The following is a 72,089-nucleotide window of genomic DNA, read 5'->3' on the forward strand; positions in this document are numbered from 1 at the left end:
CTCTCTTCCTGTATAGGCTCCCTTTCCAATGTAAATTTAGGAACTTGAGGTTAAGGTAAAGAGCTCTTCCTGAATCTGTTGGGTTTTGATTGTTTATAGCTCAAAATAATCTTCCTGCCAAAGTAGCATATTTTGGGGTGGCAAATGTTGCTCCCCTTAAGTTCCACCTTTGAAACTTCAAATAAGTTTCACAACCCAGACGCTAAGTTGATAGATTGCTGCCTATCTCGTTGACCCAGTCTCAGTCTTGAGAATAGGTCAGTTGAGTTAACAGTTGTGTTTCATTTCAGGAGGTGGATGATGCAGGTGGGCTCCCAAAGTTAGACTTGTATTGCATAAACAAGGAAACAGATATTTAATCAGAGGATTTCCATGGAATAGAGAGTTTCTATGGAAGAAAAAGAAAAACGAAGTTTAATGGTTGGAGCAAATTATGAACCCAGTGTCTGAGTCCTGAGAGCTGCCAGTCAAGAAGACCTCTGGATATCAGGCTTGAAACATGTTCAGATGGAGAGAGGGCAGACAGTAGGAATCTGATGGATTTTCCTGGTTTGCAGTTTGAATGTCTCTGATGAGGGCACTGGGTGTACCAGTCTGAGTGGCCCATGCAGTAACAGGCACAAAGGAGATTGTCTAAACCAGCTATTGTGGTGATTTCTCTGAAGTTTATATCAAGTCATTCACATTCTGTTTGCAGGGGTGCAGGAGAAAGCTTTCATTCTCCCATCTAAGGATGGGAGAAAATCAGAAATATTAGCTTGGAGAGTTGTAGCCAGGTATTTGAGGGAACTGAAGGTATTAAAGATGCAGTCCACTTTACAGGCAAATACTAAATCCTCAAAGACAAGAAACAGCCCTAGAATCTAATATCCACAAGGGTGTGTTGCTGAAACATACTTTTTCTCTCTAAAAAATTTCTACACCCTCATTTTTACAAAGAAACCAAAATAAGACAAATTTGTTTGCAAAGTAAGTCTAATTTCAATAAAACTTGTCCTGATTTTGTACAGAAGTGCAGCAAGAATAGTGATTGACCACATAAGCTCTTTTAAACATGCTTTGCCGGAAATTTTCATAAGGAATCTCAGATTGAACTTTTGAACTTTCTTTTTCTGGCTGTGCCCTGCAGCTTGTGGGATCTTAGTATGCCAAATGGGGATCGAACCTGCACCCTCAGCAGTGAAAGCACGGAGTCTTAACTACTGGACGGCCAGGGAATTCCCCAGATTGAACTTGTAAAAGCCTCTCGAGGGTAGGAAGCCAAACCAAAGACTTGCTATCTGACTTCACTTGCAATACCTATAGATATAGGTGAATTCTTCTCGAGGTTCCCCAATTATCCTGAGATTACTGCGCCTGTCAAGAAGTTCATTACTCACCTGATTAGGCTGTTGGGAACCCTGTAAGCAAGGTTCCAGGCTGCCTTTTCAAGGGTTTTTATTGGCTCCATAAAGTCACCCTTAATTTCTTAAAGTTGTCTGGTCATATTTGATTCTATGTACATTATTCTTAAATATGACATTCCAGTCAAAACCTTGGTTAATATAATCAGTTTCCAATTGTGTCCTGTTACAAGAAAAGCAGATATCTATTGCACTTAGGCAGATAACTAACTGTATTGCCATGAGATGAATACTCAAGAGTTTCCAAAATCTGGAGGGTCAGGTAGGGAGAAAAAGTAAATATTTCATCTTTGTTTACAAAGGTGTATCTTACCCAATTGCTGCTAGCTTAAGAGAAAAAGTTTTCTTTTTTTTAACATCTTTATTGGAGTATAATTGCTTTACAATGTTGTGTTAGTTTCTGCTTTATAACAAAGTGAATCAGTTATACATATACATATGTTCCCATATCTCTTCCCTCTTGCATCTCCCTCACTCCCACCCTCCCTAGCCCACCCCTCTAGGTGGTCACAAAGCACTGAGCTGATCTCCCTGTGCTATGCAGCTACTTCCCACTAGCTATCTATTTTACGTTTGGTAGTGTATATGTGTCCATGCCAATCTGTCATTTTGTCACAGCTTACCCTTCTCCTTCCCCGTGTCCTCAAGCCCATTCTCTAGTAGGTGTCTTTATTCCTGTCTTACCCTTAGGTTCTTCATGACTTTTTTCCCTTAGATTCCATATATATGTGTTAGCATACAGTATCTGTTTTTCTCTTTCTGACTTACTTCACTCTGTATGACAAACTCTAAGTCCATCCACCTCACTAAAATTAACTCAGTGTCGTTTCTTTATGGCTGAGTAATATTCCATTGAATTGCACTTTATTTTTGACTTGGCCCCCAAATTAGTCACACAATTACACAGTGTTTAACAGTTAACCCTTCTTGGATTTATCTACATGTATATCACTTTCTTTGCTCAGTATTGTTCTTTAATCCCACTTCTTCACGGTGAGTTTAATTCCCTTCAGTAAGAAGCCTATTCCTTGGAAGTTTTACTATCGAGGGTCTATAGGTAGAAATTTCTGTCTTTGAAAATGTCATCTCTTTCATTTTTTAATATAGTTAGTTAAACGTTATATTCTAGGTTAAGAGTGATTTTGCCGTTAGTACTTTAAGGATAGTGCTTTCAGTTATCTTCTGGCATCTATTGTTACTGATGAGAAGATTGCTACTAGTCTCATTGCTCTTTTAATTTGATATTCTTTCTTTCTTCCAAATTGTTTTTTAGACTTTCCTCTTTGCCATTATGTGATGTGGTTTACCAGCTGTTTTTTAGCCTTGGTTCCCCAGAAAGCAGAGCCTCAGGCCAAGAGTTTATGTGCTATTATTTAATTAGAGAGTACAATGCAAGTGAACCGGATTGCAGGACAAAAGCAGTGAAGCAAGGAAGGCTGGCGATTCAATATGAGAATGCATGATCAAGCTGGGATTTGACCTCTGGAAGTTCTGTAAACTGGATCTCAAAATTATGGGGAGGGAATGTGAAGAAAGGAGAAAATTCATCCATGGGTTTAGCCTGTGGGGGAACTGAAAGGGTTGCTTTAGGAATATTCTCACCTGCTGGAGTAAGGAGAGAGGTGGAGGATAGATTTGTTGGAATCATGAACACAGTGAGACACTGTCAGATTGTATATATAAGTAGTCTGCCAGTGTTGCACATTCTTCTAATGTAGAACAAAGGAAGGATCAGGCTGGGGTGAGGTATACAATACAGGATATAGTCATATATTTTTTTTCATTTCTTTTACTGGTGACTCCATGCACTTCTTTTATCTGAGGATTTATTTCTAACTTAATCTCTGAGAAGTACTATTTCTTCAAATACTTGTTAAATTCACTCTAATCTCACCTTCTAAAAATATTATTAGATGAATGTGGGTCTTCCATTTTATCCTTTATTCCTTTATCATTCACATTTTCATTTAATCTCATCGTTTTTTCTGGCTTATTTTCAACTTATAAAATTCAAATTCACTTTTATCAAATATGTTATTTAAACTTTCTTTGGAGTTTTGAACTCCAATGAACATACTTTTTCTGCCTTTTTCTGCATCAATTGAGATGATCATCTGGTTTTTCTGTCCTCCATTCTGTTAATGTGGTGTATCACAATGATTGATTTTCGTATGTTGAACCATCCTTGCATTTTACAAATAAATCCCACTTGGCCATGATGTATAATCCTTTTTATATGGTGTTCAGTTCATTTTTCTAGTTGGATTATAGCTTATCTTTGAAGGTTCCAGCTTCTCCTTGATCTCCTAACTTCAAATCATCTCTCATTCCTGACTGCCAGCCCTACTGACTTCAGGACTTGCACCAAGAGGCAGGGCAGTGGATTTACATAGACTGCTTAACCAACCCCACTATCATGTAAGGTTTAATCTCTATAATAAAGTCCTTCTAGTGGTTCTACTTCTCCAATCAAACCTTAATATAGAGTTTATCGAATGTCATTTGATATTGTGATCAAGGAAAAATGGAGAAAGCCAAGGTATAAAGTATAGGAACAGAAAGAAAAAAATACAAAGGGAAATATATTAAATTTAGGATGATGCACTGAACATAAATATGCTGTAAAAATCTAAAAACTGGATGCAATTGATTATTTCCTAGTAAAATACATATCACCAGAATTGATTCAAGAAATGTGTGAAAAACAAAAGAGAACCCTTAGAAGACCTTCATTGCTACTTTTGGTGAATTTGTCCACATTTCCATCTGGTTTGGTTTGGAGATCACACCTCCATATTCTCGTGCTGGGCATGTGACCAAGACCTGGCCAGTTAGAATTCCCTTCAGGTTTTAACAGAAATCCCAAGCTGAGTCAGTCTTTTGTATAAAGGCTTTCTCGTTGCCTGGGTTCAGTAAATTGGTAATATATAAAAATAGAGTTGCTTTTGTTCATTTTTCTTGCCACCCCTTGGAGAAAGCTTTCCCCAAAATAATACAAAACAAAACAAAACAAAACAAACTGCAGAAGGAAGAATATCCAAGTCAGAGAAACATTTTCTATTTATATCCTTTGGACCCCCACACTTACCTGTGTCTGAAAGTATCAGCACTTTCAAACTTTGGTGTATTGTGAGTCAGTAAATTCCTTTTTAGCCTTTAAACTAATTTGTAAGTGTTCTCTAAAATTACAATTTATAATTAATACAATGACCATGGCAGCAATTGCATAAGATTTCAAGAAGCTAATTTTCTTGCAAAAATGAAGTTATGGGTATATACTATTTCAAGTTCAAATACTCTGAAACTCTTTCCCTGTTGCTGAATTTTAAAATTCCTTTATATTGGATTTCAAAATACAAAAGAAAAGAGGCTCTGGTTCAAGATGTTTGTGAATGTAAGCATACGTAGCCATTACCTTTGCCTCTCAAGAAACTATCATAATGTGAAATCTGAAAGAAAGGGAAGCCCTCTACTATAATATGCAAGGAGAGGGCCTCAGCTTCTGAGGTATATATGTGCCCAGTAGAACTCCTGAGTAAATCAGGATGGCAAGAGGGAGAAGTAGACTGAAAGTCTATCTGGGGCAGAGTTACTTCACCTACACCTTTTTCTCCCAAGCAAAAAGCCTGACAGAAAAGCATTTAAACGCCCTCTTACCAATTCTTTCTTTTAAAAAGGAGCCTTTAAAAAAGATATGTAAAGACTGTTTCCAAGTGATCTATAATGGCCAGTATGTTTGTTACAGTTCCTGCCAAAGACTTATTCTTTCAACATTTGTAGGTTTTTAGAATAGTGGCAGGTCTCCATCTGTGCATGGTAAAACTAAGCCTTTCAGGTTCTGTCCTAGTCCATGAATTATTCCTATTTCTCCCAGGATTTATTTTTTCTATTTTTAATAGTTATCTTATTCTCTCTTACGTCATGCCTATCTCAAATATCTCAACAAATATTTATGGAACATCTACTTTGGGCAAGGCAGTGTTTTGGGTGCTATGACTATTGTAGTGAAAATTACAAAACCCTTGCTTTCCTAGTAGTTTACATTCTTCTTAACATCTAGAGATATTTTGTTTTCTCTTCATATTTACGAATGAAGACCGTGAGCTCTGTGTTTATGATTATCTTTACACCTCTCATTTTTCTGTCTTGATTATCTTTGCTATCTTCTTTATGTCTGTCTACTTTATAATTGCTCCTGTTCCAAAGGATTCCATCCATCTCCCTCCACTACTACCATGGAACATACTTTCACAGGCAATACTCATACTTCTTTGACTTCAGTCTGGCATCTTTATCCTAATTTTAGAAGCATACTTGATATTCCGTGATAGCGAGATGAACATTGCCACTAAAATATCACTCTGACATCTCAAATCTCAGAGATTCCAGCTGAATTGTCATCTATTCTTCTTCTATGACAAACAAGTTATATTGCATTTCTTATATCAGTGGAACTTCTCACCATCTACTCAGTCACCTAAACCAGAAACTTAAGGACATCTTTAAATTATCCAAGCAGCCACCAAATTTTATTGTGCTTCTTTAATACTACTTGAATCTATATGCATCCATATCTCAACTGTCTCACCATTATATCAGGACTTTATACTTTTTTCTTCCAGTTAAAGCCATAACTCCGTAAGTGGGACAATCTAAATTTTGACAATCTGTTCATAACCCTGCTAGTATGACCATTCTAAAAATTGAAAAATTTTATTCCTATTAGAAAAATCGTGTTGACTGTGCATTGCTTAGAAGATCTAGTTCAACTCTTCAGCCTGATACACAATACCACTTGTTGCCTCTTTGGCCTCATCTCTTCATTTCTTGCTAATGTACTTACATCTCTTCCTCTTCTACCCCAGAGCATGATGATTCATACTTACTGTTTACTGAGCCCTAAATTTTCAATGCATCTTTACTGTTGCATGCAGTGTTTATTTTGCTTAGAATAAAATTAATGACTTCATTTCATTGGCTAATTGCTACTAGTCCTGTAAGATACAACTCAGATATAACCCAACTTTAAGGAGGTTTGAATTATTAGTGTAGATTTCTCCTCCTAGATCATTCCATTTTATCCTGTATCTGAATCTGTGTCAGGTCATCCCTGACATAGAGTGTTACTGTATGTTTATTCATCTGCCTTCTTTAAAATGTAACACATTTCTTCATGATAAGTGCTGTACTTCGTAACTATAACCCTAGCACCCAGCATCGGGCATGGCACATTCTTGGTCAGCGTTGAATGCCTGAAATAGTGATTTAGAAAAGGGTTGGCAGATATTATAACTTAATAGGCAAGAAACCCTATACAAATATATTAAGTAAGTGAGAGAGATCTAGGTTTAAATACATCAAATCCAGGATGGTAGGTAACAGTATTAAAATAGGTTTTCTTTGGAGAATAAAGGGTGAAAAATAAGTCTGGGATGCTCACAGTAGCCAAAAATTCTGAAGCAGTGTGTGTGTGTGTGTGTGTGTGTGTGTGTGTGTGTGTATGCCAGTAACTGTTCTAGTTTTTAGAAATGTAGTAGTAATTTAAAAAAAAAAGAAAGATCTTTTGGAGCTTCTATTTTGCGATAGGAATGGGGAAGAAAACAAGCACAAGATAAATAAAAAATGTTTTAGATAGTCACAAGTGATACTAAAGAAAAAAAAATACACTTCCAGAATAGAAGATGACAAGGCCAGGGGTGGTAGATAACTGTGTTGTGACTAGTGATGTGAGAATGGAGAACCCAGAGCCCAGAGTTGGCTTATAATTAGTGTCTGTCCTCTACGAATGGTGGATGAGAGAAAAAGGATTTTCCCCAACATGCTTTTCCAAATCCCCACATTTTTGAAGTGATGTTAAAGATGCTGGCTTGATGATTAAAAATGGAGAGTTTTGAATATCACACAAAGGAGAGCCTCTTATTTCATAGTGAAAAAGCCTGAGATAAGATGGTAAAGAATTTTCAAATCTTAAATGAAGTCACAGAAAAGAAATGCAGTTCAGATTTCCATTCGAAATTCTCATACCAGGAAACTTCTCATTGAAGGGAGTATACATTCACCTCTCAAATAATGAAAAGACATGAAATGTTTGGTTAATTGTAGTAAAGAAGATACTGAAGATCTCAAAGTATTGTATATGGATAACAAGTAATATTACTTAACAGAAACGTCATATTTCTTTGTGAACTTCCCAGTACATGCAGTGTTTTGATGTTCATGTTGTTCGATGCTCAGGCTTGTTTGCATTAACAAAAGAATCTTTATACTTAATTCTTCATGGAATATTGAGAGCACAACTTATTTTCATGGTTAGCCAAAAATGATAGACTTGATATTTCTATCAAAAACTTATCCACAGGCTATAACTACTTTCAAAAAGAATTTGTTATTCAGACAAGGGTTTTTTTTTGGAATTAGGCCAAAATAAACAAATGTTTTAAAAACTACCAAGAAAATACAGAGAAAATTCTTAAGATGGAAATATTTATGCTCACAACCACAGTGATGCTGTGTATTTAAACTGATATACTGTAACATAAAAAACGTATCAGGTTGAGCTCAGAAGATTCAGGTACAAATCTTCTCCATTTCTGATTTGTCAGGGCAGACAGAGAGGAATATGATTTGGAAGAGCAATATAATACTCAGCAATCGCTTTGAGAGAAAAATAAGTGGCTATATAGTTTCAAAGTCAGAGTGTTAAATTGGGTTTATGGTATAAGCAGCATACACTGGTAGAATGAGATAGGGTGATGTGAAGTAAAGTTAGAGCGATACGATATTGGTGGTTGTTCAAACAGGAAGGATACTGTCTTCTAGCAGCTTCAGTAGCAGGAATTAAGGATTCCATTTTTGGGAAAAATGGTAGAATATAATGTTATAGTGGGCCTAGAACCAAGACATTAAGCCATTTACTTGTCTAGGACTCATTATAATCATTTTCTAGGTACAGGATGGATCCTAGATGAGAAGTTGTGTTAGTTTTCTGTTGCTGCATAAGAAATTAGTACAAATGTAATGGCTTAAAACAGCATCCCTTTATTAGCTCACAGTTCTACAGGTTGGGATACTGGCATGGAGTGACTAGGTTCTGTGTTCGAGGTCTTAAAGGTCTGAAATCAGCATTTTTAAACCCTTGTCAGATAATTCTAACATCTAATTCATCTCTGTTGGCATCATCTGTCACATCTTATTCAAGCTGTCATGTATCTGGTTCTTGGTATAAGTAGTGATATTTTATTGTCTTTTGGACATTTTGGCTATTATGTTAGGATACTTTGGTCCCTATTTAAAGTGTTTTTTTTTTTTTAATTTTTAGCAGGCATTCACTCTTTATAGGTTTGGCACACATTTCCTGTACTTTTATGGATGGTGGTTCCATGATAACCTAATTTTCTGACCCTTTGTGGTACTCTTATGGTCTGTTTCTCTTGTGCAGGTGGGGTTACCTCTGGTCCCTTCTCATGCTGCTTATGGGGTCTGAAGTAGCTTCCCCAGGATACGGCACTTGGTGCTTCTGGTGAGGGAAGGGAATCTCTGGAACACGTGATGAAGAGTCCTTCCTGGGCCAGGCACTTGTGACAGGGTCTCCCTGGACTGTAAGGAGTGGAGGGTGCTTACCAGGTTGAGAGCTTTCTGTGGAGGGATCTCCGTTGCCGGTACCAGCAAGTTGCCTGATGTTTCTGGGGAGGGGAGAGGAGTCTCAGGCCCATCTGAGGAGAGCATTGTCCAGGTGGGAGCCTTTTGTGGTAGGAGCACTTTTGCTGGGACCCTTAGCCACTGATGTGTCTGGGTGGTGAAGGGGGATCTCAGGCCCAGTGGGGAAGGAAAGCACTTTCCCTGGTCACTTATTGTCATCAGGGCTTCCAGTTGTTCGTCCTTGCAGGTTCTGCAAGGCTCGCCTGGTGTTTGGGGGATTCCCATTTGGTGTGATGGAGGAAGAGCCTCTTTGAGCCACTTCCTGTTACTAAGTTGGGAGTTAGGAAATGCTGGGCCTGGATCACATTTTTTTGTTGGTAGAGGGTCATAAGGTGCCCTGCCATGAGGCTGTTCATCCATTCTGAGGGTCCCTAGGCAATTCACCTTCTCTAGACCTTTCAGAGATCTCCTTTGGTTGTCTCATATTATTTCCAGGATATATAGTTGTGCGTATAAAGGGGGAGCAGGGAGAGGGAAGTATAAACCATCTTATCTGGATTAGAAGTCCTCTGTGTGCCTTTTAAGTGCTCACCTGATTAGGTCAGGCTCACTCTGGATAAGCTCCCAATCAACTGTGCTATATATCATAATCTAATAATGGGAATGATATTCCATCACATTCACAGGTCTCATACTCAAGGGGAGGGGCTCCTACAAAGATCATTGGGCATCATCTTAGAATTCTGTCGACCACAGAAGGTGCATGTGAATGTACTGAAGCATTAATTAAGCAATTATCATCCTTTGGAAGGTTTTAATCTGTTAGGATAGTATGAAAGCCAAGTACTGTTATAATTATTCTACTCACTTTAAATGAAGTATATCTGATATCAAAAATACTTCCTAAAAATCAGACTATTCAAACAACTTTCAGAAGTTAATGTAAATTTCAGAGGTTTGAGCCAAGCCTTCATTTCTGGCCATGCAGATATCTTCTGTGTGAAAAATACGCTACCTCAAAGATGTTTTCAAAAACTTCACCACCACTCCCCATTTATATTTTGTAGTTATGTGCAAATACTGTGGCTGCCAGCAATTCACAGAGAAAAGAAAGGTCAGTGATGTTGCTGACTTTAACTTTTTAGAGAAGGTGTATACTTAACACTGTCTACATTTGTATAGGTTGCACATTGCACAAAATTTCTTATTGCTTTAGGTTATAATACAATGTACTCTCACCTATACCAGGATTGAAAAATTTAAGCAAAATTTTCTGGACTGGCCAATACAACCCCCCAAAAATAGCCTTCAGGCTGAATTAGGAGAAAAATCCTTCACTATGTTTAGGTTGGAAGGAAGCGTGACCTAAATTTTGATTTCAAATACTCGGGGTTTTGGGTGATGGTTTTACTGGGGACAATTAGAATTGAACTATGTAGACATGTTTCTTGAAGCCAAGTTTTACCTTTAAGGCTTTCATATTGCAGCTTGTGAGGCTCCAAGCAGCAATTGGCTACTTTGGGTCATTCACACAAGGATTCAGAGTCATATATAAACCATAAAACCCTTTATAAGAAATCAGAATCTGTTTTAAAAATTAATTATATGAACTAAACATATATAGAAAGAAATTGAAGCTTGAATATATTGAAGAAGCAAAAATTAAAGACATACCTATAACTGCCCTTTATCCTTAGTTGTTTACAATCACAGCAAATCAAAGTGTGACATGTTTAAGAGAAAGGTAATTAAGTTCTAAGGCTTTGTCATCTTATCACTTTTAAAAATACAAGATCTGAGTAAATGAAAGGAAAATAGAGAGGGTTGTTAAAGAGCTGAGTCATAGAGTGGAATAGAGAACAAGCGGAAGTGGAAGAGGCAAGAAAGCATACACAGGCTGGGTTTGAAGAGAGTTGGGATTGCTGGTTGTGGTAGATGGTCTCTGATTTGCTTACCGGATCTACTCGCCATCCTTCTTAACCCTGCTTCGTGATTCCAGGAGGCTGATCTTTATCAGCTTCATGGACCAGTCTCTCTGTGTCTTCAGGTTGGGTTTGGTTAATATGAACTACTGATAAGTGATTAGAAGTCAGGAGGAAAGAAGGCAAGGGTATTTATTTCCATGATCTGCCCCCTTCCAAACTTTAGGTTGGCAGTGGATGCCATTTTCTAAGGTTACATCTCTTGTTGGGTGGGCTTCTCCTATAACTCGAAGACATTCTGGGTTGCAGGAACTGCTATCTCTCTATGCCCCTTCAAACCTAGTGGTTATAATACTGGCTTCTCACAGCTGCTAGCCTCAGGGTACTTCATCATCTCTTGGTTTCCCTTCATTCTTTACACACTTTAGTCTCTTCATTAAATGCTATTCCATCACTCTTTTAAAGTGTGCCATCAGTTTTTAGCTAGAACTGACTGATACATTGGTAGTGGGGAATAGGCGAAACGTTAAGGTAGTGTTAGGGAGGTGGGATAAACTGCTGTGGAGAGAGATAGGAAGAGAAGGGTTTCAAAGCTTTTTATGGCATTCTAGGAATGTAACATGACTTCTTTATGTGAATGACTCTAATGTAATCTTAAATGGCTTCTTAATTATTGATATTTGGTTGGGTTTCTGTTTCTTTGCATGCACAACCAGGATTGAACAGGGCTAAGAGATGTCTGGGATTTACATGACGAGATACTACTACTAGGATCTATCTAGATTCATTATATCATATTAAGACATTTCTCCCATGGAATCAGGAACATCCCAACCCAGTGCACATGCTAAGTTTTTACTGAAATTCAGTGAACTGCTATGGTGTGAAATTAATTTTTATTGTCAGTCGCCTGCGTCAGCAGGCCGACTCTCAAGCCTTGCGCCACCAGGGAAGCCCTATAACACTTTATATAGCTGAGAATTCATCGATCAGGATTTTCACTCTCATTGGAATCCACTACTTGCCTACGACAAATCGGACACGTAGAGTTCTCAGACAGCCAGCAATCAATGCAGTGAATGTGATATTCATGGGAGCAAGGTAGTATGCGAAGCTTGCTGTTTTCTGTGTACTCTGTAAGGCAAATGCTACAGGCTTTTAGTGCATCATTTTCACCAAAAGATCTTACAGCCAAGCTGTCAATCTGTGCTTTGGTGAGTCCTGTAGTTTGCAGATTATGGGAGGACCCAGAGTCACTTTCATCAGATATTATTAGGCTAATTTGTATACCCCCATGGCTGGTCTCTGATGATAAGTTTGTTTCTTCAATGCCTTCAAACATCAGTGATATAATTCCTGAATTTTCATCACTTGAGCTGGAACCAGAAATAGGACTAGAACTGGAACTAGACGTACAATTGGGGCTTGAATGACAACTCAGTGTGGAACTTGAATGGGTATCATAGCTAGCATTTGAATCAGAACCAAATGTACCACTACTACTACCATTAGGTGACTCTAGCCATTCCATGTTTTGACTTGGAGGTGAGACACTATGCTCTAAATTACTGTCACTGTCCATAAGGTTATTTGAGTTACTAAATTCTGCCATTGTCTGCCTTAACGTGCTCTGAATTGGAACAGATGTTGTATCATTTAATCTAGTATTTAAATTTCTGCAAACGGGATTTCTAATGGTATTGGCATAAGCTCTCACACCTGCCTGATCAGAATGTGAATACATATGCCTCAGTCCTCGTTCACTTTCAGAAGTGACAGTGTTGTTTGGTGTCTCAGATGTTAACTGAGTTCTACTAGCTCTGCTGTCTCTCTGAGAATATGCTCCAGAATGAACTTGTCCTACTTCAAGACTGAAGGGTATGATTGGATATATTTCCCTCATTCCCCAAGATTCACCACTGCTGGTTGTATCTGGAGAATTTTCTCCATGAACGGCATTCCTTGTTCTAGAAGTTTCAATAAGACCGCTATTTTGCAACTCAAATCCAGTCATTTGCTGTCTCAGTATTTCTTGGTGCTCAGTTCTAGAAAATCTCGCATTCTCACTTAGCAGAGGCTGCTCAAAATTCTGAGAGGGTATACTATGATTAAGTCTTTGTACAATTTCCCTAAGTGAACGTGGAGGCGACCAACTTTCAATTCCTGCTCTGGTTCTCCGATACTCTGGGCTCCTACTTCTTGCTCTTCTCTGACTTGTGGTAGGTGGGAATTCCATTAATGTTTCAGTTGTATCTTGTTCAGACATAGATGGTCTTGTAAATATTGATTCAGATTGTGGACTTTCCACTTGCCTTTGGCTGTCTTCCATATTTTCTCTTCTGGGAAGTCTTGCTGATGCTACATATTCATTCTCTGGATTTGGATTCCCATTATCAAGGTTAGCATTTATTTCTAAACTGAATATGAACTGATCACTTTTAGGATTAATTTGGCTCTCTTCTCTCCAAGATTGGTTTTCTCTTTGTCCACTTGTCATATTTTCAGTTTGTCCAGAACAGTTAAGCCAGTCTATTAGAGAGTCACCACTAGACACGTCATCTGAAGAGTCTCCTCTGTCTGTTAACAAAAAAAATGGGGAGGGTGCATAAAAGAACTACCAAAATTAGAACCATCATAAAATAGCACTCTGAAACTTTGTTTCAAAAACAAACAAAAAATGAGAACTTAAATACTCAGGTGTTTTAAACTGATTTCACATTTATAGAGTTAATATTTTATAAACTGCACTGTGTAGATTTATAAGTAAAGGTAGAAAAGTTTCGATTCCATCCAAAAAGAGTGAGCTAATCCTAGATAAACTTAGAGAATTTTTTAAAAAGGGAATCCGGAGGAAGTCTATGTTTCAGTATTTAATCATATACACAGCCCTGTGTACCACTGTCGGAGGAATGTCAAGAGACTTTTTTTTCAGTCCACTGTCAAAACACTAATGCAATTAAACAAGGTAAACACCAGTTAAGGTACAATGCTAGTAGTTTAGTTCAATTTACATTATTGTCTAATTTTCATTAGTCTCCAACATGACTACTTCTAGGCTCTTCAGTTATGTGATTTTGATAATAGATAAGCTGTTTTAAAATATAAGGTTATTGCCCAAACATAAACAAGTTTTATAGGTTTAAAAGTGTTTGCATTTTGAATACTTCTTAATGTTACCAAGATTTTTAATTGACATTAAATTGAAGGTCAGATCAAATGAATAGACTGAACCTAGCATGGTACATATAAGACCATATTCAAGAGCCAAAGGATTATAGTATCCTCTTCATTAGACAGCAAAATCCTCTACTTCACACTGGGAGGGAGGACACCAGACCTGAGTTTCGAGCAGGGTTTCTCAGCCTTAGCACTACTGACATTTTGGTGCTGGACAATTCTTTGTATTGGGGAGCTATCCTGTGCATTGTGGGATCTTTGGCAGCATCCCTGGCCTCTGCCCACTAGATGCTAGTAACACCCATGCCTCCCCTGTGACAACCAAAAATATCTCTAGCCATTGTCAAATGTCCCCAGGTGTTGAAGAGAGCACAATTGTCCCCAGTGGAGAATATTTCTGTTTGCTTTTTTTACATGTCTATGTAGAAAAAATAATTCAGGAAGTAGGAGGGACTTTCAGTTGAGGTAGAAAACCAAGAAAAATACAAATAGGCTACTTTGCACTGTTTCCCAATTAAAACAACCCAAATGTGAATCAGGAAAACAAACAAACATACCTTGACATGCTCACCAAAAATCAAGTAAATGCCAGTTCTTTTTATGAGAAGTTACTTACCAAATTAATGTAAGTCACTTCTGTATAATTTACTATTTACTATTATGAAGTTACTATTTCCTATTATGAAGTTCCTTATTCATCCCATCCTATTCCCTCCAAAAGCAGAATATACCTGTATTTTCATCTGAGTCTTGTGGTGCGTTTTCTTTAATTAGCTGAAGTCTTCTCAGCAACTCTTCTTCCGTACTTTCACCTGGAATGCCTAGAAGATTGTTGTCTCTCATAAGTTCGTAATCTTCTTCACTCAGATTATTTACGAACCTGGAGAAATCTTCTTCCCGAACCAATCGGTCCGTTTGACTTATGTGTTGGGCCGAAACTCCATCTCCTTCATCGTTGGAATCCGAGTTTTCCATCTTAATAAACAAGTGGAAAATTATCTGAAATTCACGACGTGGTGTTGAAATTCACCAATGGTCGTTTCGTTTTCTTCGCTTTCTACTTCCTGCCAGAGTGTCTGGTTCCGACTCAGTCGGATGACCCTCCGCACAGATTCCTCCCTTCTCCCTTCCCGACTCAGTTCTGTGGCCCCTGGTGACACAACAGTTGGGAGCCGCCTCTAGCCCAGAACTTGCTAGACGTTGCCTAGGCACCCATTATCTTCCCCGCTGTTACCGAGTAGGGACTGGATTCAGGTTAGGTTTCATTTCATTCAAAACCAGCCAATGTTACTGAGGGTTTATAGTGTACCAAGCACCGTGCTTCACCTCGTTTCACCCACATGAGCCTATTCTCAGGTTTTCAGGCTCTGATATGCTCTATTTATTCGTTACATTCCATATGACTGCCTTCTTCAAAATGCCATGCCAAAGTCGGCCTAGTTCAATGCAGCAATTCTCATTTTCAGGTGCCCAGGGACCTCCGCCTTTTCTCCTCATGAATTTCTCAAATCCTAGACTCTCACTAAGAAAGCCCACAATTGTTGATAATTTACCAGGGCCCTGGCTGAGTCTCTTTAGTGTGTCCTCTCCCTTTTAACTGTTAATGGCTTCATCTTGCATTATATGGTCCTTCAGTCTTGTTTCAAACAAACAAGAAACACCAAAACTTTGGCAGGCTTTTCTGCTCAGCCAGGGAATTCCTTCTCCACAGAAGCATCAGGTTCATTTTTGTCCTCCTTTCTCATAAATATTATAAATAGTACTTAAGCAAAACTAGCCAGAACATCACAGGAACTTTTAGGACAGATACATAATAGTTACTTTGTCTGCCACAGTGAGTACTGACTTCGCTGATTTTGTCGCATGTATCACCTGAAAGGCTTGGTGAAAATAAAATAACGCTCATTTGCAATGCTATCTGGAGGAGACCTCTAATTCACTCTCAGTACACAGCTTAGAAGTTTAAGGAGCTGTGTAAATTCACAGTTGTTGTTTTGTTCACGGTCCACAGCAGGCTTTCTTGTTTGTTCTCAAGGAGATGGAAGAATGGTAACTTTACTGGTGTGACAGTGAAGAATATAAGTCTATGTTCTGCTTTTGACATTTGTTCGATGCCTCGTTTAACTTAAGCGAGAAAAATCAATCTTTCCCCTCTGAATCAAATCTCAGCAAGTCTTTGGATGAGAACAGAATCCCCTAGACTACCCTGCCTCCTTTATGGACTTCTGAGTGTATTTGTTATCTTTAACTGAAGTTATTATTTTCACAGGGGAAATCTGTTGTAAACTTGTTTGCTGTGCCTCAATCAAAACTAGCAGTATTATGAAAATTCAGCGTGATTTGTACTCTTGATGCAGGAAACCCTAACAATCATTAGTGTTCTTGAGAGTGATTGATTCAGTTTAATTCAATTCAATCAATTCAAGTGTCAAGTATATTTAGCATTTGTTAAATGTCAGTCATATTATCGGATATTAAGATACAAAGATGAGTATATTTAAGAATCTGTTGTCATTAGAGTATAACAAACAATTGAGCTACACAGAGGTAAAATTACAGTTTTGAGGAGAAAGTGATTTGAGTGAGAGAGAAAATCGGTTTCACTGCATTTGGCTTTTAAAGGATGAATAGGAGTTTCCTAAGTGAATGAAAGGGGGAAATATTTTAAAAAGTGAGAACAGCAACTACTGACACTCTTAAAACAACAAGGATAGTAGATTTTAATTACTAAAAAAAGACATTAGTTAAATTGGCAGAGCAAGGCCAAAAAATGGAGACCTTTATGACATGTTTAGAAGTTGGACTTTATCATTAATGCAATGGAAAGATGTTGAAGTCTTTAGACAGTTGATGGTCAAATTTTCAATTTAGAAATAATATTGATAGTAGTGTTGAGGATGAATATGAAGGGCAACAGTTCAGATGGGAGGGTCAGAAATAGATAGAGGGCAGCCTAGGCTAGTGATGACAAGGATCTGAATCAGGGCAAAGGAATATGATTAAAATGAAGGACTTTAACAGATCTCTAGGCAGCACAGAACGATTAAACCTAGTAATATGTGGGAAAGAGGTAAAAGTGGGGAGGGGGAATATATGAGGGAAAGGCAGGGTCAGGATTACTTCTGTATTTCTGTCTTTGCTTAGTGGACAGTGGTACCAATAAGAAGTAACACCTGATTCTGAAGTTGTATGGTTTAGCTTAAGAGGGAGCATGATTGCTTATGATTAGAATAGTATGCAAGTTACCTGAAGATTCAGAAAGTCTTACAGTCTTTCCAAATTTAGGTACAGAAGCACATGAACTAATAGCCCCGGATGTTTGGTGTTCCCTGTAGTTGGCTCTCAGTGTCAATGACTCTAGCTTCCTGAACTATTTGTTCCTGGTTATGTCCCAATTCTGGTGCAAGTAACAGGGTATAGGGATCATCATCCCAGAGACCTACTTATTGACCTTGATTATTTAAATAGACGCCACCAATATAGCTGTGCTTTACACTTAGTTCTCTCATGTCTTGACTCTCCTTCTGAGTATTGCAGTGTAGGTTCAGTAGTTTTTCCTCTGGATGGCAATATTGCTGCTTTGGCCTTTGTTCTATCCCTTGTCTTGATATCAGAAGTCTTCTGAAGATGTTTTTTCTTCACTTCTCATTTCAGAGATGGGAGGTGCATCAGGAAGTCCGGAGTTTGACTAGAGCATCACTCTAAGTTGAGTTGGAGGGGAAGAGGTTGAAGATGGAAAGCTGCTTACTTTCAAATAGTCAAGCACTTAAAAATTTGGCCAATCCATTGTTTATGATGTGGTGAAATAATGGGGTGTGTGTGAGCAGGTTTGGCTGTTCTTTTATCCTGGTTGTAATAATGGAGTTTTGTAATCAAGAGTTTTCTTTTACTGACTCTGTCCAAGGAAGCTTCTGAACAGATTCTATGACTCAAAGGGAGACTGAAAATAAGCAAGAGATAGCATTCTCCCTGAATATGGGTAAAAGGAGTTCCGTGGCTTTAGAACTGTAAGAAATGATCAAGACATATATTCCAGATACCTATTGCAGTATAACAAACCATTCCAAAACGCAGTGGTAGATACAATAGAAACCATGCTGTTATAGTCAGGACTTTGTGAGCTAAGAATAAAGATAAAGAATACTGGGGGTGGCTCATCTCTGCTCCATCATGACTGGGCCTCAGCTGTGGTGGCTTGAATGATTGGAGATAGATTAGACAACTTGACTGGTGTCATATGTCTGGGGCCTTGGTTCTGGCTAAGTTTTCTTTGAGTCACATCTTTTGGTGCTGAAATGTCCAACCAAGATGGCATCTTCATTCACAAATCTGGGGCTTGAGTTGGACTGCACAGGCTGAAAAATCTGGGGCTGGTTTTCTCTCTGTCTCTGTCTTTCTCCATGAAATTTCTCGGTGTAGTTTTGGAGTCTTAGCAACCTGGATATCTCAAAGTAGTTGAACTCTTACATAGTGAGTGGCTTCACCCAAAGTAAACATCTCAAGAGACTTGGCTGGAATCTGTAAGGCTTCCAATGACTTAACCTCACAAGTGCAAGAACACCTTTGCTCTTGCATTCTGTTGATTGAATAAGCCACTGTATCAGCCCATATTCAGGAAGTGGGACACCACATTCTACCTTTCAATAGAGAGGTAACAAAGATTTTATGGTTATATTTAATGTACTATAGCACATGATGAAAAAATCTTATAATGATGACTTTTCAGTTTATGTGGAAATTAATCTCTCCCTCTGTTTTCTGAATTGCATTATTCTCTGGGTAAAAATTAAAAAAGGGAGGACATAAAGTCTGAAGTTCTTTGCATTCAGCCTGATTTTAAAGATACCCGATTAAGGACCTTTTTATTATGTAATAGTTTTCCCACATCAGAGACCATTGGTAATATTAAGAGCTATTTACTGAGCAACTGTAATTGCTAGACACTCTGCTTGTGTTTTAACTTATTTGATCTCAAGCCCCATGCAAGATAGGTATTACTATTCTCAGAGAAAAAGGCATTGAGGCTGATGCAAATTAAGTGATTTTCTCAAAGTTACAGTAATAGATAATATGTTTAGATTCAAACAAGGTCTATAGGATGACTCTCCCTGTTTCGCTCTACTCTGCTATGTTTAATGAAAACACAATTTTAGACATCATTACACAAACGTAGTAAAATCTCAGTTAAATGAGATGCTTGAATCATGTTTGATCATTTTCATGTGCCATTTCAATTCTGCTTTGGAGTTAGTCTAGAATATCTTCGTTTTATCTTAATAAAGAGTAATTTTAAATCAAGAAGTAAACATAATTAAAGCTTGATAAGATATTTCATATATTTATGTCTTTTTCTTTCCTACCAGAAGGATGGGTTAAAAGCTTAAAAGCATTGATGCAGAAAAATGAATATAAATATGCATGTCTCATGGAATCTACTGGAATTGGTTCTTTGACACAAATACTTGTTTTGAATCTAAACAAGAAATTCTTGTTAATTGAAATCACACCCTTTCCACTTACATAGGCTTGACACTAGGAATTAGGTTCATCTCTTCCTTATTCTTACCTTTAATTATGGAAATAAAATATTTAGCAAGGTCTCATCCCTCTTATGATTTCCTTTCTTCCTGGTTTTGCTCAGATTTAGACTTTTTTTTTTTTTTTGCAGTACGTGGACCTCTCACTCTTGTGGCCTCTCCCACTGCAGAGCACAGGCTCCAGACGTGCAGGCTCAGCGGCCATGGCTCACAGGCCCAGCTGCTCCGTGGCATGTGGGATCTTCCCAGACCGGGGTACGAACCCATGTCCCCTGCATCGGCAGGCGGACTCTCAACCACTGCGCCACCAGGGAAGCCCAGATTTAGACTTTTGATAGCTTTTCTATTAGTGCCGTGTCAGTGGTTAGTTTGCTTCTATGCTTTCTCTAGTTTTGAGCCATTTTACACACTTTCTCTGAGGCATGCTCCAGGTCTGTTATTCACAAGCAAGTTAGTTCATATTTCTGCATAGTTGTTTATTTGTAAAGTCTTACTTCCTAGATTATTGTAATAAATAAATAAACTTGCATATACATAAATAATATTCTGTTTGTTTGAAAAGCACTCTGACTTTTTGTGAAAGAGACTCACTTCCCAATTTTACAGCATTAATCTGAGGAACAGGGGCCTGCTGGAATACTCCCCAGGGACAGAGGCTGGCAGGTGCCATCTTCCTGCTCTCTCTCTCCCTTGATAAAACTGAAAAGTGCCATCTTTTTTCCCCTTTTTCCTTTCCTGCAGGTGACAACTTTGTGCTCCAGCCAGCTGGCTCCTTCTTCCCTGCTCTTCCTCTCTCTTGCTATATATATGTTTTTCTTCTTTTTCTTTTTTTCTTTTCCCTCTTTCCCTTTATTCAAATGGTGTCATCTTTGCACTCTTCCCACCGCCTCACTCAGCCAGTAAGCATCATCTTCACACTTTCCTTTTGATGTGCTCCAGAGACCCAGAATCTCCAAGACAGGAGATCCCATTTTTGTGGCCTCCACTCAGGGGATGCTCCTTGATCACCTGGTTCTGGAGGCCAGGAGGGATTTCTTTTCTGGGTCCCATGGGACTGTAACAATTGGAGAGACAATTCTTGGCAGGATACCACCCCCAGGATGTACCACTACACATCAGACTGAGACACAGCCCCAGTCTTTACATGAAAAAAGCCTATTTGCTAGTAGGGACATGACTTAAGAGCAGACTTCAGGTTCAGCACACATCTAGAGGCTACGGATGTGCTCTCGGGGAAGGTAGGCTGGGGGTGCCATCTCTCCACCCTCACTCTGCCTTACTACAGTTCACTGGTATCTCCCAGAATGGAGCTTGTACACTTATCTGAAGCACTGTTTTCTTGTGACTGCTCCCCGGGGAGCACCTTCAGATTGCTTGCTCCTGGGGCGCAGCAGGGCTTACACTTGCAATCTCACAAAGCTAAATATATTTGCATTCTTTAAAAGCTGTTACCAAATTTTCTGGCTTCCTATCAACCTGAATCTAGGTACTGCCTGAGATCCTCCACTTTGGGTTGCTCATTTGTCTTGGCACACCCTCAACTGCTGGGATGGTGTGCCAGGTCTATTAAAAATAAACTGCTTAGACAATCACAAAGATTTGAGAGGCAACCAAGAGTAGACAGGGTTAAATGACAAGGTTCATCTGTCACACAGCTCTTCAAGACTGGGAGATGTGGCTATTTCACTTAATGCATAGAAACCAACACAGAGAGTCAAGCAAAATGAAGAAAGAGAGGACTATACTCCAAAAAAAGAACAAAATAAAACCTCAGGGAAAAATCTTAATGAAATGAACATAAGTAATTTACTTGATAAAGAGTTCAAAGGTATGGTCATAAAAATGCTCACTGAACTCAGAAGGAAAATGGATGAAAACAGTGAGAACTTCAACGAAGAAACAGAAGATATAAGAAAGTTCCAAATAGAAGTCACAGAACTGGAGAATGCAATAATTGAACTTAGAAATACAGTAGATGAAGCACAAGAAAGAATAGGTGAACTCAAAGACAGGTCAGAGGAACTCATCCAATCGGAGAATAAGGAAGAAAAAAGAATGATAATAATGAATATAGCTTAAGGGATTTATGGCACATCAAATGGAATAACATTCACCTTATAGGAACTCCAGAAGGAGAAGAGAAAAAGGGGCAGAAAACATTTGTAGAAATAATATCTGAAAACTTTTCCTAACCTGGGGAAAGACACAGACATCCAGATACAGGAAGCCCAGAGAGCTCCAAAGCAGATCAACCTAAAGAGATCCATACCAAGAAATATTAAAATGTCAACGTTAAAGATAACAAGGGAATCTTAAAATCACCAAGAGAAATACAACTTGTTATATAACTTGTTATATACAACTTGTTATATAACTACATCAACCTAAAAAGCTTCTACACAGAACAATAAACAATCAACAAAATGAAAGGGCGAGCTACAGAATGGGAGAAAATATTTGCACATCATGTATGTGATAAGGTGTTAATATCCAAAATATATGAGGAACTCATACAATGGCTATATATATATATATATATAGATAGATAGATAGATAGATAGATATAGATTCTCAAAAAATTCAATTAAAACTTGGGCAGAAGAACTGAATAAAATTTTTTCCAATGAAGACATCCAAATCACCAACAGGTTCATGAAAAGATGCTCTACATCACTAATCACCAGGGAAATGCAAATCAAAACTACAACGAGATATCACCTCAAAGAGACTAAGAGGTAACAAATGTTGACAAGGATGCAGAAAAGGAAACCCTTGTGCACTGTTGGTGGGAATGTAAATTGGTACAGCCGCTATGGTAAACAATATGGAGTCTCCTCAAAAAATTAAAAAGAAAACTACCATACATTAGCAATCCTGCTTTGGGTGTATATATATCCAAAGAAAATGAAATCACTATTTCAAAGAGATATCTGCACTCACACGTTCATTGCAGCATTATCCACAATTGCCAAGAAATGGAAACAACCAAAGTGTCCATACATGGATAAATGGATATAGAAGATTTGGTATGTACATAGATGGAATATTATTCAGCCATGAAAAAGAAGAAAATCCTGCCACTTGCAACAACATTTATGGATCCTTGGGGCATTATGATGAGTGAAATAAGTCAAAGAGAGAAAAATAAATACTGTATGATATAACTAAATTGTAGACTCTAAAACAGCCAAACCCAGAGAAACAGAGAATAGAATGGTTGTTGCCAGGGGTTGGGGTTGGGGGAAATGGGGAGATGTTGACCAAAGGGTAAAATATCCAATTAGCACATGAATTTCTGGGAATCTAATCTACAGCATGGTGACTGAGGTTAACAGAACTGTATTACGTACTTTAAAGTTGCTAAGAGAGTAGATCTTAAATGTTCTCACTGAAAAAAAATGTTATTTATGCGAGGTAACAGAGTTGTGTTAACTAGCTCCGCTGTGGTAATCATTTCACAACATGTAACATACCAACAGGTTGTACACCTTAAACTTACACAATGCTATATGTCAATTACATCTCAATAAAGTTAGAAAAATACAGAAAACAGACTGTTGCACAACATTCAAGCAAAAATACTAGTTTTGGGCTGCTTTTTCTTGAATTTAGTCATTGTTCCTTTTTTTTTTTTTTTTTTTTTCTTTTTGCGGTATGTGGGCCTCTCACTGTTGTGGCCTCTCCCGTTGTGGAGCACAGGCTCTGGATGTGCAGGCCCAGCGGCCATGGCTCACGGGCCCAGCCGCTCCGCGGCATATGGGATCCTCCCAGACCGGGGCATGAACCCGTATCCCCTGCATCAGCAGGCGGACTCTTAACCACTGCGCCACCAGGGAGGCCCATTGTTCCTTCTTGAATCTGTTTTGTATCACATGATAGCAGACTCATACAGGCAGCTTACTTCTGATCAGGCGCAGCCAAAAAGAAGCAACTGATGGTATATGGGAGTTTAGGGATAAGCTACGAGATTTCTCCCTTTCTTCCTCTACTTTGTGAAGATTCTCCAGCAGCAACTTTGTAACTTCCATGGCTCCAACTCCAATGAGACAGAACTGGTATGGTCTGACATTGATGATCATTTAACCTGGCCCTGGACTCCTTTAAAATCCTCTGCTTAACTCTGCCTTTCCAGCATAGGGGTAAAAGTAAATTCCTGTTCCTACTAATCACTCCATTATCTAGGTGGCCCTTCTTTACTTCTCAGAAGTTTCATCACTGGTGTTCTTAATACCCTGTATTAAATTTATTTGCAAAGACTTGAAACAATTTCTATTTTATTTGTTATGGGCAAATACAGTATAATAAAATTTCCAAATATTAGAAAAAATTAGAAGAGACATGAAATCTCAAAATGGGGAAATGTTAGCCACGTTTAGGAAGAAAATGTACTAATATTATTGGAGGAGAGAATTCAGGAATTGGAAGATAACACTAATGATTTTGGAAGGTATAAGACTGTGGAGAAGTTTGAATGGTGGGCTTCATGCCACAGGAAATAGGGAGTGATTCAAAGTTCTATAAAGATTGTGCTCACTTCAGCAGCACATATACAAAGTTTTATAAGATTAATCTGAAAGTGGTAGGCAGTTTGGAGTATGTGATGGAGTGATGTCAAAGAAAAATTGCACCAGATGGTTAAACAGGCAAGGAGTACTTTACTCAAGATGATTCTGTAATAGGGGAGAGAGACTGAACTCCATTCTGCTGAAACAAAAGGCATGGAAGTTTTTAGATGCCAGGATGAGCTGTAGGAAAAATAGTAGAGGATGCTGGAGAAGAGGTTGGTCAATATAATTAGACCATCTCTGTTTGCTTTGGCTCTTATCAAAGTTAGGCTCCTATACTCCCCACAGAGACTGGGAAGTAGGGGCAATACCTTTCTTGAAGGTTATATTTCAAAGAGCTGACTCCCAGGTCCTTGAGAAAGACATTTCTGGGTTGGAAAAGTATCAAGTGACTAGGAGAAAATTTACATCTCAAAGGGGGCAGAGAAAGAATTTACAATTTCAAGTTTCTTAAAGTAAATGTTTTCAGAAAAGGGAGGTTAAGGGCCTATGGTAAAGAAAAAACCTGTCTGAAGTTTAGCCAAACTGAGGGACACATTAAGGCCATCTTGATCAGTAGTTAAAATTAGCATTACCTTTGGAAGGTTACTTTATAAAGAAAAGCAATGCTTTAGAAACTTTCTCAGAAGAATCAAAAGTAACTGTCTGCTAGTTAGATACAGGTCAGGAATAATGAGAAAGGGCAGTTACAAAGTTAACTCAACTAATGTTCTCTGTGTTGTAGCTTTAATAAAGATGAAATAAGTAGAAAAATAATAATCCATTGGTACACGGTGAGAGCCAATTGGATGGATTGCCCAATTAGAAATACTTCTTTATTTTCTAGTCATTATCAGTCAAGGATTAACAAACCTACTTTTATTAGATATACTTCTGTCTAGGGATTGAGAAATATCAATTATTTAAACTTAATCACTACTTTATTTCTGTGAGATTTTTAAAAATATACTTTGGGGAAAAGTAATGGAAGAGTGATATAGCACTAAAACATTGAAGTGAATGACATAATAAGATCCTATCTTTCTCAATTTAAGGAGAAAAAAAGGGAGGGCAAAAGAAATGGGCAGAAAGTAAGTTTACCTACCAGTCATTGTGTCAAGTGTTTTCATATATTTATCTAATTTAATACTCACAAAACAATGAGACATAAGGAAGATATTTATCCCATTCCGTAGATGAAACTCTGTTTACAAAGTAATATATCAACCAATTGTAGAGCTGACCCTTGAATTTAAGGCCTTACGTCTGTTGAAATGCAAGAGCCAAACCCTGGTAATAGAAGGTGCTTAGAATAGGTAGACTTCAGTGAGCAGGAAAATTAGAGCATGCGTGAACTGATGACAAGTTTTGCTGATCTAGTAGCTTTGTGAGATTTGTCTAGATCCAAAGACCCTTGCTCTACTAAACCATCAAATTAGAGGTGGTCTCCTTCTTAAACAACCAATATTTGCAGAGCTATTCAGACTTTGGGTCATGGTATTTTTTCAAGGATTAACTATTATCACTGGCTTTTCAAATTTTAACTTTAGAAAGTCCTTGCTTTTGTTGGAAGCAATGTTAAATTTTGATGCAGTTGTTTGCAGGGATGAAACTTGGTCGCCCTCTGGAGGCTATTCTCAGGTCCGACTAGCATACCTTAATTTTGAGGAAGAAGTCAGGTCTCAACAATTTAACAACTCATTTTAAATGTGTGGAAATTATGTATATACATTATACTTTTTTAGAAGTTACAAAACATTGAGTTCAAAATGCTCAAAATATTTTAAAATGCTGAATTAAACGTTTTATGGCATAGCATGTTTTGAATTCCTGTTCTCCCTTTGGAAATGGAGATGGTCATCATTCTCCTTTTATCATGCAATATCTATACTGGGACTAAAACCGTTATTTTTTCCTCCCCTATTATAAGAACACATGGGCAATTAGTTCTATAAATTGAATGATAAAACACATGACAATACATATACTCAATTACTACCAAGATCTTTCATTTTAAGTTTAAAAAAAATCTCAATTTCCAATTAAAAAAATTTTTCTTCTTTCTCTCAGATATAAAACATCAGAGCTTACAAGAACCCTTAAAAACAGAATGGCTCAAAGGATAAAAATGTTTTGCTCCCTAGTTCATTCTTGTTCAGTTTTCTTGTAGAAGGTGTATTATACCAGTTAGTGTAAATTATACAAGCAAAGTTCTTGCCATATATTGCTGACAGCATTTCTACATAAAGTAAGCATTTAAGGGGCTTCCCTGGTGGCGCAGTGGTTAAGAATCCACCTGCCAATGCAGGGGACACGGGTTCCAGCCCTGGTTCCCGAAGATCCCACATGCCGCGGACCAACTAAGCCCATGTTCTGCAACTACTGAGCCTGCGCTCTAGAGTCCGTGTGCCACAACTATTGAGCCTGCGCTCTAGAGCCCATGTGCCACAACTACTGAAGCCCACGCACCTAGAGCCCATGCTCTGCAACGAGAAGCCACCATGATGAGAAGCCCACGCACTGCAACAAAGAGTAACCCCCACTCTCCGCAAGTAGAGAAAGCTCGCGTGCAGCAACGAAGACCCAACACAGAGCCAAAAATAATAAATAAATAAATAAATTTTAAAAAATAAGCAGTTATGAGCTGCTATAAACCTACTGTTTCTTTACTTGATTTAAATGAATTTAATTCTTTAAATAACTGAGCAGGTAGAGAATTTAGACTCAGCCATTATTAGAGGTACCTTATACAGCCAAAGTGGTATAAAAACCCTGTAACATGAAAGTGTTGTGGAGGTCCTTCTGGTCTTCTGAGACCGGGACACCTGTACCTTTATGTCCCATTTATAAATGTTCCTGTATAATGTTTGGGATGTTGAAATATTTGATGAGATAGATACCTCATGCCTATTACATGCCTTCCCTATATCTCTCTCAACTATATCCCTCTGATGAGTTGGTGCAGCTCCAAGGCTCTATCCAGTAAAAAGGTAGTGTCAGGCAGTGCTTGTTGTACTCACTGGCTTTTAATCCTCCAACTGCCTTGTAATCTCCTCCTTCACACCTTGATGCTTAGAAATGGCATATTTCCTGAGGAAGAGGTTTCTAGGGAGTCCTGGATACTTGCTTGAAATGGGGACAGGAGGATGGAGGAACAGAAGGGAAGATATAGGGAAGATGAACGGATTTTTTTAATATATATATTTTTTAATTTATTAATTTATTTATTTATGGCTGTGTTGGGTCTTCGTTTCCATGCGAGGGCTTTCTCTAGTTGCGGCAGGTGGGGCCCACTCTTCATCACGGTACGCGGGCCTCTCACTGTTGCGGCCGCTGTTGTTGCGGAGCACAGGCTCCAGATGCGCAGGCTCAGTAATTGTGGCTCACGGACCTAGTTGCTCTGCGGCATGTGGGATCTTCCCAGATTAGGGCTCGAACCCGTGTCCCCTGCATTGGCAGGCAGATTCTTAACCACTGCGCCACCAGGGAAGCCCAGCACTAATGTATTTTAAAATTAGGGTATGTATTTGTTTTTTTAGACATAATGCTATTGCCAACCTAATAGACTTCAGGATAGTGTAAACATAACTTTTATATGCACTGGAAATCAAAAAAATTATGCGACTCGCTTTATTGTGACATTTGGCTTTGTTGGTCTGGAACAAAACCCACAATATTGCTGAGGTATGCCTGTAATGACAGTAACAATTGGAAATCAAAATTGAAAATAAGTACCATTTATAATAGCACCCCAAATCAATAAATAAATGTTTGGGTATAAATTTATCAGGATCTGTATGCTTAAAACTATAAAACACTGATAAAATGAATAAAAAGAAGACTATTCATGGATTAGAAGACTCAGTATACTTAAGATGTCAATTCTCCTCTTTTTGATCTATGTATTTGGTCCAATTCCAATAAAATCCTGGCCAGTATGCTTGCATTTATTGGCAAACTGATTTTTTTTATGTAAATAAAGCTCAAAAGCAGGTGTTCTCATCGGCAGCATCCAGTCCTTCCTGTGTCATCGTCCCAACCCCCACCCCTGCCCCCCCGTCATGACTGTCTCAGGCTACCTTGTCCCACGGTTCCATCTGTCCCCTCTCCTGCAGCCCTAACAGTGCAGGGGGACCTGGGGCTTTCACAGCTGTCAGTGTTGGTCCAGGGCCTTGACAAGCAGGTGGTTCAGGCGGCTCACTATGGGTCGCAGGTCATCGTCGAGCCCTGCTGTGATCATGGCGTTCTCGTAGATCTGATCCACCAGCAGCTGGGCCAGGTCAGGCTCGCTGTCTCTCAGCTGATTGAGCTTCTTGATGAGCCTGTGCCTGGGGTTGATCTCCAGCGTGGGCTGCAGCAGCTGAGCACGCTCCTCCTGGGGCTTGGCCAGCTGCCGCATGCGCAGGAAGTGCTGGGTGGCCCCCATCTTGGTCTGGATGAGGACCTGGCGGCTGTACAGTGAGATACTGTAGCCCAGCTCCTGGCTCACGTCAGATATGGTTGGTTTCGTTTCCGGCGTGCAGAAGATGCTGCGGATATTGAGCAGTGCATCTGTCTTGTAGTGCAGGGTGTAGCGGGGCTTGTCATGAGCCTGAACGATGTAGCGGTAGAATTCCTCATGCTGCGTCTCACCCACATCCTTGGGGTCCATCAGCCAGATGGCCTGCAGGGTATTAATGCGCCTTCCATTCAGGTACAAGGGGAAGCTGACAAAGTTGCTGTACTTTGTCACCACATCTCCAACCCGAGCTTTACTGGTGAACTCTCTGCTCTCTGCCGTGAGATGGATGATGATTTTGGTTCCGGTTCTTACTCCTGAGGCTTCAGCAACTTCAAACACCCCAGAGCCCTCTGAAAGCCACTGGTACCCAGGGCTGCCCGCGTCCACCGAGCGAGAATAGACCTCGACTCTGTCAGCCACCATGAAGGCCAAGTAGAAACCCACTCCGAACTGGCTGATGATCTTGCTGCTGGCCTCCGCCTGCCTCTGAGGCGCATCCAAAAAGGCCTTCCACCCCGACCTGGCAGTCGTTCCCAGGTTGGACACCAGCTCCTCCTGTGTCATCCCAATGCCAGTGTCCTGGATCGTGATGGTGCCTTTCTCGGTGTCAGTCTGCAAGTGAATCTCCATTTCTGGCAGCGTCTGGCCTTCAGACACCAGCTTATGATGCAGCTTTTCCAAGGCGTCACTAGCGTTGGAGATCAGCTCCTGTATAAACACCTCTTTTTCTGAGTACAAGGAACGGGCAACGATGTCCAGAAGCTTCTTTGTCTCAGCCTGGAGCTCATGTTTGGAAACAGAATCCGGCACGGTCTCCGAGCTGCTGCTGAGGGAGTGCAGAGGCTCCTCCTGATGCTCCTCAGTAGCCTGGGAGCTGAACGGCCATCCATCATGGGAACTTGAAGCCAGGCTTTGCCTGGGACTCCAGGACTGGGCTGGGGGCCTCCAAGGACACAGAACTGGTTGTCCTCCCCAGGCCACCACCAGTGCTACGGCCCGCAGCCGGCAGCCCCACAGCAGCAGCGTCCACAGCTGGCGAGCCATGTCTGCAAACTGATTTTTAAAATTTATATGGAAAGGCAAAGGTGCCTATCCAATAAAATTTTGCAAATGAACAAAGTTGGGAGACTCATACCACTTGATATCAATACTTACTGTAAAGCTACAGTTACTATGACAATGAGATATTGATGAAAATATAGACATACAGATCAATGGAATGGAATAGAGACTTGAGAAATGAACTCACAGAATTGTGGTCAGTTGAGTTTTGAACAAGATACAAAGGCAATTCCATGGAGAAAGGATAGTCTCTTCAAAAAATGGTGCTGAAGGGCTTCCCTGGTGGCGCAATGGTTGGGAGTCTGCCTGCTGATGCAGGGGATGCGGGTTCGTGACCCGGTCCGGGAAGATCCCACATGCCACGGAGCAGCTGGGCCCGTGAGCCATGGTCTCTGATCTGCGCATCCGGAGCCTGTGCTCTGCAACGGGAGAGGCCGCAACAGTGAGAGGCTCGTGTACTGCAAAAAAAAAAAAAAAAAAAAAAAAAAAAAAAAGTGGTGCTGAACACCCCAGTGTTCATTTGCAGCACTATTTACAATAGCCAGGACACAGAAGCAACCTAAATGTCCCTCAACAGAGGAATGGATAAAGAAGATGTGGTACATATATACAATGGAATGTTACTCAGCCATAAAAAGGAATGAAATCGTGCCATTTGCAGAGACGTGGATGGACCTAGAGACTGTCATACAGAGTGAGGTAAGTCAGAAAGAGAAAAACAAATATCGTATATTAATGCATATATGTGGAATCTAGAAAAATGTTATAGATGGACCTATTTGCAAAGCAGAAATAGAGACACAGACATAGAGAACAAATGTGTGGACACCAAGGGGGGGAAAGGTGGGGTGGGATGAATTGGGAGATTGGGATTGACATATATACACTATTGATACTATGTATAAAATAGATGACTAATGAGAACCTACTGTATAGCACAGGGCACTCTACTAAGTGCTCTGTGGTGACCTAAATGGAAAGGAAATCCAAAATGTAGGGGATATATGTATACGTATAGCTGATTCACTTTGCTGTACAGCAGAAACTAACACAACATTGTAAAGCAACTATACTCCAATAAAAAAATATTTAGAGACTGAAAAAAATATGGTGCTGAACAACTGAACATCCATGTGCAAAAAAAAAAAAAATGAACCTTGACCTGTACTTCACAGTTTGTACACAATTAACTCAAAGTGGGTAACAGAACTAAATGCAAAACATAAAGGTATAAGACTTTTAAAGAAAACCTGGGAAAAAATCTTTGTGGGCCTGAGTTAGGCAGAGAATTCTTAGATATAATAAAAGCAAGATTTATATGAGAAAAATGATAAATTAAACTTATCACAGTTAAAGACTTATACATTGTCAAAGTTACTGTTAAGAGAATGAAAAGACAAGTCACAGGTTGGGGGAAAATATTTGCAAATCATATGTTTGACAAAGGCCTTGTACTTAGAATATATAAAGAACTTTGCAAAGTCAACAATAAGAAAACAACAAACCGGTTTTCAAAAAAGCAAAAAATTTTAACAGATACTTCGTCTAAGAAGACATATTGATGGCAAGTAAGTACATGGAAAGATTCTCAGCATCATTAGGCAGTAGTCACTAGGGAAAGACAAATTAAAATCATGTGATAAACTACATACCTATTAGAGTTACTAAAATTAAAAACAAACAACTGACAATACAAGGTCTTGAAGTTGTGGAGCAACTGAAACTCTCATACATTGCTATGAGAATGCAAAATGGTACAGCCACTCTGAAAAACAGCTTGACAGTTTCTTATAAAATTAAACATACACTTACTATATGATCCATCTATCCCACTTCTGGGTATTTACCCTAGAGAACTGAAGACTTAAATTCACACAAAAACCTGTAGCAGCTTTATTCAAAATTGCTCAAATCTGAAACAACCCAAATGTCCTTTAATGAGTGAATGGATAATCAAACTGTGGTACATCCATGCCATGGGATACTACTCAGCATAAAAAGAATGAACTATTGGTTACATGCAACAACTTGGATGAATCTCAAAGTCATTCTGCTAAATGAAAGAAGCCAAATTTAAAAAGTTACATATGATGCAACTCCATTTATATGTCATTCTGGATAAGCTGAAGCTACAGGGAGGGAGGAAAAAAAGCAGTGGTTTTCCATGCTTAGGGGGGTAGAATGGTTGACTACAGCACCCTGAAGAAACTGGGTGTGTGCCTGTGTGATATTATTCTCACTGGCCAAATATCCTGTGCATTGAAGATTTACACACTATTCATTGAATGACCTATTCATTGAAGAAATGTTTAAACTTAAAATAATAATATTTACAGCTAAAATTATTCATTGGTTGCCATGTGTCATGAATGACAATAAACATTTTACAGGTAGTCAAGCTTCTCAATTCCACCCCATGGAGTAAGGATGGCTAAATCGGCATGTGTTCTACTACTCCTCTTCCCATGCCCGTGTTTGCCACTCCAGAATCCTTTCTAACATTGTGCTTAAGGCAGCCAAGAGCAATCACTCAGTGTAATAGTTTCCTAGAGCTGCCATAACAAAATACCACTGACTTCATGACTTAAGCAACAGAAATTTATTTCTCACAGTTCTGGAGAGTGCAAGTCCAAGATGAAGGCGTTGGCAGGTTTGGTTTCTTCTGAGACCTATTGCTTTGGCTTGCATATGGCCACCTTCTTGCTGTGTCCTCATGTGGCCTTTCATCTGTCCATGTACATCCCTGGTGCTTCTTTTGTGTGTTCAAATTTCCTCTTCTTATAAGGACACCAGTCAGATTGGATTAGGGTCTACCCTAATGGCCTCACTTTAGCTTAATTATCTCTTTAAAGACCCTGTCTCCAAATAAAGTCACGTTCTGAGGTACTGGGGGTTAGGCTTCAACATATGAATTTTGGAAGGACACAATTCAGCCTATTATAATCAGATATAATCTATTTGTAATCTCTGCCACATAATATAAGTGCAATAATTTTATCCAGGAATAATTTAAAGTGAGTATAACTTGCTTTTATTTTATTTTTTTAACTGAAAATGCTTGCCAACCCTGGGTCAGAGTACGCTGCTTTGAGAATGAGATTTTATTGCATGATCCCATCTTTGAGCAGTCTTCTGAGCTCTTGGGGCAGTGTGCTTAGAGGTGCCCACTGTGAGCAACCCTCCCCTCAAAGGTACACGGAATTATCTAGAAATGGCTTCTCAGTCAAATCTGTGTCAACACTTCACTGCCATGCCAGAGTCAACCAAAGCCTAGAGCCACGGTGGGGACTGTCCCAAAACACTGAGTCAGTGTCACTGAGGTCAGGAGTGTTCCTCCACCTCCTTAGGCTGGAGGGGAGCCAAGATTCTAAAACCTAAAGAATTTGAACCACAATGATTCTATCACATATTTGTGCACACACACACACAGGTTAGAAGAGTATTTCATAACAGTCTTCAGCTGTTGTCACTGGCGAGCAGTAGTGGCCCTTTATCACTTAAGAAATTACCATACTCACAGATTGAAAGCTAGGAACAGTCCCATTATTTTATATGTAAGGTCCAAGGAAATTACATTGCGAAAAGTGATGAAGGGACAATTAAGGGCTGCAGATGGGCATTTAGCAAAGAAACATGCATGTATTTCTAAAGAATTGGTAAGCTTTCTGGAATTATGCAACAGATATTGGCTCCAAACAATCCACTGGAAACAAAGCAATGGCTATATGTTCTAGCTATGTACTGTTACCTGTATTTCTAGGGGATGCCTGATATTCTTTAATTTGAGAGGTACATTTTAGCATTTCTGGAATTGGACTTGGATCTTGCAGTAAATATAAAATTTATTGGGGTCTTTCTCCTTTTCTTCATTCTCTTTCCTCTTCTCCTGTTTCCCCTTTTGGAAAACCCTTATTAAAGAGCTGGTGCATTTTACCGAAGATGGTGTCTTAGAATTGAGGTAATGTACTTCCAATTTGTTTTCAAGTCCAGGTTGAAGACTAATGTTTTAGTTTAGTTCTGACCATTTTGTTCACAAAGTAGACTCTGATAATTTGCCCTCCAGGACTGGAAGGAACCCTAATGGGTCTGTGCTCTGACATGCTCTCAGATCTCAGCTCTTAGAGGGGCTCTTATCATAGGTGTGTCCTAATGAGGTCCTGGGAAGACTAAGTCTGCCAAAGGCCATGTGATGTGCTGGCAAATGCCAGGTTCCAGAAATGAACACAGTGACCTTGATGGTAGTATAATGTAAGATCTCTTTGCTTCAAGACTACAGAAATTTATACAAATATTTATACAAATATATTTGTATAAATATAAATTTCAGAGAAAACCTCTGTTTTGCTAAGTAAGGTACATTAGCATATATATGTGTATATATATGTGAGTTCTAAGCATAAAAAGTAAAAGCTGCCATCTTGTTGTAAGTTAGAATAAAAGAACATTAAGTCACTGGAATATATTAAATAACTAATCACATCAAGAATAGTCTAGGTATTAGTCCTGTGAAACAATCTGCTTCATAGATTAACATGAGAGCTTATTTGCATATATGCTATAGACACTTTTGAGAGAGTGTGTGTATGTATGTGTGTGTGTGTGTGTGTATATATATATAGCATATATGGCATATATAGTGTTTTAAAGAGAGTAAACACCATGTAGTTAATTCCTGTGCCCAAAGACAATTTCAGTGTTTTTGCAACATTTTATGATCTTCCTCTTTGTAATACCATCTAAATTTGCATTTTTAAGAATCCCATATATTACTTAACAGAAGAGGCCTAAGGGGTATCAAAAGAGATGAGGCAAATTAAGTTTCCTTTTGTCCAACTTTGTGTCACTTCCTGCCTCCATAAATAGGGAAAGCAAAATATCTGTGCTTCTTATTCATGTACATCTGCCAAACCAATTAACACCTCCTGAATGTTATCTTAATTGCATTTATTAACATAACATTAACATAGCAGGGAGATAACATTCAGGAGGTATTAATTGGTTTGGCAGGCACTCTTGAATGGGAAGCATAGAGAAGGGCCCTTCTCAGTATCTTATGTTGGTTTTTTTTTTTTTTTTTTTTTTTTTTTTTGGTGGTGGAGAGGAAATGAGATTACACTGAAAGAGAGAAAATATATCTTAACCAAAATAGTAGCCACATCACAGGGTCACTTGATTCTCCTTTCTAAAATCTCCAAAGAAGCATCTGCTCTAAAGCCTACCTGTTTGACAGTTTACCCAGATGCCCTCTCCGCCCCATTGTCCCTGTGCAGTTCTGGCTAAGGAGGCCTCTGGAGGTGTGCAGGCACAGATATGCTTCTCCAGGATTCACTGAGCTCCACCATAAATTTTTACAGCACCTCAGCTGCTTTAAAAATAATTCAAATGTGTTCCTGTGATTAGAATTTAATAGGGCTCCTACCCTTATAGAATCAGAGAACTACAGAGTGCTTTAACTAGATCCATCTATTAACTCATTCAATAGGCCTTATGGAGCACCTACTGTAGCTCAGCACTGTAAAATGCTGGGGTAAATAGATAAACAAGACTCAATACCTGGCTCAAGATGTCCAGCTGACACAGGAATTGGCCATGGAGACAGTCATGGCAGGTGAATGGTTCAAAATGGACACCCATACGTCTTCACTGAGTGAATGAATCAATGAAATGTGATCACTGTGGTTCCCCTCTAGTGGTGGTATGGAGGGTGGGGAGGTGGGCGTCTAGGGATGTGTGTATAAGGAGGCAAAACTGAAGACAGCAGATGATTATGGAAAGTTAAAATGAGGAGGGACTGAACTAAGGCAGAAACACTAGTGATGGAGAGGATAGCATAGATAAAGAGATCCACATGATCCAAATAGCTGCTCACATTTATTGAGGGTTTTCTTTGCACCAGGCAGCGCTCTTAGCATTTGATTTGGATTTCATTTTCTCAACAAATGTATGAGGTGGTCCTATTATTATACCCGTTTTAAAGATGAGGAATTTGAGTGTGGTAGGCTGAGTAATGGCCCCCTAAGGCTGTCCACACTCTAATCCCCAAAACCTGTGAATATGTTACATTGCATAGCAAAAGGACTTTGCAGATGTAATTAGGTTAAGGATTTTGCAATGGGGAGATTATCTTGGATGATCTGTGTGGGCCTGAGGTAATTACAGGGCCTTTAACATGAATGGGACAGAAATAGAGTTTGAGTGAGAAGATAAGGGACAGAAGCAGAGGTCAGAGAAAAGAGAAAATGCCACATTGGAGGCTTTGAAGATGAAAGGGCCACAAGCCAAGGGATGTAGGTGGCCTGTAGAGGGGCTTTCCCTGGGCCCTCTGTATAATGAGACTCCTTCCATTTACCCACGTTTTCTATTTCCTTTCATTTTCATCCTCTTTGGGAAAGTACCGTGTTTAATTGTACAATATTTTTCTTACTAAAAAACTGTTTCGGGCTTCCCTGGTGGTGCAGTGGTTGAGAGTCTGCCTGCCGATGCAGGAGACATGGGTTTGTGCCCCAATCCAGGAGGATCCCGCATGCCGCGGAGCGGCTGGGCACGTGAGTCATGGCTGCTGAGCCTGCGCGTCCAGAGCCTGTGCTCCACAACGGGAGAGGCCACAATAGTGAGAGGCCCACGTACCGCAAAAAAAAAAAAAAAAAAAAACTGTTTCCCTCATTGCATTATCATTTCCATGAAGGCTGTTCCTGTGTTGTTCACTGTTGACCCAATGCCTAACACTGTGCCTGACATAAAAATTATACTCAATAAATGCATGTTAAAAGAATGTAGGAAGGGCTTGCCTGGTGGCGCAGTGGTTGAGAGTCCGCCTGCTGATGCAGGGGACACGGGTTCGTGCCCTGGTCCGGGAAGATCCCACATGCCATGGAGCAGCTGGGCCTGTGAGCCATGGCCGCTGAGCCTGCACGTCCAGAGCCTGTGCTCCGCAACGGGAGAGGCCACAACAGTAAGAGGCCCGCGTACTGCAAAAAAAAAAAAAAAAAAAAAAAAAAGAATGTAGGAAGGGAAGAAGTTCTCACACTTGCTAAGGGTGGCATATTTCTGAGCTGTCAGGGTGTCCCCCAAAGGCCTTGATGTATTGAAATAACAGACTTATAATCACCTTGTGATATGCAGGTGCCCCTGCCCAGATCTCACCTAAATGAAGAACCTATTGACTCAGCTGCCAGGGTTGTGGTCTGTGGACAGCCTTAGTTACTGGCCCCTTCAGGGATTACCTCACCTGCAGAAAACTGCCTTCCTTAAAGTTATGCCCTTCTCAGGATGGCCTATATCCAGTGACTGATTGAGATGAGCATTAAGGACTGGCCATTTCGGTCCAGCATGGGACAACTCTGGAGGCCAGTTTAGCTCCAGAGTTCCTTGTGAGATTGTCCAGGGTTGTCATGGGGCCCATACTGTGCTTGATTTCTGCCTTATCCAGTCCTGTGTCCACTTCCCTTCCACAGGTGTTGATCCCAAGGACACTCCTTAATAAACATCCTGCATACTAAACTGTCTTAGAGTCTGCTTTCTGTTAGTTTGACCCCCATCTCAAACAATCACTAAGCATAGAATTCTTTTGAGCCAGGTAGTTATAATCAGGAACAGAATCCAAAATTTAGGAAAAATGTATACAAGATCTTAATATTAAGGAAATTCTATCCATTAATTCTCTTTTCACTGAGTTAGGAAGACTGCTGTTAATAAAAACTTACCAGTGGAATCCCTCAACGTGCTGATCCCCACCCCCCTCCAAACATGGTTTGACAGTCACATCAGATCTCTTTCCTAAGTATCTCTTTGATTCATCACCCTCATCACTTTTTTTTTTAAAGAAGATGTTGGAGGTAGTTAATTAATTAATTAATTAATTAATTATTGCTGTGTTGAGTCTTCGTTTCTGTGCGAGGGCTTTCTCTAGTTGTAGCAAGCGGGGGCCACTCTTCATCACGGTGCGCGGACCTCTCACTATCACGGCCTCTCTTGTTGCGGAGCACAGGCTCCAGATGTGCAGGCTCAGTAGTTTTGGCTCACGGGCCTAGTTGCTCCGCGGCATGTGGGATCCTCCCAGACCAGGGCTCGAACCCGTGTCCCCTACATTAGCAGGCTGATTCTCAACCACTGCGCCACCAGGGAAGCCCCCACCCTCATCACTCTTAATTCAAGCCACCCATTACTTCTCACTTGGTTTAATGAACAACTCTGAGTCCCTTATTTTGTCTTGCTCCAATTTTTCTCCATGCTGGAGTGGCCATTGCCCCACTTAAAGCTCTTTAGTAGCTCCCCATCACCTGTAGCATAGAGTCTAACTCCTAAACATGGCATCCAAAATTCTCTCTGATTGGGCTTCTCCCTATTTCCAGACTCATCTCTGGAATGCCCTAATCACCCTCCCCCCTTTACCACTGCCTCCTTTGTTTTGGTCCTGCCAAAGTTCTCCAAACTGTCCATGCTGGTGCATAGGCCCATCATGACCTGGACTCTCTTTAGAACTCTAGCCTTGAATTTTGCCACCACTCCTTCTTTCTAGTCTCAGCCATCCTGAGTGACATGCAGTTCATCAGTATACCCTGTCCTTGTTTGCCTCTGGGCCTTTGCACATGTTGTTTCCTCTGTCTAGACTATTTTCTCTCTCTCTGACTACCCATCTCCCCGCCTTCTCCTTGCCAAGTTGATTTCCACTGATACTCACCCTTCCTTGATTCCCTGAGGATGAATTTGGTGCCTCTCCTATGTGCTCTTATGGCACCCTGTGCTTGGTCTTTTTTATAATAGCTGTACCATTCATAATTGCCTCTAAATATAACTGTCTCAGACACTAGACTCAACTTCTTATTCATAGCTGTGAACACAGCAATGAGCATAGTACATAGCACATAGAAGGTACTTGGGAAATATTTGATGATGAATGAATGAAGAATCAAAGTCTCATGATAATCCTAATGCATAAGCAGAGTAAACATTTTTTGGCCACATTTTAGAGATATGGAAATTGAGGTTGACTTAGCCAAGGTTGTGTTGCATTCTGACTGCAAATCTAGAGCTACTTACTGGAAATGCCTCAATCCTTCATTCATTCCACATTGTATTATTCTACAACTATTCCACAGGTTTGAAAACCTGCTATGTGGTTGTGTATTGGGCTCCACTATAGGTGCTGGATTGACATGACCTGTCTTATGGAGCTTACATTCTAGAAGGAAAGATTGACAATAAACAAGTAACGAAATAATGTTGAGTAGAGGTTAAGTTCTATAAAGGAAATATGATGCAGTGACGTGGTTGAGTGGCATGCCAGTGCATGTAAGGGAGAGTGGTTCTTTAGAAATGGAGGTCGGGGAATAACCCTTGGAGGGAGTGACATTTGAGCTGAGGTCTGAAAGATAAGGAGCCAGTCACGAGACAAGGCAAAGAAGAACCTTCCTGGCAAAGGGAAGAGCATGTGCAAAGCTCTGAAATGGGAAAGAACTTGGTGTGTTCAAGGATCAGAAAGAAGACCAGAATGGCAAGATCATAGTGCGTAATGGGAATAGCAGCAGTCTGGATCATGTAGGGCTGGTAGATCCTGGCCAAGAGTTTGGATTTTGTTCTAAATGAAATGGAAAGCCAGTGAAAATTTAAAGAGCAGAGATGGGCGGTTACTTAACCCAGACTGTGATAGTGCCAGAATCCTAATGATACAGGGGATTTGGATGATTAGGATTTCAGGAAATAAAATCCCACATAATTTGGAAAATGTAGTCTAGGGTAAGAGCTCTAGAAGCAGTGTGGACCCAGTGGTCATTTTCCCTGGAGAATTACAGGTGCTTTTACAAACCAGATTATGGTTTCTACCAGTACCCTCATACTAATAAACTCCATGTCTCAGTCTCCAGCTTCTTATTTCCAGTTGCCTGCTGGACAGCTCTTCCATACTGTCCTGCAATTTATATCTAAAGGTAGAACTGTTGGTTTGCCCACCTACCCTACCATGCAGTGGTATCCTCCTTCTTTATTAATGATCCATTTATTAAGTTATAGGCATCCTAAATGACAGCCCAGTAACAAAAGCCCAGCTGACCACCAAGTCCTGACATCTTCTACCACCCAAATGCTTTTCAGATTCAGCTTTATTGTCCTTGTCTCTTCTGGTTCTCATCTGCTATCACCAGGACTTTTGCAGCAACCTCCTAAATTATCATTAGCTGTCTTTACTCCAGTCCCATTTCAAACTCCTGCCAACCTAATCTTATTTTTTTTCCAAATGCAAAGTCTTTTATATTTTATCTCCAATACAAAAGTAATAGTTTCTTGTTAAATTGCCAAATCCTATTACCAAATGAAAACCCAGTGTGCATCCTTCTAAACTTTCTTCTATGATTATACACACATATATACAAATTAGATTATAATATAATTCTGTTTGATGATTTGCCTTTTTATATAATAGATTGTGAGCATTTTTCTAAATGAATAAATACACAGCTACATCATTTTTGGTGGCTTTGTATTATTCTGTGATATGGATGTACTATACTGTACTTAAATAATTTCCTTTTGAAAGCCATTCAAATTATTTTGCTTTCACGAATGATCTGGAACATCTTTCTATATTTTTTCTACTTGTACCTCTTTCTGTCTTACTTTCTTCGGAAGATTTACTTGATATAGAACTCTTTTTTTTTTTTTTTTTTTTTTTTAGTGCCAGGTGTTTATTTCCCACACACGCGGGACTGCTCACAGACACAACACACACAGGCATCGGCACCATGGGAGGGAGCAGCACCCCGGCCTCAGCAGAGGACAGGGCTTTCTCTCAGCCCGATCTCATGGCGTGAGATGGGACAGGACGGGTTCTTGCTCCTGCCTTCACTGGGGACTGAGGGGACCCATAAGCAAACACCCCTCCCACCTCTCAGCCAAGCTAAAGCCACCTTGGTGACAGGTTGAGTTCCAAATGATACAGTAAGTGGAAGCGGGAGTGGCCTGGTCCCAACCATTACAGGGTAGGGTGTAAACGGTAAAGGAAGAGGTACACTTTGGATTAGGCCACAAGAGGCAGCAAGTGACACCATCAGCAGCACGTGTGAAGGTCGGGGGGCAGTACAGTTACTGGGCTTCTGAGCTACCTAGTCCCTGTCTCAGCAGGAAGGGTAGCAGAGACGGGCAGGGCTTAATGTTTGGCATTGATGATGTCCACAAATTCAGGCTTGAGGGAAGCGCCCCCCACAAGGAAGCCATCCACGTCAGGCTGGCTTGCCAGCTCCTTGCAGGTTGCCCCAGTCACAGAACCCCCATAAATGATGCGGGTGCTATGAGCCACTGCATCAGAGATGTTGGACTTAAGCCATCCCCGGAGCTTTTCTTGTACTTCCTGGGCCTGTTGGGGTGTCGCAGTCTTGCCAGTACCAATGGCCCACACAGGCTCATAGGCCAGGACGACCTTGCCCCAGTCCTTCACATTATCTGTGATGACCTTGCTTTGCTCAAAAACGACCTTCTCAGTGATGCCAGCTTCCCTCTCATCTAGCTTCTCCCCAGTGCAGGCGATTACTCCAAGTCCCTCTGCCAGGGCGTGAGCCACCTTCTGCCCAATCAGCTCATATGACTCCCTAAAGACGTGCCTTGTCTCCGAGTGCCCCAGGACCACCCACGTGGCTCCACAGTCTTTGATCATGCCAGGGCTGATCTCCCCTGTAAAGGCCCCGTTAGCCACTTTGTAGCAGTTCTGTGCAGCCACTGCAGTCTTGGGATCTAGCTTCTGCCGAGCGAAGTCAATGTAGACGGTGGGGGGTGCGCAAACCACCTCGGTGTCGGCCGGCACCTTGGCCGCGTTCAGAGTGTTGATGAGCTCCCCAAGATTGTTCTTCCGCCCGTTCATCTTCCAGTTCCCCCCAACGAAGAACTTTCTGGAGGGCGCCATTGTGCTGAATCCGGCACACTGAAGGTCACGAGCCGATATAGAACTCTTGATCACATATAATTTCTTTTAATATTGTTGTGGTTTCATGATGTATAGATGATATATAGGTTATCTTTCATTCTTTTTTTTTGGCCACGCTGCACAGCTTAGGGGATCTCAGTTCCCTGGCCAGGGAGTGAACCAGGGCCATGGCAGTGAAAGCCTGGAATCCTAACCAGTATGCCACCAGGGAACTCCCTGTATAGTTGGGTTTTTTTTAATTTTTTAAAATAATTAATTAATTTATTTTATTTTTGGCTGCGTTGGGTCTTTGTTGCTGTGTTCAGGCTTTCACTAGTTGCGGCGAGCTGGGGCTACTTTTCGTTGTGGTGCACAGGCTTCTCATTGTGGTGGCTTCTCGTGTTGCAGAGCACGGGCTCTAGGTGCATGGGCTTCAGTAGTGTGGCACGTGGGCTCTAGAGCGCAGGCTCAGTAGTTGTGGCTCGTGGGCTCTAGAGCACAGGCTCAGTAGTTGTGGCGCATGGGCTTAGTTGCTCTACGGCATGTGGGATCTTCCCAAACCAGGGCTCGAACCCATGTCCCCTGCATTGGCAGGCGGATTCTTAACCACTGCGCTACCAGGGAAGCCCTGTATGGTTGTTTCTAATTTGAAATTTTTTGGCATGAGGTGTGAGACAATGTTTTGAACTTTATTTTTCCTAAAATGGTTGGCCAGCTTTCTCAGTATTATTTATAGTTTAATCCAACCTTTCTCCAATGATTTGAGGTGACAACACTGTTATACACTAAATTTTTATTTAACTTTGAGTCTATTTCTGGCCTTTTATTCTCGTCCGTCAGTCTGACTACAAATTCTAGCAAAAATGCCCTGTTGTTTTGAATCTAGTATCTTTCTAATGGATTTTAATATTTGATAAGTCAAGTCCTCTGCTTTGCTCCTTATTTATGTATTTACTTTTTGTGTGGCAGAGATTTGCTTTTTTCCCCACATTTTATTTTTCAAATAAAATTTAGCACCATTGCATCAATCTTCAAAGAACATTTGTTGAGATTTTTATGTTGATTGTATTAAATTTATACGGTATTTTGGAAGAATTGGCCATCTGCAGAACTATCTTTCTAAACTAAATCTGGTGTTATCATTATCCTGCTTAAAAACCTGTCATAGCTCCCCCTAATGGGAAAGTCATATTTCTTTGAATGGCATGTAACACGTTACATATTTTGACCCCTGTGTGTGTACCTTTCCTTGTGCTTTAGAGATTTAGAAAATCTTAGATTACAGTACCTCAAAGGATGTGGAGTAGTCATTTGAATCAAAAAGTTCAGGCAGTGGAGGAGGTGGGTAGCAGAGAATATATTGGCAGGTTGAAGTTGTAATTTGGAAATCTGTATTTACCTCATTTGCAGTTGTGACTGGAGCCAGGAGCTCCTAAGCTTGATTGCATTTTGGCCTGTAAGTCCATCCAGGGGAAGATCATCAGTTCTAACCTACAAGCATTCCAAGAAAATGTGCGTGATCAAGGCTTTCTTTCTTTTAAGTCTTGGGAAAACTGTGACTTTCTAAAGTTTGGCTCCTGCCACTTGACATTGAAGAAAAAAATTCCACTAACTGCAAAATAAATAATCTGGCTGCTTTGTGTTTAGCCTGCGGCTTAATCTCTAAACGCTGGCCCCAGTAAAAGTTGCTGTTGGCTCTTTTCATCCGTCCTCACCCTTTGTTGTTCTCCGTGTGTTTCCCCATTCTCTGCCATATACAAATCTGGTGGAGGAGATCTGGGTCAGTGATAGTGGGTGAGCGAGAAGGAAATGAAGGAACAGGGAGAAACATTAAGAAAACTAAGCTGGCAATGTTAAAACTTGCTGAGAGGAGACTTAACTGTCTTTTTTAAATTTACTTTAATTTTTAAAGTTAAAAAATGATTTTTTAGTTAATTAAATTTTCAACTGTCCTTTGAGACATATTATAACATGTAAGAATTCACATGAGGATGGGATGTAGACTATGATTTTTCAGACATCCAGCCAGATCCTGAATACTCACAGTGTGCTTGTTTATATAAACCACGTTAGCTGGAAAATCTTATAAAAAAATTCAGTCACAGTATTTGACAATTGGATTTCATGGTTATCTTGTTAAAGTTGGGATATAAAATCAACTCCCTCATTGCTTTTAGCACTGGGAGAAGGGTAATTGCATGGGTCTTCGAAGTGTAGAGATTTTATTTTGGTCAATCATTTCAGGTTTCCCTGCAAATAATCTTATTGGAGAGATGCTTAAATGGTACAATAGATTAGCTTGTATTTTTTTCTGCCTTTATTTTTTTTGCCTTCTGTTTACTGAAGTTTATAATGATATTGAGTAACAAAGTAATGAGATGATAAACAGAATAAAAACAGGAATAGGAGAAGATGGGTGCAATTTATAAACTGAGTCATCACCATTAAATAATCAAAAGCTTGGAATTGTAGTCCATATAAGTTGAGACTGGACTGCTGTAAGACAAAATAGTGCCAAAAAGTTTATTGACCTTTATTTCCAATATGTGTTGTTCTCTGGATGTCCTACATGTTTTTCTACAAAGACCATACTCCTGCTTCATGGTCACTTTTAAGATCAAGTTGTGAAGCCATAAATCTATTAACTGCTAGAGGAATTGACATATTTTTGAGAATGAGCTTTCAAAATTCCAGAATATCTATTTCAAATTAGTGAAAATATGGCTATAATTTGTCAGTTATTAAACATAATAAGTAAAGGAAGAAATACAGAGAGCATGTATAATATGGTTTTTATTCTTAGGAAATATTGTACATGCACCATAAGCCTAGTTTCCCCTATTGAGTGCAGAAGCTTTGTCATATAAGCAGGAATAAAAAAAAGTTTAACCAAGCCATTTGGCCATTCCAAGATCATGAATTATAGAGCTGGGGGTTCAAGGACACTGATTGCCCATACAACCCTGCAGGGAGTTGAACTGAGCTCAGTTTGAGGTCACAGCAGGGCAGCAGAGGACAGAAGGTAATGAGATGTCTGGGCAGTAGGGTAGCTCATCAGCTGCTCATCTGAGAAATCCTGGTGCATGGATGAGGCGGATGTGACTCATTGATTCAACTTGAAGCAGGAAGAATCGTGAACAAGGAAGGGAACCAAAGAATAAACTCAAGATGGTGGGAGACAGTCAAGATAAAAAGCTGTCTTTACAGATGGCCTTATTTAACCAGGGCTAAGAGTTAGAAATGTCATTTATCTGCCATTTGTCCACTTGTTTGAAGGGATTTCATGCAGTAGAACCAGCACATGCAGAGACACATTAATATGTTATGTCCTTTGCATAAAGAAAAAGTAAAGTTATCAAACATTATAGAATCTATATTCAAATGTAGAGACTTCTCTTTTTTTCCATTAATAAAAGAACATTTCAAGTATACACAGAAGTAAAGAAGAAGAATACACTGACCCTCATGTACCCATTGCCCAGCTCCACCAATTAGCAATTATACCTTTCGTGGAGGAAATTCATTTTGATGAAGGAAGTTGGCATGAAAAGAGACCTGGAAACACTCCCTGAAGAGGGGGAAGCAAAGGCCTAGATTTTCGGCAGGGCTCCCTGGATCCCTCCAGTGTGACATTATTACAGCATTACTGCATTACTTGTTAAATGAAAGGTATTAGCTCTGTGAATAATCAGGTAATCAAAAAGTAGTTACTGCTTTGACTTTTCCCATTGCGGAGCACAGGCTCCAGACGCGCAGGCTCAGCGACCATGGCTCACGGGCCCAGCCGCCCCGCGGCATGTGGGATCTTCCCGGACCAGGGCACGAACCCGTGTCCCCTGGATCGGCAGGCAGACTCCCAACCACTGAGCCACCAGGGAAGCCCTGCTTTGACTTTTTATTACAGGTTTTTCTTCCACTTACATTAAAAGTTTTTTAATATATCATTATTTTAAACACACATCATTATTTTAATTATATCCAATTAAATATACCTGCATTTCCTCAGCATGCATCATTATGTACTTTACTAAAAAGCACTTTGAATCCAATTGTGTACCAACGTTCTTTATTATAATTTATGTGCACAAATCTGAAACAGATTTATACATTTTGGAGATTAATTATCAAGAAGTTTGTTTAGACTTTCAGTAAATGTGAAACAAACTTCAATTAACTTTAGTATTTATAATTTGGAGGTATTATGTTATTGTCCTGTAAGACACCATTTTGTTTTTTTATCTAAGAAGAGTACGGGTACATAAAGAGAAGTCATTATAGTTACCAGAATCATTAGTGCTCAAGTCCTTACATTTTTTCATCTCCTTTCGTTCCCCCTGAAACTCACTCTTTTTGGACTCTGCCAAATAGCAGACTGAAAGATTGCTTGTGACTCAGTCCCAATCGCATGAAAATAATATTGCTATGTTATAGGAATATAAGAAAATGTAGCCTTTAGTGATTGCTTTTAGCTCCTGTTTAATAATCTTAGCTCTTTTTACCCAATGTCTGTTACTTTTTTTGTGGTACGCAGGCCTCTCAATGTTGTGGTCGCTCCCGTTGCGGAGCACAGGCTCTGGACGTGCAGACTCAGCAGCCATGGCTCAAGGGCCCAGCCGCTCCATGGCATGTGGGATCTTCCCGAACTGGGGCACAAACCCATGTTCCCTGCAACGGCAGGCGGACTCTCAACCACTGCGCCACCAGGGAAGCCCCCTCCTTTATTTTTAAAAAATATTAAAAGATATTTATTTATTTGGCTATGTTGGGTCTTCGTTGCGGCATGTGGGATCTAGTTCCCTGAACAGTGTAACAGGGATTGAACCCAGCGCCCCTGCACTGGGAGAGCGGAGTCTTAACCACTTGACCACCAGGGAAGACCCCTCCTCTTCCTCCTTTAAATGGAGGTTAGGAGTTGGAAACCGAATTCCTCTGTGACCTGAGTGTATCAGTTTGTATATGATTCTGTGAAGTTCTCTCCCTTTCCAATGACAAGGAAATTTGAGAGGAAGGAGATGGTGGTGAGAAAAGTAAAGAGAGGGGGAAAAAATGTTCTCTGTCACCTTACAGATTTCAGTGGGTAAAAGTAGTCATTCAGAGATTTTATTTCCTTCTTCACAATAGCCCATGAAACTTATGTGGTGAATGGTATTTTGTGGATTAAGTTTTGTGATCCCAATGACTAAGTTTTCCATTGACTAGAGCAATTGAGAACAGAGACTGGGCGAAAATTCTATGTAAATAGATGTTTCTTTAAAAAAATGCTATTATATGATAAAATGTGACAATTTCTAGTGGCAAATTATTGCATTAACAACAGAGTACTTTGCAGCAAAATTTAAAGAAGTAGAAATACATTGGTATGCTCTGGTTCCCTTGTTAGTAGAATTACCTATTGTCAATAGCTAATAATTTGAACAACAGTACTATTGTAGAAAACAATTTTTACCTCCCTGAATCAGACCCTTTCTAGAGTGAATGTAGTTCCAAGTCTTTTTAGAAAGTGATCAGAGTGGCATAGAAAGCTCTTGCAGTTTCCTTTATATTGTTAATCTCTTCTAAGGTGGTACTTAGAATTCATTCTACATAAGAGTTTATAAGAATGAATCCCATTTTCAGTTTCTTTGTCCCATGCAAAATTAGAGGGGAAAAAAGACAACTCCTATATGTATTAAACATCAACTTCAATAATTTTTTTCCCAAGCAGGACAATTTAACACATTTTTCTTTCTTTTTTTAAAAAAAAGAATGAGATGATGAAGTGGATGGACCTAGAGTCTGTCATACAGAGTGAAGTAAGTCAGAAAGAGAAACACAAATACTGTATGCTGACACATATATATGGAATTTAAGAAAAAATGTCATGAAGAACATAGGAGTAAGACAGGAATAAAGACACAGATCTACTAGAGAATGGACTTGAGGATATGGGGAGGGGGAAGGGTAAGCTGTGACAAAGTGAAAGAGCGGCATGGACATATATACACTACCAAACGTAAGGTAGATAGCTAGTGGGAAGCAGCCGCATAGCACAGGGAGATCAGCTCGGTGCTTTGTGACCGCCTGGAGGGGTGGGATAGGGAGGGTGGGAGGGAGACGCAAAAGGGAGGGGATATGGGAACATAAGTATATGTATAACTAATTAACTTTGTTAAAAAAAATAAAATAAATAGTGTTTAAAAAAATCAGTGACTACTACATAATGCTAAAATACTAAAGATAATCTATTGCTAAAAGCAAACAATTTTGCACCTCAAATTCTATACTCAACCAAATTTGTGTTCCAGTAAGAGGACAAAATAAAGATATTTTTGTATGTGACCACAGACCATCTTTGAAAGTAATCCTCAAAATATATTGCTATAAAATAACAAGAAAACCAGAATGAATACAGCAACGAAAAAGATGTGGGCCAAAAAACATTAAAGTTATAGCTGAGTCTAAAGAGCAATTGGCAGGGACTTCTCTGGTGGCTCAGTGGCTAAGAATCCACCTGCCAATGCAGGGGACACAGGTTCGAGCCCTGGTCTGGGAAGATCCCACATGCCACAGAGCAACTAAGCCCGTGTGCCACAACTACTGAGCCCGCGTGCCACAGCTACTGAAGCCTGCGTGCCTAGAGCCTGTGCTCTGCAACAAGAGAAGCCACCACAATGAGAAGTCCATGCACCACAACGAAGAGTAACCCCCACTTGCTGCAACTAGAGAAAGTCCGCGCACAGCAACGAAGACCGAACATAGCCAAAAATAAATAAAAAATAAATTTATTTTTAAAAAAAGAAAAAAAGAACTATTGGCACATAGTATAGAAAAAGTTGTTAATAACGTGACACTGAAGTCCCAGCCCATAAGTAGTAGATGTGGGAATACAGGGATTAGAGAATAGGAAACAAAGTTGGGACCAGAATTAAAGGTGTCTTAAGAGTCTCACCTTGACCAGGAGGATCATAGAGGTACTGATTATTTCTAGATATTGGTAAGATATATACATTAACTTGTGAATAATCAAATGTCAAGGCAATCCCTAAGAATAATAGAAGAATAATACATATTTTTTAAACATTCTAAAAGGAAGGGAAAAATGGAACAACAGTGTTTGAAAATGGCACCCAAGTGTGTCAATGCACCAGTGATTTGGGGAGTGATTCTCTGTCAGGAGTTAAACATTGTTATGTGTAAGGTGGTAGAGGTAGAAATTTGAGCGTGAAATGAGGTTGGGTGCACAAATTGACTCTACCACTTCTAGCAGTGTGACCTTGAAAAATTTTACTTAACTTTTCTGAACCTCATTTCTCTCATAAAATTATAACACTTAACTCTAAGTTATTTAAAAATAAAATAAGCTGGTATAAGAAATGATATCTAGGGCTTTCCCGGGGGTGCAGTGGTTAAGAATCTGCCTGCCAATGCAGGGGACATGGGCTCGAGCCTTGGTCCGGGAAGATCCCACATGCCACGGAGCAACTAAGCCCATGTGCCACAACTACTGTAGCCCACGTACCTAGAGCCCATGCTCCACAACAAGAGAAGCCACCTTAATGAGAGGCCTGTGCACTGCAATGAAGAGTAGCCCCCGCTCGCTGCAACTAAAAAGAAAGCCCACACACAGTAATGAAGACCCAATGCAGCCAAATATAAATAAATAAATTAATTAATTAAAAAAAATAAAGTGTTGGGCTTCCCTGGTGGCGCAGTGGTTGAGATTCCGCCTGCCGATGCAGGGGACATGGGTTCATGCCCCGGTCCAGGAAGACCCCACATGCCGCGGAGCAGCTTGGCCCGTGAGCCATGGCTGCTGAGCCTGCGCGTCCGGAGCCTGTGCTCCACGGCGGGAGAGGCCACAACATTGAGAGGCCCGTGTACCGCAAAAAAAAAAAAAAAAAAAAAAAAATATATATATATATATATATATATATATATATATATATATATATATATATATATATACAAAATGGTGTTAATAAATTAATGACAGAAACAGAAAAAATAGACTTTGTCTATAAATTTGAAAGCTACTTCTTTGAAGTGGTGTGTGAAGTAGACAAAACCTTTGATAAGTCTGATCAGGAAAAAAGAGAAAGGCTACAAAAACACTTTAGAAACAAGAGAGAAGACTTAACTACAGATTCAGAGGAAAGTGAAAAAAATAAAAGTATCATGTCTTTGACTTTGAAATAAGCTCAAAATCTATTTGAAAAGGGATCACTTTTACAGGAAAATATAAATTACTAATATTATTTCAAGAGGTGGTAGAAAACCTAAAGAGAATAATAATCATAGAAGAAATTGACAAGGTAATAAAAAAATCTACCCCCCAAAAGATAAAAGGCCTTGATTATTTTATGGGCTTTAAATCGTCAAATACTTAAAAACTAGCTAGTCCCTACTATAAATAAATAAGAAGGAAATAATCCCAACTAAACTATCATTCAATATAGTTGAGGTACCAAAACTGTCAATGACTGCACATACATACAAAATGACCACTTTTGGCCAATCTGCCTTATGAACATAAATACAGAACTCCAAGTAAAATATTATCATTAAATTCATTACCAAATAGTATTAATCCCAGGAATGCAATAATGGCTGAACACTAGGATATCTATTAATGTATTTTCCTACATTAAAAAGAGGGAAACCATTGGTTCATCTCAATAGTTCAAAAAACATGTACATCAAAACCTATTTGTCATTTAAAATAATCAAAACAAAATGACTTCTAGGCTAGAGAAAGAAACTTCATTAACCTAGTAGAGGGTATCTACCAGAAATCTAAAGCAAATACAAGATTTTATGGTAAAACAGAGCATACAATTGAAAGCAGGAACAAGACAGGAAGGCTTGTTATCACTACCCCTACTCAAAATTATAACGAAGGTCCTAGCTGAAGCTTTTAGGTAAGAATAAGAAATAGTATATGGAGAAATGAGTATGATTTGGGAAAGGAAAAGGCGAAGTGTTTCACTATATTGTATAATCGGTTTGCAAAATCCAAAAGAATCAACTGAAAAACAGAACTCTTAAGAGTGTTTAGTAACTATCACAATATCAGTTTGTAAAAACCAAAGTTTATCTGGATCTCCATTTAAGTAATCAGAAAGCATCATAAAAACACCTCATGCACAAAAGCAACAAAAACTATTATGAAATGTGCATACTTATGTGAAGAAAAATATAATATTTGACTGATGGTCATAGAAACTCTCTAAAATTAAGAGAAATACTATGTTTTTAATTTTGGGAACACTCAGTATTGGAAAGACATTAGTTCTCTCTAGTTAATCTATAAATTCAATACAGTCCCAATCATGATTCCAGCAGGATTTTTTGTGTAATTAGATATACTGATTTAAAAAAATGTTTGAGGGACTTCCCTGTTGGTGCAGTGGTTAAGACTCTGTGCTCCCAATGCAGAGGGCCTGGGTTCGATCCCTGCTCAGGGAACTAGATCTCACATGCATGCCGCAACTAAGAGTTCACGTGCCACAACTAAGGAGCCAGCAAGCTGCAACTAAGGAGACTGCCTGCCGCAATTAAGACCCAGTGCAACCAAAAAAGAAAAAAAGTTTGAGGACATTTTGCATTTGTCTTCATTTTATTGTTATTCTTTATATCTCACATATAAATTAATATTTGTCTCTTTGATGTGTAGCAAGAGCTTTAAAAGAAAGAGAAAATGTACAAAGTTAGCTATGAAGATTTTGAAAAAAGAACAATGAAGGAGGACTTTTTCTACCAGATATCAAAACATGACCTGCAGCCATCATAGTTGAAATAGTGTTGAAATGACAGGAGACAAGATAGATAGGTAAATTGCAAAAGACATTAGAGTGTCCTAAGCACATTGCGGGTATTTACTATACAGAAAATTCACATTTCAGATCAGAGAGCAAAGTGTGGACTATTTAATAAATGGAAGTGTCAATTGATAGTTATTTTGGCAGGACCTATTGAAATTAAAACCAGACATTTCTTTCAATTCAGCATTTCTACCATGTGCACAAAATAATATACACATGAATGTTTATGGCATTGTTGATTATAATAGCCCCAAACAGGAAAAGACCTAAATGTCCGTCAGTAGGAGAATCCATAATATTTATGGACTATCCATATTCTTGAATGTTAAGTGGCAGTTTAAAAGATTGAAGTAGAGTTCTGTCTATTAACCAGAGGAGATCTTTCACATATAATATTAAAAAAATAATAATAAAGTGGCAAAATCATGTATAAAGTATATATATATATATATATATATATATATATATATATATATATATATACACATATATATTTTAGTATATACATTTAATTATACTTAAATATATATAATACTTAAATATTTATATATAACAGAAAAGATATACATCTCACAGAAGAAGAATTGGAAAGATACACACTAAACTGTAGAGATAATCCTTCTGGAAATGGGGAAAGGAAGATTGTGGGGAATGGAAGATGTACTTTCATTGCTGATATTTAGTTTATATTTAAACATGTAGATAATTTGAAATGTATTGTTTATTACATTGCTTGTATTTTAAAAACTTCTTTCACATTTCTAATTTTTAAAAGGGAAAAGTCATGATTTCACTAGTTTATATTTGATACGTTTTGTAGATGACATACCATTATTATGTTTCTATTATGTGTTACACTAATTATTTTTTCTCTCAAGACTCTTCACTGGTAGTGGGTATGTATGTGGAACACTGGCTCCTCGGGCAGTGCCCAGCGTGTTCTCCACTCCAGGATCACTCTGGTTGATTTGCCTGGAAGACCACAAGCCCCATGACAAAATGGAGGTGCAAGTGCAGAGCATCTTGCCCTGTGCTTTTGTGGACCCCCCTAGACTACTGAACAGAAATTCTTTCGCAATGAAGGTCAGCCCAGTGCTCTTTTGTGTGCGGCAGTTGAGAGACACTGGAGCCAAGAACTTCTCTGAATTTCACATTCAGAGAATCACATCTCTTTGCCCTTCCATGTTTGCAAGATCTGTCATTCAGAGAAGGAAGTCAGATCATCTGAAATAACTTGCTCCACAACTAGCTAGGTTGGTTATCCATGCTTTGTACTCTTCCCTGGGATCGTAACAAATTTAAACTGACCAGTAGACCATTCCCAAGCCAATTTCTCTGTTTCTCTCTCCCTCTCTTGAAAGATAGGGCTTTTAAAATGCCTGTTTCCTATTTTACATTACATCCACTTCTGTCCACAAATCTTAAACCAAATAGTAATTCAACTTCAGATTTGTCAATATGACTACACGAAGCTTTAAAAAAAAACCCTCTGCCATTCCTGTCCTTTAGAAGAACATCCCTGTGTTAGAGTAGAGAGGTGCAACAGAAAGGGGGCTGCACCAGGAATCAGAAAATTTGTGTTTGAGGCCTGCCTTCCAGGACCTTTTGCAAGTCACATAACTTCTCCTAGGCCTCCCTTTGTGTCAGTTGTAAAATGGAGAGATTGGGAAAAACAGGGAGAAACTGGGTTGGGGGGAGGCAGGGAGAGAAATATAGGCAACTAAGGTAAAGGGCTTTGGAAGTTGTAAAGCAACAGGCCAGCATGAGACTTGTGTACAAGCCCATTGCTCCTCTTCTTACACACACACACACACACACACACACACACGCAGAGCTGCCTGCATGCTTTGGATTTCTATTCTCTTTCACTTATGTTCCCTTTAAAGTAGGCATTTGAATCCTTCCTAACACATTCAGCTCACTTTTTTTTGTCACATGTACCCATTGATCTCACCAGCACCTGAGGCCTTGGATTTCTTTCTACCTTTCGGGCAGCACCTGTTTTCTCCCAGAGGTGTACTTAGCTTGGTGTCCAAAGCACAGTGTGTTCCCTTTTTGTTAACTTAACCTTTGTGTTGTTTTTAAAAAATCAGATTTGAAAGAACAGGGACCCTAGAAAGCCTGTGATATGTAAATATTTAGCCAGGTAGATAGGGATAGTAAGCATTTTCTCTCTTAACACAAAACATGATTTTATTTGCTAAAGCTGTAATCTTGTTTGATAATCCATCAGTTTATTATCAGCTATGTGGTGAGACATAATGCCACAGGGAGATAATCAAGCACCTTCACCTGCTACTACAGGGTTGATTACGGTGACTGGAGGAGGGGGGGATCATCTGGAGGGGGTTATGTTAAACATAGGCTTTCTATTTACAGTTGATTTCCTCAAGCGCTTTAACCATTCTGCTCCCTGCCTAGGTAAGTAGGTCATCTGAAAACTGCCAAAGAAAAGGAGTCTTTGCAGCTGTAGAACAACAGAACTTGTGCCTTTACCAGGTCCCATTTGTCCTTGTTTCACGCTCAGTGCATTTCTGAATCAAAGAAAAAAAAAGAGAGATAAAGATGCCCCATTGAAGACAGTATTTAAAAAACAAAGAAACCCAAAACAGAAAAGTCCAGTTTGAAAATAGAACAGGAAATTCTTCCACCCCACAGGTAACATCGGAATCCCAGCTCAGAATATTAAGTTCAGTAAACTAGATTACTAACCTGAAATTTTAATATAACATTGATCTGTAGGCCTCTCAAGGATGTAATCTGCTGTTCCCGAACCAGAGGCAACACCCCTGCAGGGTATCCTCAGAGACCCTCCTGACCAGGTTAGGTGGAATTTACAATGCCAGGGGGCCAAGAGATTACAAGGGGAGTGGTTCTCCTAGAGTTCTGGAAAAAGGCAATGCGGAGATTACAGGGGGAATGGTTCTCCTAGAGTTCTGGAAAAAGGCAGTGTGACTTCTGGCCCCTGGTGGGAGGCAGAGAAGTATTTCTTTGCAACGCTCATCTTTGACTACCCCATTCTTCTCTGCCTTGAATGTATCTCTTCAGGATTATCCACCATGCAGAATATCTCTACCTGAAAATTCTCAAGTTGAAGGCCTGTGAGGTAACTTGATTGATTTCTGGCTACTGATAATAGAGGCTGTGTGGTTCTACAGCCCTCTGCAATTAGAATGTATTCTCATATATTATCTCACTGGAGCCTTTCCTGAGACAAGCAGATGAGGAAACTGAGTTTCAAAGAATTGAAGTATATTGCCCAAGTTTACACAGTGGGTAATTTCTTCCCTTCTTTTGTTCCTTTCCTGTCTTCTTCCTTTTCTTTCTTCTTGAAAGACATTCTCTTAAGAATGTCAATTCTGGAGCCAGATACATGGTTTTAAATCCCTGGCTCTGCATGACCTTGGGCAAGTTACTTATTTTGGTATGCCTTGGTCCTCACCAGTAAAATGAGGATTATCAGTAATGTTTACTTCATATGGTTATTGGGAGGATAAAGCTGGTTGATACAAGTGTAACATTTAGAATAGAGTCTGGCACATAGTAAACATTCGATAAGGTTTAGTTATTTTTGCTGTTGCTGTTGTTGCTTCCTTCCACACCCCCCTTTGTCCTTTCATCAAACATTAATTGAATGTCTGCTCTCTGATGGGCATTGTGCTAGGCTGGGGAAATGAGTAAGAGGGCGTCCCTTTTCCACAAGACTGGCTGGTACTAGGAGACAGGCCATCAGATAAGTGCGGGGGATGGCCACATAATAGAGGTGTGTCACGGGCTTCATGTAATCACAGATGAGCTATTTATTGGGTGCCCATGGTTAGCTGGGAGGGCCTCATGGAGGAGGAGACCTGGCATTTGAGTTGAAAATTGGAGATGAAGAGGTGTCCACAAGGCCAGTAGTCAAGGGATGCATGTTCTAGGCAGAGGGGCCGGTGTTCAGGACTCTGGGGCTGTGTGAAGGACCACGACACGGCTTTGAATGAGAAGCTATATTAGTTAGCTAGGGCTGCTGTAACCAAATACCACAGGTGGGTTGGCTTAAAAAAATAGAAATTAACGTTCTCGCAGTTCTGGAGGCTGGAAGTGCAGGAGTCGGCAGGTTTGGTTTCTTCTGAGGCATCTCTCCTTGCCTTGACAGCCGCCTTCTTGCTTTGTCCGCACATGGTCTTTTCTCTGTATCCTAATCTCTTCTTCTTCTAAGGACACTAGTCCTGTTGGATTAGGGACCACTCATATGACCTCATTTACTTTAATTACCTCTTTCAAGGCCCTCTCTCCAAGTATAGTCACATTCTCAGGTACTGGGGGTTAGGGCTTCCACATAGGAATTTTTAGGGGGACGCAATTCAGCCCATAACGGAAGTCATCTGTTAAGCATGACTGGAGTCAGATGCGTGTGGATGAGTGTCAGGAAACGAAGCCAGAATGCCACACAGCGCCTAACTCTTGAAAGTCTGGGCTTTTCATCAGGCTAAGGAGGATGTTGGGGGGTGGACATATGGACATTCCCACAACATTTCGGTGTCCCTGGCCCCTTCGGGCTGCGGTGTGAAGGGCACACTTGCTGGAAGGAGCCACACTGTGATATGTCAGAGGAGACACTAGTCTGAGTTCCAGTTCTCTTCTACCACAACCCCAAGGCTTGTGTGGCAGGTACAAGGTGGCAGTGATTCCCCAGCATCAAGAGGGTCCCTGAGAACGAGGAAGCTGTGGGTGTAGGGGGACAGGTGGGTGCAGAAGATGGAAGCAGCTCTAGCTCCAAGTCGGCTGTGGGAGCACCCCGTTTTGCTGTATCAGCATCAGTGGGGGTTTGCCAGGCTCACACAAGTGAAAAAACACCCAAATAACAGATGAGGCATGCTCTGGTTTTTCCTTTTCACCCAAAAGGCCCCTCAAGTGTTCCTAACATAATCACATATCTTACTACTGTATTTTGTAAACGAGAGAACAGCCTCCCTTTCATCCTCCTGCCAGGTGGAAGCATGCACCAGCTCATGCAGCTGGTGACAGTCAGAGAATGAGATAATTGCTCCTCTACATTTTTAGAATCCTGCTCAAACTCACACATTTCAGTGCAGAAAGGGATGCTGTGTTTTGTGTAGTTCCCATTTGGTTTAGAGGCCTGAAACAGAGGCGTCCTGCTCTGGTTTTCCTTGTTTCTGGAAGAGCTGCTTGGGCATGTCACTTCATCTCTGAGACTTGGGCTTCTCTTTTGTAAAATGGGAATAATAATATATAAATGGCTAGGACAGTGGTGAGGATTCAGTGTGAAAATATGTATATTCCTGAGCCCTTTGTAGACCTTAAAGCTTTATGCTACTGTTAATTCTCTGGATTAAAAAAAAAGCTTCAAGGTGCTTGTATTTTGTAATTTTGGTGAGTTGGTAGAAAAAAGTAAGCATTTTTTCTTCTAATCCCAGCTCTCTATTTGTGTCAGGGCCTTGAGCAAAGCAATTGCAATCCCTGCTTTTACTGCCCTGCTTGGTAAAGTGGGAAGTGGTCTCTCTCCCTCTCCCCTTCTTTCTCTCCCTCCTTCTCTCCTTCAGTTCCTCCTCTCTCAGATGTAAAGATTAATTGGATGGGGTCTGTGCTGTCTGCCAGGAAGATAGAAAGTGTGAAGCATCATCTGGATGGGATTGGGAAGCACTAGATTCTCCTTCCTCTGCTTTTGACAAACAGAGTGACAGCCCATCGCTGTGTTTAAACAAGTTAATATGTATGTTCCTTGACATAAGGAAGCGCTCTAATCATGAAATACAGCTTGCGTGTCATTTGGTTTTGAGATTTTATTGAGCACTACTGATCTTGACATATTTTGGTTGGCACCACATTCTTGGTGTAGTGGGTTAGCACTGAATAGTTTGCAGACTCTGTGAAACAGAATCCTCATTTAATGGTTTAGTTTGGCTACGTTTCAAAAATACACAAAAACATAATGCAATTCTATTTTATAGGGATTTTTTTTCAACTTGTGGCTTTGGTTTTGTTTTGTTTTGTTTTGTTTGTTTTTTCCTTTCTCCTCAGTGCCTTTTTTTTCTTTCTCCCTCTGTCTCTCTGTCTTTCTCTGTGTGTCTGTGTCTCTCTTTTCATATTCCAACTGCAGCAACCTACAAAGAAAGCTCCAAAGAAAGACGAGCTTGTGAACTGACTGAACTGCAAGCAGAAGAATCCTCTTTGTAGTCCTCGATGTCAAGAATGTGTTTACACCATGGCCTAATGCTCTGAACCTTTGTGTGTGAGTTCAGGGATTCAGAACATCTGAAGGCCACCACGTAGTGGCGTGTGACAGGTCTGAAGCTCCCCAGTAGAAGCACTTGGGCTAAACGTGCCATAAGACTTCAGTCAACACCAGCCCCCAAAGTCACTGAACTCCGTGACATAATGCCTAGGCAGGAAGAGTCAATAGGCCTCTGGCGCATCCTCCAGTTCCTAACCCATGGACAATATTTAGAAAGCAGCGCTGGGCTCAGGCAGCCCTCTCAATTACTTTGGCGGGAACCTTCCAGAGTACATTTTGCTACCTCTTTGTGATGTAAACAGGGGGGCTCACAGTTGGCAGGGGATGTTCTTTCTGTTTTAATTATGCAAGGCATAATTATAGTTCCAGGGTCTGGAAGCAGCATAGAGTTCTTTGGAGAACTTCACAGGGATTTTTCTGTTATGACATAGTTTATCTGGGGAAAAAAAAAGTAAGGCAAAACTCATTTCCAAAGAGGAAAAAATAACACTATTCATGCTAGTGTTCCATTCCATACTGAGTAGATCACAAAATTGGAGTAGACATTTTTTTGGGAACGGGGGTGTCTCAAAGTATTGAACTCATATAATGGTGGGAAAATCTGAATAAATACTGATGAATGGATGTGGATGGAGAAAGATATAAAAATAAATGTTTTTACTTAGGAAAGCAATAATGAAGCATCCAGCCGTATCTGAGTGATTTTGTTAGTACCCTGCGCCCTGGGGATATGGGAAAATATTTCACCATAGTAATAGTAATCTGGCCTGAACCTGAGTCATAAAATTCCTCCTGCCCCCAGATGTTCAGTTAGAGGGCACTTCGTTACCCTGCTGATGTAGCGAGAAATCGCAGAACTGCCAGGGTAATGGAGAGAACAGTGACAGGTGGAGAGCTAGGGCTGTTTCTCTGTTATGAAACATGTTTTTATGGGTAATTCCGATGTACGGTAGGTATTAAATAGAGCAACTGAGAGATGTTTTATTTCAGATTAATGCTAGAGTGATATTTTCCCCATGGCACTAATAATCTGGCAGCTTTCACAAGCCCATTTCGCCTCCCAGTTCCTCACAAGCTCTGTCTATTGTGGCATAAGGGTGAGCGCTTGAATCAAAATTTGTGCCTTACAGGGCTTCCCTGGTGGCACAGTGGTTGGGAGTCCGCCGGGGACTCGGGTTCATGCCCCGGTCCGGGAGGATCCCACGTGCCGCGGGGCGGCTGGGCCCGTGGGCCATGGCCGCTGGGCCTGCACATCTGGAGCCTGTGCTCCGTGCTGGGAGGGGCCACAGCAGTGAGAGGCCCACGCACTGCAAAAAAAAAAAAATTCTGCCTTGCAAAAGGAGAGAAAAACCTTTACTTATCTGTGCTTATGATGCTTTTTTTTTTTTTGGAGGAGAATAAGATATTACTCAGTTCTACCGCTGCAATTTAGAGATAGGGATATACATACGGACAGCCCTGAGTGGAAAAGAAAAATAAGCATGTCAAGAATTGCGTTTTGTAATTAAGTGATCATTTAAGACTCCCCTTTATGCGTGTATGCTGGTTTGAAAGCCAGGGGACATACCATTTCAGCCTAACATCTCGGCTGTCTGCACCACACAGGACGCACAATCCTTGTTTAAATGTGTGCTGCTTGCATACTTCAAGGGCTGTCACAGGAACAATAACAAGAGGCCTGTTGTTGAAACCACATCGTTTCCATCACAGCAGAAAAATAAATAAATAATAAGGTCACTGTGAGCTTGGAGCATTGTTAGGTTTGAGCCTGCCCAAATAATTTCATTCATGTTAGAATTTAAGGAGATGAGAAACATATTGCTTGAGAAGACAGAAGTTATTTTACATCTGCCCCCTTCCCCCACTGCAGTACTGGAGTGCCTGCCTGTTTCCCACCCGCTTTTAGCTGGAGGGCCAGTCCTCTCTGCCACTCCCATCCCACTCTACTGGTTGGCTCTTTTTTTTTCCAATTTGTTAAGATGCTAAAATCTGCTTTGTGTGATTTATGAAGGAACTTGAAGCGATTAGTTTCATAGTGCATGAAAATTCCTCAGGTTCGGGCGGGGGCGGGCGGATGGCCAATCTGTTACACTGTTTGCTGTGGACTGGATGGGAGCATGAGCAGCTGGGAGCCATAAGGAGATTGTGTTGAGTTATTAAACACTTGTGGTAAGGCTGCTTATTGTTAATTCCCCGATGTCCTGCTGAAGCGATAGGATAAAATCAGATCGGATTAGATCAAAGAGCCTGGGAGCAAGCCTTTGGAGCAGATTCATTTAATCAATAAAGAGACCTCCTGAGAGGGGGAGAGAGTAGGGGCAGTCCTGGTTGCTCAGATTAAGATGGGGGGTAGGGGCAGCGGTGGGAAAGAAACAACATTTATTTCGCTCTTCTTTTCAAAGTGTAATGCTCCTCTCAAACATTTTAGCCACACTCACCAAAGGGTCTAAACATTTCTTTAAGATTTCATTACTCCCAATACTCCATTCCTCCTAAAATGTCCTATAAACCAGGAGCTTATTTAAAACAACAACAATGACACAACTTGTGTTCCGTAATAAAAGTTATTTCCACAAAAGCAATTTAGGCTTAAGTGATTCCCCAAGAAACATTAATCCCTTATGAGTTAATCTGCAAAATTTCCTATTGTCCCTTTGTGAGGAGAAATAATAGAGAAACACCAAAAGGCCAAAGTCTTTCCCCACCTCCCTCTTTGTATTCTCCCCAGTGCCCACCTCCCAACCCCCGCCAATAATTATAAAGCTTTGTGTATTAAGAGGTATGGTGCCCTGTCCTTCATCCATGATTAACACTTAAACCGATGCATATTCTTTCATCTCTTAGCCCTACCAAACCCGCTAAAATGAGGACTTGCCAAGAAGGAAGTGACACCCATTAGAAAGTTAACCACAGAAAATGAGAGAAAAAAATGAAGGATGGAGCAAATTAAGGATGCAAGGCCCTCAATGGTTATTGGTCTTAATGGTGTTATAAAAATGATGTCGGCTTTTACCAGGAATAATTTATCTTCCGAATTAAATAAGGATATGTATCTATAAATCCATTCTATAAAACTTAATTTTCCATCTAGATATGCTGATTACTTCAGGCCCGGCATACCTTTACCAGTTGTTAATTACCACGGGATGGTTTAACACTATTTTCCAAATCAGCATGCATGCATAAAATGACTGCAATCCAATTTGACACATTATTAGTGATGATTATTGTCATAGATAAATTAGATTGAACAGAAAATAACCTTCATCCTTAGCATGTTTTAGCTCTCAGAATTAATGTGATTTGGTGAACACATATAAATAAAAATCTGATGAGTCCGTTCTATCTACAGGGCCTGCTGGTGCTGAAGTGTATCAATTTCATGCAGATGATGAATTCCTTAAGCATTCAATGATAATCATGCTTGATTTGACAAGACTTTCTCATGCTATTTTAGGGCCTTAATTTTCTGTGAAGTTCTGTCAAGTGCTCATCAAGCACCCACTTATCTCTGTATCTTAACCTGGCAGCCAATCACAAGGTTGCCTAACAGTACAGCTACTGAGTGCCAGGCCATTAATATTCTAGTCACGTGACTGTCCAAGGAGAAAAACCAATCAATGGCTGATTAACATTCAGGTCACATGACTCCTGAGGAAAGTAAATGAGTTACACAGTAAGACATCAAACAAATTTTCATCTTGAAAGAGTGATTGCTTCTTCTTCTGCTGTGATGTTTGTCAAATTCGCTCTAGCCTTGTCCAATTAAGCTCCATGAGCCGAATTAATAATGAAGAGATGTAAGCACCGCGCCAGCGTGAGATCTGTGAGTGGTGCCATGGAATAAGAACTGCTAAAAAAAAAACAACAACATTTCTTAGAATGATTGAAAATCACATCTGGATAACTGGAATAATTGCTTTTGCAATCTTGATGCTGTTTCGTACTCTCCAGTGTGAACTGGAGTATGCTGGGCTATGGTACTTGTTTTGCGTTAATGGTACTTGTTTTGCGTTATACTTCAAAGATGAATGTGGTTTTGGGTTTAGAATGATTTTAAAGGCATTATGCAAATACATGTTAATTGGATTATTGTTTGTGACCCTAGTAATGAATTTCATTTGCACACTCAATTATGTTCTGGGGCCTTCTAGAGATAGGATCTCTCAAGATTTTTAAACTGTCTGTAGAAGGGAAGGAGATTATTCTGAATTCTCATGTCCTGGGTGGAAGAAAGGACTAAACCAAGTACTTTAGAGAGAATTTGTGTGGATATGTGTGTGTGCAGTTTATTTTATTAACATTCACAGGTCAGAAAATTAAATGCACTGAATTGTTTCAAAATGCACAGGTGAAACTCATGAGAATTTCAGAAAAAGGCAGGTGCTCTCTTACTGATGATAGCCAGTGACAGCTTTCTTGTAGTTTCAAAGTTCCATTCAATCACAAAGTCAATTGCATTTCAGCACAGATGCGCTACTAAATTCAGGTGACATGTTTAGAATAGAGACCCTAAGACTAATAAAGCTTTCATTCTTTCCCTGAAGGAAGTGAGACTTGACTAATGGTCTATTGGAATTATCAAAGAGTGTCAAAACCCACTTAATAAGTTCCAGCATGAAATTAGCCAAATTCCCAAAGCCCTTTCTAAAACAATATAGTCAAATAAAAGGTGTTGGGCATGCTGGAAAGAGTGTTAAAACCAGTTACTTGGAAGTGATGAGAAATAAATCTAACTGTAGGCAGGAGGCAATGTTTATGTGTACAGTTAATAACCTTCTTAATGGGACTTCTTAGCTTGGTGATTCCCATATGGGGAGGAAAGTGAGATGTGGAACACAGGGTAGGTGAAGGGCTGTAAGTCAATTCCCAGCACTGTTAGTCAAGGATGGAAATTGCAAAGAGAGAAGCAATGAATTTAAAAGCCCCAGCAAGCAGAGAGAGTGGAAGGAGAGATGAGCTGTTCTAGGGGAGGAGGTGGATGTGGAGTGATTGAGTCTAAGTTGGACCGTCCTCCTAATGGAAGGAAAATCTACTTAGTCCTAAGGACAAGGAGCTCCACCAATTCCCGGAGAGTGATTCCTTTCTGACAGTTCCTTACTAATGACTTAGAAAAGAACATTATTGTTCATAATTCCTCAGGGTGTGTGAAGCCGGAAAGGGGACGTATTACAGAAATGTTTTGTTTTTTTAAAAGCAAAAGTAGAGATCCCAACCACAAGGCTCAAATTGAATTTCAGATACCTGTGAAAACACAGCTCTGAGTTTGTATGAAAAGATCTGTGGTACCCAAGGTAACATATGTTTAACTGATATACATTTCCTGAATATTTTACCCATGACTTGCTCTGCAGCAAACTGGCAGCCTGGAGCTCTGCTTACATTCAACCCACATGCAGTGGAGCCGCTTCCTATAAGTGCCCCTACTTCCTGACACTTGAGAGCCATGGAATGGGAGGTGGCTCAGCGGCTGTAGAAGGCCCTGAATAAAAGTGTATTCCACTTTCTGCATAACTTTACATAATTAATAGTTGTCCATGCAAACTATTGTTTGCCTTAATTGTTGTTTCAACAGCTCTTTTCATGAAATTGTGAAGCCCGCTGTGTCTAATCCTTTGAGCCCACTATTGATAACAAGAAGAGCTCTGAAGCTTGCTCTGGAGGAAGAGTTTGTTCCCTGCCAAGCTGGAAAACCGTCCTGAAGTTACTTGAAAAATAAGGCCCACAGTGGGACTGGTTGTGTAGCTAATCCATTAGGCTTTTCAAAAGAGCCGTGCTCTGTACCCTTATGGCTAAATTGACCCAACAACCAATCAATGCCTTTATTTGCTGCGTGGCTGCCCCTGAAGGGTCTTAGAGCTGGTCCAACTCGTAATCAAAGCCTCCATCAGTACCAGGGCCCTGATGACATAAATGGCCAAACTTTCAACGTGGCTGGCCCCAGTCCAGTCACACCATGTTGGACATATGAAGAGGCTGTGTTGCACGGTGGAATTCATTTTCTTGTTTACTTCCTCCAGAAACAAGAGCATCATCAGCAAGCTCAGTGCATCAGATCAGACCGCCGAGTTGTTGACAGAAGCTTGGCGAGGCTTGCCAGCTTTCCACACGAAATGCTGGCTTTCTTCTCACACACCCCCTACCGTTTGTGTCTCTGCCAATTGTAGCACATCAGAGCGGCCATTGAGATAATGACCGTGAAGTCTCATGATACACTTTGATGAAGTGTAACACTTTTTTAAAGGATTTTTGTCTGTGCCAAAATGATCGAGGCAGCTGACTAAAAATCGTCCCATCAAAATCAAGGCTGATTGATGAACAGCAGGCGGAGGCATGAGCCTCCCCAGAGAAGATGGGGGAGGTTCTGCAGCCAAAGTGTCTTTCTTTCCTTTTCTATGTGCAGCACAGATTCTTTTTTTTTAAAAGTCATCTTTGTTTCAGGTGAATTTATGTCAGTGGCTGATGCTTCAGCCTTCAACATTTTTTAATTCTTTTTTTCTATCAACCCCAGGAAGATACAAGGAGTGATTCCTTTCTGACAGTTCCTTACTAATGACTTAGAAAAGAACGTTGTTGTTAATAACTTGATGTTGGTTGGGAAAAGCACACTGGGTATTTCAGGGCAACACAGAAGTTTTCAGTCAGAGGCTGACTCTGGTGTAACGTTCAGGTAAATTCGGATTCTCTAGTTTACCTGGAATTGAGAGTATGATACACAGATGTGGTTCTGAACCAGTAAAAACCCCAATCAAACCAGTATTAAAAAACAAAATTCAAACAAGTAAATTTTAAAAATCTTATTGGCTTTATTCAAGAATCCATGAATCAGGCAGCATCCAATCTAGCAGATAGAAAGGAGCTCCGAGGAGCTGAACACAGTGAAGGACTTTTGTAGGCAGAAGATGGGAGCAGGAACAAGGACGTTACATGAGCAAGAAGTGGATTGGCTGTGGCCAGGCCACTTTCCTTTAGGGGATGGCAGGGGTTTGTCAGGCAGGTGACCTCACTAGTGCTGATTAGGTGATTCCTGATTGACTGGTTTAAGATTCCATCTCTGGGAGGGGTCAAAAATGTAATTAAGTCTTGGTTTGGTGATGTGGGGTTAACATAAGCCACTCCATTTTAGGCCTGCTGTCTTGTTTTTAACACCATTAGCAACGTATAAGAAGACTGTGAGCTTCTTTGGGAGAAAAAGCATGTGTTTGTTTAATTTACTGCCCAGTCCATCATGACTGCCGTTTATTGAATACCTGCTGTCACCCAGGGCTAGTATCAGGTGACTAAGGTATAAACAGATAGACTTTTCATATGGAGGCTGTGATCTTCACAACTCCATTCCACCACCACCATTTTAGGTAAGGAAACCAAGGTCCAAATGGGGAACCTGAGGTCTGGAGATGTTAAATAACTTAGCCAAGCCCAAAGACTTGGGAAGTGGGGAAAACCTGTGTGCTTGCTCACAAGATGTGTTCTTTCTGCCTCTGCAGTTGACTGCTTCCATTGTATACCTGTTAGAGGTCATTAAACGGTGCTCAGTGGGAGAAGAGGAAGCAATTTGTGGTTGAATTGGTAAAGGCAACAAATAAAATGGATTTACGGTTTGCCATTCTCACCTCTCAACTTTGCAAGAAGACATGAGCTACATAACATCCTCTGTTGCCAGTTAACCAACTTATGCTCAGAAACCAGGTTTGAGTGTGAGTGAAGCTGCAGTGAGGTTTTGGCTAACCTCTGTCTGTTTGTAGATTACCTTCTCATTCAAGGTTACAGCTCAGGATAGGTCCTATCCTTGGGAGGAAGTGTGGTTGGTGAGCTCTAGGACTTCTCAGAATGTCACAATTCAAGAGACGCCTGTGCTGAAGCAAGTGCAAAAATCACAAGTGCAAAGAGGGTTACAGTTCGGTTACCTTTAGCATCTTTGTTTCTGCTTCTGGAGCAAGAATGTAGTCAGAGTGGAGTGGAGGGCCATAAACTGGGGGAAGAGTGAGAGTAAAGGAAGTCAGGGGTAGGGGAATAATGATAAGAGAACACTTGTTTTGGGCTTCCCTGGTGGTGCAGTGGTTGAGAGTCCATCTGCTGATGCAGGGGACACGGGTTCGTGCCCCGGTCCGGGAAGATCCCACATGCCGTGGAGCGGCTGGGCCCATGGGCCATGGCCGCTGAGCCTGCGCGTCCGGAGCCTGTGTTCTGCAACGCGAGAGGCCACAACAGTGAGAGGCCCGCGTACCGCAAAAACAAAACAAAACAAAACAAAACAAAAACACTTGTTTGAATGTGCAAATGAGATTCCCTTGGGCTTCTTTTAAATGTCTTCACATTGTTTCTCTAAGTACAGTCAACTAAAAGATGACAAAAACTCAGACGACAGAACAAAGGCACTGAGCTAATTGTGTGCACACATTACAAGGAATAAACTGCAGGGTTTCATCACCCTCTTTCCAAAGAAAGCATATTTCAAGAGTTGAGATAGATTCACCCCAGTTTGCACTAGATTTTACTAATTATTTAGACATTAAAAAGAAACAGCACCCCAAATCCAAGTGTTGCAGAGAGTTTTGGCAACCAAATTTGTACACCTGGGCCCTGTGAAAGAAAAAGAACAACAGAGGCTGAGAGAGGGCAGAAGTGGGGGAAGGCCTCTCACTTCACAGAAGGCAGGCAGGAGTTACATATATCCATTTGCACAAGGAATAATGGACCCAGAGGTGTTCAGAGAGTTCTTTCAGCCTTCCTTCTACCAAAGTATGGGCATATTCATTTTATAGCGGGTGAGTATTCTACTGGGAGAGTGGATCACAAACTCATTAGTTCATTTCACATAGAAAGCACTCAGACTCCAAAGGAAGAGGGCTCTAGTCTGTTTCTTTGAGGAGCCCTTGAGTGAGAGAGCCACAAAAATCCAACTGATTTTAAAGAAAACGGTCACTATCTGTTTGAGCCCATCCCTTAACGTCACTTTCCTCATTTGTAATATGATGGCTTTATATTCTCTGAAGCCCTCCCAGCTCTAAAAGTGGATAGTTTTGGGATTCATTAAGTACCGACTAATACCTTTCATTTCCACTGAATCTAAGAGGATCTTGAAACTAGTTGAATCAGACAAAATTGACAAATAAAAAGATCTATTTGTTACTTTCAAAAAAGGCTCCACTTCCCAGCCTTTACTCAAGTCAGAGTTTCTCAAAGTGTGGTCTCTGGACCTAGGGTATCAGCATCACCTGAAATGCAAATGATCAAGCCCCTCCTCCACCACTTACTGAATTAGAAACTCTGAAAGTGGGGCTCAGCCATCTGCATTTTAACAAGCCCTCCAGGTGACTTTGATGCTTGCTCAGTTCCCAGGCCACTTGCTCTAGCTGTCCCAGCTGCCTGAAATGACTTTTTTTGAGGTTTATTTGAGACCTAGCTCAAATTTCGCTTTCTTCAAGAAGCCTTTCCAGCATCCCCCAGATGAAATTAAGTTCTCCTTTTCCTACTGTCTTGGAGCATTTCCATTCTACCTTTGTCAAACTTCTTTGCATCTTCTGTAACTGTATGTGTGTTTGTCCATGATGTAGAGCCTGGCAGGGTGTGGTAGGCAGCCTCTAAAACGGCCCCCAGTGATCACCATTTGTTTCCCTCCTCTTGAGTGTGAGTTGGTGTAATAAGACTTAGAAGCAATGGGATGTCAATTCCAAGATAGTTATAAAATGGCTGGCATCCGCCTTGGTCATATTCTCTTGCTTATCTTGCCTCCCTCCTTCTCCTCTCACTCCTGTCACTCCTTCTCTTCCTCCTCCTCCTCCTCTCCCTCCTCCTCTCTCTTCCACCCTCATCACTCCTCCCGCCCAGCCTGACCTCCATGTAAAGGTTAGGGAACTGTGGACTGAAACCGCCCTCTCTGGCCAGGCACGAAAATAACCACGTGCATAAACTGTCTCACAACACAAGGTCCCAATAAGGAACACGGAACTGACAAGCTGCCGTGAAAACCAGCCGGAAGAATTCGGGAGGGACCAAAAGGAGGGAGGACCGCCAGCTTGTATGTCCTGCCAACCTCCCAGGAACCTTTTACGCTGGAATCCATCTTGACTGGGGCATGCGTGGGCCAGCCGGAAGGGCCCTGGGTTGGACCAAATATGGGCACGAGCAAGATGACTGGCCAGAGACAACCTGGAAACCAACCCATCTCCGTAAAACCTGAGACGGTGAGCTACGAGGCAGAGCAGTTCTCCTGGGTTCCGTTACTCTGCTGCTGTCCACTCCAGCGCCCCTTTTCAGTAAAGTCTTTTGTTTTGTCAGTACATGTGTCTCCTCGGACAGTTCATTTACGAGTGTTAGAAAAGAGCCCGCTCTCGGGCCCTGGAAGGGGTCCCCTCCAGTAAAGTAAGCAAGCTCAGGCTATCCTGGGCTGTCCAGCCAGAGAGGCCCTGGAGGATGAGAGGCCACGTGGAGAAGCGCGGAGCCAGCCCTTTGGAAAGGCACCTGTGCATGAGCTTGTAAGTGGATCCTCCCCTGAGCTGAACTTAGAAGTGACTGCAGCTCCTGCAGACACCTTGATTTGCCGTCTTGTGAGTGACCCTGAGCTAGAACCACCCAGGTAAGCCTCTTCTCCATTCCTGAGCCACAGAAACTATGAGGTAATAAGTGGCTAAGTTTTGGAGTAATGTGTTGTGCAGCGATAGATAACTAAAACGCAGGACTGGCATGTTTTTGTATTCTCCAAAGTGCATAATGGGATGCTTTGCTTATAATAAGAGTTTGTTATATGACTGTTGGAACCGGAAGAACGTTGCCTTGAGAAATTTTCAGGAGTAGTTGATTTCTAGGTTTGTAAGGGATGTATTCACTGTGGGTCCCAGGGAAAATATGTCTGAATAAGTTATTGGAAAAAAACAAAAGGGGTGGGCGTTAGGGTGGCAGTTAACATGTGATGAGTTTGAGGAAAACACAATTAGGCTTCCAGACAATCTGCGTTTTCCTGCAGTTGTGGTTCTGTAACTGGATGAAGTGAGACTTTTTTTTTTTAAAATAACCATTTGAAGAGGATTGAGGCCCAACTACCCAAATAAATACCTGCAGTACGATAAAGCCCAGAAGCGCCAAAATGTCAGCCAGAGGCCACTATATGAGGACCAAGTGCAACACTGAAGAGTCTGAGTTTGCATTTAGCTGAGACAAGTATCCAAAGAACTCTGCTTCACATCTATTCTGTCCCCAACTACATACCTTTTTCTCAACATCCTGACATTTATATAATATGTTTTCTTTTTTTATTGAGGTATAGTTGATTTACAATATTATGTAAGTTTCAGGTGTATCAACATAGTGATTCACAACTTTTAAAGGTTATACTCTATTTATAGTTATTATAAAATATTGACTATATTCCCTGTGCAGTATCATATATCCTTGTAGTTTATTTATTTTGTGCATAGTAGTTTGTACCTCTTATTGCCCCGCCCCCCCAACCGTGCCCCTCACCCCTGCCCTCTCCCCACTGGTAACCACTAGTGTGTTCTCTGTATCCTGACATTTATATTTTCTTTTTTTTCTTTTCCATTATAGTTTATTATAAGATATTGAATAGAGTTCCCTGTGCAATACAGGGGGACCTTATTGTTTATCTATTTATATATATGGTAGTTTGTATCTGCTAATCCCAAACTCCTAATTTATCCCCTCCTTCCCCCTTTGGTAACCATAAGTTTGTTTTCTATGTCTGTGAGTCTGTTTCTGTTTTGTAAATAAGTTGATTTGTATCATATTTTAGATTCCCCATATAAGTGATATCATATATTTGTCTTTCTCTGTCTGACTTCACTCAGTATAACAATCTCTAGGTCCATACATGTTGCTGTAAATGGCATTATTTCATTCTTTTTTATGGCCAAATAGTATTCCATTATATATATGCACATTGACATATTTATTTTCTAATCAGCAACTCCCAACTTTGTCTTGAATGATCTTCTGAAAGGAAGAACAACAAATGATGCTGGGATTTGGGAGTAGCTGGAATTCTGTCTTCCTTCTTTTATGCAAAGTACACCTCTTGCCTGGCTCAGTGCCAGTCTGATTTCTTTCCCCTTCCTTGTCTGAAGGAGAGCTGAGTGTGCCTGAGAGGAAGGAGAGGAGGGTGAAAACAGGCTGGCAGCCCACCTCTCACACAACCAGAAGCTTGTCCACGGAGTGACGGTCTGCTGTTCACTCTGCCCTTCGGGACTAGGACCCAAAATGCTCCCTGGGTGCTCCTGAATGCTGCTTCTGGCTCCTTCCACCCACCCACCCACACACATAGACACACACACACACAAGAGTGCAATGCACTCCTTTGAGAAGTCTGCTCTCGGAGAGAATGCAGCCAGCTGGAACCAGCAGTGGAACATCCTTCTCTTGGTACTTCAGGACATAATGGAGACTGACCTTCTGGGATACTGACTGCCGACTGGGAGAAGAATGAAGACTTTAATTCAAATGAGCTTGTTTGCACTTTCCTGGCGAAAAATCTTGGCTTGGATGACACCCAGTGTAATGTGGTTTATTTGGTGTAAGTACAAGAATTTTTCTTTTCATTTTCTCATTTCCTGAACTTAGAGCTTTCTTCTTGAGAATTTTTTCTTTCCACTGTTGTTGTCATGTTTGGCCTCATTTTGAAAAGTAAAAAAATATTTAAGAGAAAGGCTCAATTAAGTTTTATATGTTAGCTTGGCTATTGCTTGTGTTACTCAACTAAGGAAATGCCAACTAAAACTATATAACTCTGTGATTCAAGGCACAGCACTTATAGAATAAGTGTCAGACAAAATTGTTTCTCTTATGGTCTGAGCTGAGGGGGGGCCCAAACAAGCTTTTTTGAGTTTGGAGGAATTTTGAAGTTGTTGCTTTACAGAAACTATGATCTTGCTGGAAAGATCCTCTGGGCTCAACATGCTGCAATTTCTTCCTTGTTCCTTTCTCCCCATGCCTGCCTCACCCTTCCCAAGAACTTTCCTCTTTGAGGGGCATTGGATAGAAATGGCTGTCTCCTCTCATCCTCTCCCAGGCTCTCCCCACTGAGAGAGGAAATGTGAGATGATGAGAGTCCCCCATCTGCCAGTCCACATCACTTGGCTGCGAGAATTAGTTGATGAATTTGCTGCTCACATGTGGCCAGTTTCTCGTGTGATCTCAGTGGATCCAAGTTCTACCACATCTCTGTGGATGCGAGTTAGGTTAGATAACTATTGCTCTGCAAATCTCACTCTCCCCTAGCAGATTTACCTAAGTCTACATTAAAATTTTTTTTTATTGGGATATAGTTGATTTACGATGTTGTGTTAGTTTCAGGTGTACAGCAAAGTGAATCAGTTATACATATACATATATCCACTCTTTTTTTAGATTCTTTTCCCATAGACGCCATTACCAAGTATTGAGTAGAGTTCCCTGTGCTATACAGTAGGTCCTTATTAGTTATCTATTTTATATATAATGGTGTGTATATGTCAATCCCAATCTCCCAGTTTATCCCTGTTCCCCACCTTACCTCCTGGTAATTATAAGTTTGTTTTCTATATCTATAACTCTATTTCTGTCTTGTAGGTAAGTTCATTTGTACCCTTTTTTTAGATTTCACATATAAGTGATATCATATGATATTTGTCTTTCTCAGTCTGACTTACTTCACTTAGTATGATAATCTCCAGGTTCCATCCATGTTGCTGCAAATGGCATTATTTCATTCTTTTTTATGGTCGAATAATATTCCATTGTATATATGTATCACATATTCTTTATCTATTCTTCTGTCAGTGGACATTTAGGTTGCTTCCATGTCCTAGCTATTGTAAATCATGCTGCAATGAACATTGGAGTGCATGTATTCTTTCGAATTATGGTCTTCTCCAGGTATATGCCCAGGAGTGGGATTGCTGGATCATATGGTAGCTCTATTTTCAGGTTTTTGTTTTGTTTTGTTTTGTTTTTTTGCGGTACACGGGGCTCTCACTGTTGTGGCCTCTCTCGTTGTGGAGCACAGGCTCCGGACACACAGGCTCAGCGGCCATGGCTCATGGGCCCAGCCGCTCCGCGGCATGTGGGATCTTCCCGGACTGGGGCACGAACCCATGTCCCCTGCATCGGCAGGCGGACTCTCAACCACTGCGCCACCAGGGAAGCCCCCTATTTTCAGTTTTTTAAGGAACCTCCATTACATTCCCACCAACAGTGTAGGACGGTTCCCTTTTCTCCACGCCCTCTCTAGCATTTATTATTTGTAAATTTTTTGATGATGGCCGTTCTGACTGGTGTGAGGTGGTACCTCATTGTAGTTTTGATTTGCATTTCTCTGATAATTAGTGATGTTGAGTATCTTTTCATGTGCTTTTTAGTCATCTGTATGTCTTCTTTGGAGAAA

At 40.4% G+C, this 72,089-nt stretch overlaps 3 protein-coding genes across 3 annotated transcripts; all 3 read right to left on the minus strand.

Annotated features, from left to right (window-relative positions):
* Positions 1-11,945: 11,945 nt before the first annotated feature.
* On the minus strand, positions 11,946-15,115 carry LOC132491662 (E3 ubiquitin-protein ligase RLIM-like). Its single transcript, XM_060100496.1, has 2 exons — positions 14,872-15,115; positions 11,946-13,540 (listed from the first exon to the last, which is right to left on the minus strand). The coding sequence occupies exons 1-2, from the start codon at positions 15,113-15,115 to the stop codon at positions 11,946-11,948; spliced, it is 1,839 nt and encodes a 612-aa protein (XP_059956479.1).
* A 13,259-nt stretch (positions 15,116-28,374) lies between these two features.
* LOC132492643 (heat shock protein 75 kDa, mitochondrial-like) lies at positions 28,375-29,766 on the minus strand. Its single transcript, XM_060102373.1, has one exon. The coding sequence runs from the start codon at positions 29,764-29,766 to the stop codon at positions 28,375-28,377; it is 1,392 nt and encodes a 463-aa protein (XP_059958356.1).
* A 10,677-nt stretch (positions 29,767-40,443) lies between these two features.
* On the minus strand, positions 40,444-41,689 carry LOC132492642 (triosephosphate isomerase-like). The gene has a single exon (XM_060102372.1). It carries the CDS (start codon positions 41,672-41,674, stop codon positions 40,925-40,927), a length of 750 nt encoding a protein of 249 aa, XP_059958355.1. The 5' UTR covers positions 41,675-41,689; the 3' UTR covers positions 40,444-40,924.
* Between the last annotated feature and the right edge of the window lie 30,400 nt (positions 41,690-72,089).

This window comes from Mesoplodon densirostris, chromosome 6 (genome assembly GCF_025265405.1).
Source record: "Mesoplodon densirostris isolate mMesDen1 chromosome 6, mMesDen1 primary haplotype, whole genome shotgun sequence".
NCBI classification, from domain to species: Eukaryota; Metazoa; Chordata; class Mammalia; order Artiodactyla; family Ziphiidae; genus Mesoplodon; species Mesoplodon densirostris.

What these genes read in the sequence shown, in the direction of transcription:
- LOC132491662 (XM_060100496.1), bottom strand. Translation starts at nt 15,115, where the DNA reads ATGGAAAACTCGGATTCCAACGATGAAGGAGATGGAGTTTCGGCCCAA. An exon ending in AGACTCAGATGAAAATACAG is followed by an intron (nt 13,541 to 14,871) that starts GTATATTCTGCT and finishes TTTTGTTAACAG; the next exon opens with ACAGAGGAGACTCTTCAGAT.
- LOC132492643 (XM_060102373.1), bottom strand. Translation starts at nt 29,766, where the DNA reads ATGGCTCGCCAGCTGTGGACGCTGCTGCTGTGGGGCTGCCGGCTGCGG.
- LOC132492642 (XM_060102372.1), bottom strand. Translation starts at nt 41,674, where the DNA reads ATGGCGCCCTCCAGAAAGTTCTTCGTTGGGGGGAACTGGAAGATGAAC.